At 38.6% G+C, this 72,089-nt stretch overlaps 2 protein-coding genes across 6 annotated transcripts in view; one reads left to right on the top strand and one right to left on the bottom strand.

Moving 5' to 3' along the window:
• SEMA3C (semaphorin 3C) overlaps window positions 1–17,642 on the top strand; it is a 118,536-nt gene extending 100,894 nt beyond the window's left edge. For all 3 annotated transcript variants that reach the window (XM_082279821.1, XM_082279820.1, XM_082279822.1), the window contains 6 exons: window positions 2,149–2,237; window positions 4,351–4,392; window positions 5,661–5,818; window positions 9,113–9,180; window positions 12,002–12,132; window positions 14,005–17,642. In XM_082279821.1, the coding sequence (XP_082135947.1) occupies window positions 2,149–2,237; window positions 4,351–4,392; window positions 5,661–5,818; window positions 9,113–9,180; window positions 12,002–12,132; window positions 14,005–14,418 (902 nt within the window). In that variant the 3' untranslated portion in view covers window positions 14,419–17,642. The remainder of the gene's footprint in view (window positions 1–2,148; window positions 2,238–4,350; window positions 4,393–5,660; window positions 5,819–9,112; window positions 9,181–12,001; window positions 12,133–14,004) is intronic.
• A 17,003-nt stretch (window positions 17,643–34,645) lies between these two features.
• On the bottom strand, window positions 34,646–70,013 carry CD36 (CD36 molecule (CD36 blood group)). 3 transcript variants are annotated; one of them, XM_082280174.1, is made up of 14 exons: window positions 69,923–70,013; window positions 57,193–57,429; window positions 49,476–49,636; window positions 47,287–47,431; window positions 46,099–46,281; window positions 45,858–45,949; window positions 45,390–45,436; window positions 43,022–43,091; window positions 41,222–41,409; window positions 40,288–40,406; window positions 38,915–38,988; window positions 38,182–38,236; window positions 37,817–37,985; window positions 34,646–37,088 (listed from the first exon to the last, which is right to left on the bottom strand). In XM_082280174.1, the coding sequence occupies exons 2-13, from the start codon at window positions 57,310–57,312 to the stop codon at window positions 37,821–37,823; spliced, it is 1,419 nt and encodes a 472-aa protein (XP_082136300.1). In that variant the 5' UTR covers window positions 57,313–57,429; window positions 69,923–70,013; the 3' UTR covers window positions 34,646–37,088; window positions 37,817–37,820. The 3 variants fall into 3 exon arrangements, with proteins under 3 accessions (XP_082136300.1, XP_082136298.1, XP_082136299.1); XM_082280172.1 differs by lacking the exon at window positions 69,923–70,013 and adding an exon at window positions 60,738–60,943; XM_082280173.1 differs by lacking the exon at window positions 69,923–70,013 and adding an exon at window positions 60,738–60,943 and having other exon boundaries at window positions 57,193–57,426.
• Window positions 70,014–72,089: the final 2,076 nt, after the last annotated feature.

Below are 72,089 nucleotides of genomic sequence, written 5' to 3'. Positions count from 1 at the left end.
GCTAATACTGGCACCCAGGCTAGACCACAGCTGTGCTATCACAAGATTTAGTTCCAGTAAATTTTCTTCAGAAGGAACTGTTTTATCATGCCATTGTATAATGAGAATAAATGTCTCTGTAGAAAATTCTCATGAAAAATTCATGCCTAACATGCCCTGAGCATGTACCATTGATAGTTACACATTTTTAAGTCTTGTCAGCTTTCAGTTTCTCTTTTCCTTCTTTTTTTTAAAGACAAAATACTGCAATGTGCTCTGTGTGTGGTCAGGTCCTTAAATATCAATATTCTGTCTTTAAACCCTTTTTTAAAAAATAATAATGATAATAATAAATAGTAGTAGTATCTGTCTTCCCCAAGTGAAATAAGGAAATGTAAATTACTTACAGTAATCATCTTACCCTGCAGCTCAAGCTACAGAATTTAGTCACTGAGCTTAAAGCAAAACCAAAATTGAACTTTTTCAGCAATTGTCTTCATTATGAATTGCCAAACAGGAAGCTGAAATTTCCTTTCCTTGGTATCAAACTAATAAAAATACATGTAGGTACTTGTCTATATTGCTCTACTAATGTTCTACCAAATACACAACTCTACATTGCTCTTAAAACTTTTGAAGGCTGAAAATAATCTGTACCACGTGTTCTCATTCTTCAGAATCAGTATTGAGCAAATAGATTCATTTTACTCAGTCTAATTTCTAGGTCCTTCCGGTAAGAGGAATTCTATGTACTGTGCTTTTTCCAAGTTAAAATGCTTATTCTTGTCATTATCCCACACTCTGCCTTTTTGTTGCCTTTCCCTGATCTTTTGATTATGAACTAAACATGGTTTAAGGGAAAAGGGGTTTTTACCTTGGTATTTATTTAAGGATCTTTAAAGGTGCACCACTTTGTCCAGGTGGAATGCACCGAAGTGCACACCAAAATGCACACACGGATGATAGATCAGGTATACAATTTATAGACCTTGCAAATTAGCATATCTATCAAAGATTCCCCAATGAGAGGCTTGAATGAACCCCCCCATCCCGAGGAATCCCAACCTGGATGGGTCTGTCTTAGTTTACAGGATGTTCTAGGGAAGACCTTGGTTTCTCAGGATAGCATAGGGCTTTCTGGCCTCCAAATGTGAGGCCCCCAGGATGTTTGGTCTCCTGGCTTAATGGAATATTGGGTCTAAGCTAAGTTATCAGACTTAAGGAATTACAAGTATGCATGCTAAAAGCACTGGGGATACATAAAAGCTATATAAAAGGGTATAGAAAAGGTATATATTAAAAAAGGCAAAAAATCATCATGGCATCATTTTCTGCCACATCAGAAATACTTCAGTGGCTGTCTCCGCCTTTAAGCACCTTCGCCGATGGACTCCTGCATCTCACATATTCTTTCCACATAAGAAATTTGGAAAATGAATCACAAATTTCCCTTCAGTCTCACTCATCACATCTACTCTGCAAAGACGCTGTCATTGCCACATATTCCTGCTTCTTACTCCTTTGTTCTGAGTGGATTTCTGAGGCTTGGAACTGTATTTTGAGAGGGAAGCCATGATAAAATATCTTCACCTTGCTTTTTCTTTTTACCTTACAGAGCAAAATATTAACTCCTACCAATAGGACTTGATTATTTCTTGAATTTCATAAAAAAAAAGCTTTCTTCTTACTGTGTTTACATGTAGATAGAGTTATTCTTTGGAAGGTTTACCTTTCATGTCATCAGTTATCATAGCATTTTATTATTGGATATGAATATATAATACATCCTGCAGTAGTGCCCTTTTACCTGTTTATATTGTGTTTTACCTTAAGATCATTAGGATAGATTCTTCCTCTGTGTCTGAATAGCAGCTACTACAGAATATACTGATTTTGGTTGATCTTTTGTATAGAATGGCAACAGTAATGGTAATAACTCCAATCGTACCATGACTTATGTTAATATATGAGAATAATATTACATTAGTATTCCTGTATGAGGATTCATTTCATCATTCTTACTGACCCCAAACTCTAGAAATTGCTGAACATTTCTTACCTTTCTCTGTCTCACAGCGCTTGCTTTGATGGTTTCCTTTTATAATTAATGAAGGTTAATCTGCTTTTTTATTTATCTCTCTCTGTGTTACTTGTTCTCACCTATTCCAGATCAAGGCACCGTACAAAAAGTTGTTGTCCTACCCACCAACTTCTCTGCAAGTGGAGAACTCATTTTAGAAGAGCTGGAGGTTTTTCAGGTTTGGCTTTCCCCTTCTTTTGTTTTTCCAGTGTGTATGTTCACACAAGCACTTTGTTCTAACAGACTTTGGCAAGGGCAACTGTGACTTGATAAAAGATCAAGTAAATGTGCATGCTGTCAGTTTGATAACCACACAAAGAGGATTACAAAGTGTTGACTGTTATGAAGGCTACAGATAGCTGGAGTCCTTTTCTTCTCCTATATTTCAGTTGCCTATTTTTTTATGTTGATATATTGGCTAGAAGGATTTTGATAATCACTTTTTTAGGAGGTCATGTTAAAATGGCTTCCAGAAGGAGACTTTTATCATTGGCATCACTTATAGAGACTATTGCTATGTATGGTTGGAATCTAAGATTTCTTTACTTTGATTATCAGATAATCTTCCTGGTTCTCAGTTGCAAAATGAAATCAAATTAGTGTTGTTTTTGCTTAACTCCTGTTCTTCAAACTCACATGCCTCTGGAGTCAAGAGAGCTACGAGTTTAACACAACATAAGCTGAAAAGAAACACAAAAAGTACGGAGAGATAAGGGAATAGCCTCTGTCAATCATTCTGGCATGTAACAGCTTGTAATAACCTAAAGAAAATGTTCGCCCTCATGTTGAAAAACCCCTTTCAAATATTTGAATGGGCTATTCATTAGACAGTAGTCTCGGGGCAAATGGTAGTATGCATCGATAAACTTAGTTAAGGATTTTATCATGGCCTTTCTCTGTTTCATTGAGAGAATGCAGAAAGGAAATTTTAAGCTTCTTTATAGAGGCAGCATTACAAGTTTCTTTAAGAAAAAGAATACACTCAGTGTTAACACTCATAAAGGCATAGTTAGTCTTTCTAGGCTTTTGTTGAAGATTTCCCTTTAGAAAGGATATATGTGAGTGATATTACTTAAAACACACTCTTCACCAATGTATTGCTAATTCCATTTACTGAAACATAAATGATTACAGCATGAAGATAGGTGGGCTGAGAGGTCTCCTCACCCTAAACCTAGTTTCTGGGCCTCTATGCACAGACCTTTTTATCTTGAACCCTAAAATTCACGGTATTGTAAGCTCTGCTGTTACAATCTGTGTGGTGTCATGGTGTTTATATGAGTCTCTCCAAGAGAACAGGGATGAGGTCATGGGCTCCGTGCTAGTTAATATCAAGGGTAGCAAAGCAGAGATCCTCTTCCAGAGCATAAACAAAGAAAGGAGAATGTGGCATCAGGTCCAATGTTGCATTTGACCTTGAGTCTCCAGACAGTTCATAAAGCAGAACTAAACTTCTCCAAACCTTGGCCAATTCACATGATTCGCAGCCAGATTTTCTGGTCCTGACCTCCCTGCTGTGTTGTGGTCCACTGCAATTAATCCTAGCCCACTGTTATGGCTTTCCTTTGTGACTGAGCAAACGCTGAATCTTAAAAAAATGCTGAACATTTTTATTACCATCGATTTTATCACTTGTTTGGATGAACATAATGACTTAAGGCAAGGAATGTAACAATTCCTCTTCCAGCTCTTTAATATTTGATTTGGACACAGACATTAATACAGTGCTATGAAGACACGCAGTAGTATAGAATACTGTCTCCGGGAAAGAAATTTTCAAGAACATTCATGCCATTTTAAATATTTTTGCCATTGATAATCTGAATTTGCATGTTGCATGGTAACCAAACTGTGTGCACTGATAATTTGTAGGAGAAGTATGCCATATTTTTATCTGGATCATGTGATAAACACTCATGAGCTATTTTATGATTTTTCCTTATCATCATTATCAAAGAAAAAACATTGTTTCTTATTACAAAGTTAAAGTAATGGCTCCCATATTGCTGAGATAGAACAGATACAGGTTAATTACAAGTGTACTAAAACCTTTTAGAAACACGCGAGTAATAATAATGTGGTTGAGTTTCAACAATATATTTTGTGAGACAATTATTCTTTATATGTCATTTATTTAGTTTTGAAACTAGCAGTACTTAGTAGGAGGGAGTGGTTCCTTTCCAGGATATAAAAATATATATTTTTCTTAGATATTACTTAGGTTTTAGTGCTTTTTAAAGGTTAATGTTAGGACAGAGTTCTTGACAATGGTTTGTCACTTTGTCTTTCAGAGTAATTCTCCTATAACAACAATGAAGATTTCATCTAAAAAGGTAAGGAAAAGTGGAATGCCTGCTTAGTGCTTACTAACTGAGAAGCAAATTGACTCAGATATTAGAATATCGATTCTTGTGGAGCACACTAAATACGGGCAAATTTTCCATAATGAATATGGAAAACTTGACTGAAGTTTGCAGGAGCTGTTTACATGCCCTTCAGCCACTAAGATAAAACAATTTCTATTCATTATGTATCATTTTGAATTCACTGAAAGCGTCAATTTTTTTGTTGTTTTGTTTGACAATTAAGGAATGAAAAAAAATACTAAAAGAGGAAATTCATCCTCCCTGGTTTTTTTTCTCTAAGTCCTAAATAGAAATTTTTCCTTGGAAGTCTGTCTGATCAATGTAAAAAGGCAGTGTTGGGGCTGTTGGGTCCATGGTGCAATTGTGCAGGTTTGTTTATTAGTAATAAACAATTACAATAAGAATGATGAAAGCAGCTGAAAGGATTTCTGCTGAAATGTTTAACACACAAGCTAAAAATGTGTAATCTCTGATTTTGCAAGCAAGACATTGCTCAATATTTTACAAAGCTACTACTAAGTAAATATTTTTCCCTAACTTGAATTCAATATGCTTTGTCATTTTTATGACAAGAAGATCAAAGGAATTTCAAGGGGTTTTGTTCAATATTAATTTATATTTTAAGAATGATTAATTGTTTTTGAGTAAAACAGTAATTTTGGCCAAGATTTTGGTAATGATCTACTCACTTTGAACTTCTCTTGCAAAAGCTCTGATGTATTGTGAAAGTTCTCTTGGCTTATTTTTCCAGGTATATAAAGCTATCAGAATCTGGCCCTAAGCCTCAACATAATCTCTAGGTTTTACATCTTGGAAATGTATGCACTGGAGGATCCAACTAGGAACTCTCCATAATATTTATTAAACTGACTATGTGCAGAGAAAATACTTAGTTCAAAGGCTTGAGCCAATAATCCTCACTGAATAAGAACCAAGTTCTCAAATCTGAGCAATATTAACTCAGCCTGTCTGCCCTAGAACAGAACACTGACACTCAATGTCCAAAAAGCCATTAACATTCCCCAGTGTTTCTAGGTGTTTTCTAGCAGGAAGGTGAAAACAATAGAGGCCTGTTCACCTGGGAGATTTCTGTTGATCTTGACTTTATATTTGTGGCTCCCCTCTTGGTCTTGGGTTAATTCCAAAATTAATTGAAAGGTTTTTTGGGTGTGTTAGCCAGGTCTGGGGTGAAACTCCTCCACATCTGAAATAAATCTTTTCCTTTCCTCCTGCAGCAACAGTTGTACGTGAGCTCAGATGAAGGGGTCACCCAGGTTTCCTTGCATCGCTGCCACATCTACGGCACTGCCTGTGCTGACTGCTGCCTAGCCCGAGATCCATACTGCGCCTGGGATGGCAACTCCTGCTCCAGGTTTTATCCTACAGGAAAAAGGTGAGCAGTATTAAGCAGTCTGGTGAAGTTTGCAAGGGAAGATCGCTTTTTTTTCTGCTGTGTAGCCTGGAGTGTTGTGATGGAGAAGTGGGATGTCATTCCTTTTGTGAGCATGTACAAACAATACCTCCACAGCTATTGTGCTTGGAATTATTCGTCACTTAGGACTGAATGCTGCAAGAGTGTATGGTAAAGAGCATGGCTTTTCATATTTAAAGTAATGGATGGGAGAAAAAAGAAAAGGAAAAAAATGGTTCTTAATCATAAATATTAATCCATCTGTCTCATGCACACAAAATCAGTGAGACATTTGTTCCCTTCATTTAAATTCAATTACTTACTATGGATGTAATTATGATAGCCCTAAATAGAGCAAAAGATCTCTCAGGCTGTCTGAGGAATAAACCCATTCATACTTTTTTTGTTCCTCATTTGCTCCTAAGTGAGAAGAATTATTTTCAGGAGAATTTTAGGCAAATGTGATTTCCATGTAATGCCTGTGGATTTGGGTTTTTTGACACGAGGTTTATTAAAGCAGACAGGGAAAGCAATTTGTTTAATTTACAAGAGAACTAATAGTCCATCTCTTAATCTTATGCAAAACAGGAGTCTCTTTCCTCCTCCCAAGGGAAATATTTAATACCAGAAGGCTGTAGTGAGCTCTTGTCTTAATAAGATTTCACTTCATATACAAACAAAGCTGCAGAATACACAATGAAGCGTTACTGCAGAGGAGACAAACCTTTCAGCTGTATGCTCTCTACAACTACCTGGAAGGAGGTTGTAGCCAGCTGGGGGTTGGACTCTTCTCCCTGGTGACAAGCAAGAGGACAAGAGGAAACAGCCTCAAATTCTGCCAGAAGAGGTTTAGACTGCATATTCTAAAGTCATAGAATCAAAAAATGTGCTGAGTCAAAAAGGACCCACCAGGATCATTGAGTCCAACTCCTGGCCCTGCACAGGACACCCCAAGAATCACACCATGTTCCTGAGAGAACTGTCCAAACACTTCTTGAAGGTTTGGTGCTGTGATCACTTCCCTGGAGAGCCTGTTCCAGTGTCCAACCACCCTCTGGGTGAAGAATATTTTCTTGATATCCTGCCTAAACCTGTGGCTGTGCTTAGTGCCTGTACCTGAACTGCAAGTGCAGAAGGCCACATATAGTCACCGAGTTTTACTCCTGTACCCTCATAGAGGGAGACAGTTGATAGAAACAGGCAAAGCTTGGATCTGCTGATAATAATGTCATCCCCTGGGATTAAAGACAATTGTTTTTGTTATTGCAAAGTTTTCTTGACTCATTCCTTACTTGAGATTACAAGGTAAAGCCCAAACTGGGCACGTAGCAATTGGTAAAGTACATGGGGCTGTTAACTGCTTTCATTCAGAGTATTCAGCCACCAGTCTGGAAACTCACTGTTTTCTTCCATGGAACAAAGATCAGAAGACAGGGGGAGGAAAGAAAAGAAAAATCTCCAAGTCTCAGGCCACCTAACTCCTACACTAACATAGCTGCCAAAAGGAGCAGTCAGGTACACCCAGCCTGTGCAGTTTCCAGTTTGCCATCCCCATTATATACACCTACCCAGGGTTATTTCCACTGGGGCTTACTTTCATGCTGATATTTTGTTTGCAATTTGCTCTTTATGTCAAACCAAAATAAACACCTCAAGCTGTATGGAAAAAAGTCTGCTTTTCATATGTGAAGGAAATGAGTTGTCCGTTTATCTAACAAGACAGATTATGAAGAAGAAAACATTGGTAATTAGAACCAAATCCCATTGTCTAGACAACAGTTTCTGCTGTATGCATTTGCTTGTTTGCTTCTTTTGACACTTCTGTCTCCTGTGAATTACTGTAGTTCCTCATGCAACATCAATTTACTCCAAAACGCCTTATAGTATTTTTATTTTCTAACCACCACTTTTTTTTTTTTAAATAAATATCTAACTGCTAAGTTTACATTCTCAGAACTGCTTAATGCAAGCAACATGCCATTTCTGACAGTGTGGAGCAGGTCTTGGTAGCACAAGAACTCTGACATTCACTCAGAAATTCTTCATTGTCTCCTTTGACTCATTTAAATGGTTCACAAGGGTTAAGACCCCAAGGCATAAAATGAAATATTTCTGATGGTTAACATAAAAACTATACTTGGAATTTCAATAATTACTCCTTTGAATCATCACCTTTCAAATATTTCCTTTTCAAACGATGCAGTGAAGGATTGGGTGACAGGGGATTATGAGCATTCTTACTGGGTGTTTGTGCACTACCTAGCACAATGTGGCCATAGATGTCCCTTCACTCAGTAGTACTGGAGCTCCAGGGGCTTTTTATGGTTTCTGATCCTCAAGTCCTTAGTGCATGGTTCAGAATACAGCTCCTAAATATCCCAACAGTGTCCATTTGCAACAATATATCATCAAAATATTTTTTCTTGAACTTGATAAATACTGAACGACCTTACACAATATTTAGCAAAGAAAATAATATATCTCAACAATAAAAACATTTGTGTACCAGCTTTTTATGCACGGAATTCTGTGAGCTATGACCTCCTAGCTGAGGAGGACTGAAATGCCAGTATTCCCAGTCCCAGTAATTTCCCCAGAAAATTGCTTTAGAATCATGATTTTCCACCTGTCATCCAGATAGTATAACAAAGTCCCCATTTAGAAGTATCCTGATACTTGGTGAGTTTTATTATATTTTGCAAATAGTCACATCCCTTCGAATAGAGGACAGAATAGAATCATAGCTCTCCACCATTCTGGGTGAATACATGAGTCACTCTGCTGCCAAGGTGGCTGCAGGCACCAGAAAAGAGGTGCTCGCCAAAATGGAGGAGGGAACATGCCCTTTATCAAATTTTTTTGCTGGTGCTTTAGATATGAGCATTATGAATCTTATGCATTTCATTCTTAGCTGCTTGCCTTTATGAAGAGTTCCAGCTGGGGTTTCTGGCTTTGAATGCCAGGTATTATGAGAATGAGCAGTCGTCTCCTTCATGTATCACCTCTGATCCTTCCATCCCTATACCTCCACTGCACAACTGCTTTACCTACAAAAACTGCAACCATTTTATAAGCTTCAACAAACTGATTCTTCATCTAAACAGTATCTTCACTCCAGCAAGCCTGCCAAGAGTAAAGCACACACACAGTAGGTCATGAACTGTCCTTAACATTTGATCTAGAAAAAATAGAAAGACACAAATCCACAAATAAAAAAGTGGTTCTTTTCAGTGTAGCTGTTTTAGAATAACATTTTGTTTTTACAAAATATTGCAGGAGGAGCCGTAGACAAGACGTGAGACATGGAAACCCTCTGACTCAGTGCCGAGGTTTCAACCTGAAAGGTACTATAATTTAGAGATCCTCATGCTATATAAAGATCACTTGGCTTTCCTTTACATGATTCACTGTAACTGATGTTATCTGTATGGTTTACTGGTAAAGCATGGTTATTTTCCAAGTCTGAGTTTTGTTTTGATTTGGTTTCAGCATCTTTCTTTGCAATTACATGAAACTTGTGCATATATGATAAAATTATGAGCTCTGAAATGCATAGTTCAGCATATTTGAATTGGGAAGCTGACACTGTTGACTAGAAAAAGGTACAGTTAATTTGAGGACTTCTCTACTTCTATTTCTCTTCAGTCTTTATTAATGCCTTTGTGTTCATTTAAGCTTTGGGCCTCAGAAGGTCCCATACTGAGTTTTGGAGCACACCTTTCAGCAAACAGCAGGATCTAGGACTGTCTTTTGAGTTATGATTATTCCCTTCTCCCTTTATGTAGGAAAAAAAACATATTCCAAATTTCTTTATGAAGTCTCTTATTTCCAGCTCTGCAACAGTTTAGTCAGCCTGGCATGGAACGGGTGGCCAGGGGAGCCAAGACTCTGCCCTCCCAGCTACCATTTTCTCCAGAGTGATGGACACCAGTCAAATATCCCCAAAGTCATAGTAAGACTAAACAGATATATGAAGGCACCTCAATCCTCTTCAATGCTATACATGTCTGAGCTAGGCAGTGGCAATGTGTGCCATCAGACCAAGGACACACATCAGAGTATTATGCTCCTTTCACCTCTATTTACGAGCCTGAATTCTAAAGTTAATTTTCATCTGTACCACCTGGAGACCAAATAGTAGAGCTGATCGTGAATTTTTATATTGTTTTTTTCCTAATCAAAGAATAATACTATAAGAGTTACATTTAAAAGGTTTTGTTAAAAATAATTCTACTGAAACAGTCGCCACTGGTTGTTGGAAGAATCTCCTGGACGAAAAAAGATCACAGCACGCTGGGTGTAGATCCCTCTGCTTAAATGAGCCTTTCCCCATGAGTCAGTATTAGCTAATTTATATGAAGCTGAAGAGCTTGAACAGGTAATTCCAAGAGATGACCCCAGTGTTAGAGAATACACCTGAGCTCTGAGAAATCCATGTTGAAGCAACTTGAGCTGCATGTCTTCCCCTGCAGGCATGTGCTGAGACCTTCCACCCATTGTCTGTCCCAAGGGTGGGTGTCTCCTCCTTCCATGTGGAAAATGTGAGAATGTCAGCTGTCTGCATTCTGGCCTGAGGGGAAACAATTGTTTCAACCTTGGCTGGCTTGTGAAACAGGTTTCTTGTTTTTCAACCACTTTTTTAATGTGGATGTATTTATAGGTTTATGTGTTTTAGCATCTTTGTAAAGGAAGTTTTGGTGCCAGCAGGGGGATATAGCATAGGTAGGGCAGTTGTTTCTCCAATGGAAAAAAAAAAGATAAAGAGCAATTTAGACCGTTGCAAAATATAATTAGAGCCATTTATAGCAAAATGACTATGTTTGGGGAAAAAATGAAATCTACCTAAAGGACAAAAGACCAGGTAGTCAAGCAAAGCCAAGGAATCTTCCAAGCTCATAGAGAAACGAAATGCTGAATTGAAGTCTTTAAACATTGTAGACCTCTAAACACGTATAAACTCAAGATTTTTGGCACATTTTTATTTTTAAGTAAATCATCAAGAATCTTGTATGACTGCTTTTCACGTCTGTTTAATACCATTATATTTGTGTTAGCCCTTATAGCCATTACAGAAATGCATTTTGAATGCAAAGTATTTCCACATTATTCTCCTAAAAGTTAGAATTTGTTTTGGTACAACTTCCTAAATGTGCTGAAGGACTAGAACCAGGCAAAGTCTCCTTCCTTCAGAAGAATGGATTTAAATTTCACATATCAGTTGATGAAAGAAGCTGAAAAGAATGGGAGATAAAGTAGAGTCTGAGGAAAACCAGTCTTAGGACTGTGCAAAAACAGTCAGATTTTAGACATGTAGACCTCTAGGTATTTGCAATTCTAATATTATTTGGTATCCATTATTCCTTTCTCAAAAAACCAAAAAAAATTATATTTCATATATGAGGCAAGTTCTTAAATCTGGAGGTGCTTTTTTTTCAGAACAAATACTATGATTTGGGCCAAGCAATAAGCATCCAGAAGTTCCTACTGGTGACTGCCAATTATTCATCTGTCGAGACTATAAAGGGACACAACAAGTCTAAGTGATGACATATGCTTAGCACTTGCCCAGGTGTTGCTGGAGTGCTATAAATCTGTCTTTCTCTCTGTTGCTGGCCTGTCTACATATTCATCACATTTCAGGTTGGGAGCCAAGTCCCTTCCTTGTGTTGGAAGAGAAGCAGAGGAGCAGGAGCCCAGCCTGCCCTCTCTCCTCCCTGGGATGCTGCACGCAGCTGGAGTAGCTGGAGCCCTCTTTAGGGCATGATGCTTTATTTTGGTCATACAACCATGTTGCTCCAACTCATAAATGGTGAAGTGTGAAGAAATATATTAAATCCTTCATTCTCTTTTGGAGTAGTAAAGAATGAGACAATTTCACAGAAAAATATCCCTGGGCTCAGTTACCCCATCAGCAAAGTTTACCAGCCTATAGGTGTCCTAATTTCTCAGAACAGACCATGTCACTCTGAAAATTGGTATTTCAAACTGAATGGACTTCCTCACATATTATTTAATTTCTTTGAATTTTTTTCCCAAAAATTAATTATTTTTGGCAAATATCAGAATCAGGCATACTTCATTTAATCTATATTTCAAACAGTTTTGTGTTTTCTTAATCAAATCACCATTCAAAATATCCTGAACGGTTTTTTTCTTTCTTTCTAGCATACAGAAATGCTGCAGAAATAGTTCAGTATGGAGTAAAAAACAACACCACCTTTCTGGAATGCACACCTAAATCTCCTCAGGCTTCTATTAAATGGCTGCTACAGAAAGACAATGACAGGAGAAAAGAGGTGAGTCACGTGAGCAGGAGCTCTGGAGGATTCGAAGTCAGGAGGATCACATTCCCTCCCCAGACAGAGGCGAGGGACAGTTTGTGTTTTTATCAGAGTGTCTGGCTACAGCAAAGCTGGAGAATTTGTGTGGATGCAGGACACTGGCCAGCATTTACTCATATGAGTAAGTGCAGACTTTCAGTACAGCCGGGACTTCACCCTCAGCCCCAGTGATTTCTGTCAGACCAGAACAGCTATCAGAAAATTAAAGAATCTTTGCTTCACACCTTACTAATTGCAAACTGAATGTTTGCAGCACTCAGAACTTCTTATTGATCTAAAGGAAATAGGCACACATACAATAACTTGTATAAAGTTCAGGAAGAAGTCAGCATGCAGTAGATCCTCTGTGCTATTGAAGGGATAGAGGCAAAAGTGGGAGAAGTGTGAAAGGTTTCTTTAGCATAAAACTAGTCCAGGCTAACACGTATTGACAAAAGCATTTCCTCACCATGGTGCAATCACATTTTCCATTACTGCACTCTCTAAGGCTCTCAAGTTTCAGCACTGTAACATACAGTATGATTGTTTATGGGGAATGTGCCTTCCTTAAGTAATGTAAAAGGGGAAAAAAATCCATTTCAAATCCAAGGCACTTACTATATGAATAAAAAGAAACATCTTTCAAAAGGAACTTTTAAGTAATGTGGTGTCTGTTGATAGGTTATAAATACTGAAAAAGCATTATTCTCCTATCAGGCCATTTTCCAAAAACAGAGGGGACTCACAAATGTCTCACTGAGTTTTCTCACTATTCAAAGACTCAAGCCATGCCTTGGCAATAGGTGCAGTTCTTTAATCCATTGCTTCAGCAGAACATCTCCCTTTTTTGTTCTTATGTTCAGTATCTGTATTAGAATCAATGCAGTTTCAAAGTACAACAGGCAGACTAAAGCAATCAAAGCGTTAATTAGTTTTCAAGCTCTCAGATTTCTGGAAATCTTCCACAATTTCTACAAAAGTTTACAATAGCAGAATACTGTAATAAGTAAATTAGTGCCCAAGATAACCAAGTATAATGCAAAGTCCAGTAGCAAAATAGAAAAACCGTTCAGAAAAATACCAGCAGTGGTTTCGTTTCAGGATGGATTGTACTAGCAATTTTTAATTCACACTGATAGGAAAAGGGACATCTGCACATTCATTGGATGATAACAAGCTGTGGTAACTTGCTTCCTTCAGATGATGTGGTCATCTCCTGGGATAGTACAGAGTCCAAAGCCAGAAAGGAAACAGGAGAATACCAGTGCTCCTGTTTAACAGAAAGCCAAGTCCCACTTGAGACCACTGTGATGATAATATTTATACAAGGCTATACACTCTGCAGAGCAGATAGAGTTCTTCAGCAGGAACCTGCTCAAAGTCAAAATATTTAACCAGAAGCCACCTTGAGTTCAATGCCAAATTAGCCTCCCTGGTCTTGAACCTTTCCCCCACTGAGTCTCAGCAGCAATTTCTGATGCTAAGAGAGATATTCTCAGGCGTGCAACAGGGCAAATAAAAGTTCTTTTCTTCAACTCTATTATTTGAACATTACAAAAACTCTTTATTTCATGTGGTTTCCAGATTTTCATCTTTGTCTTCATCCTGATCAAATTTATTCTAACATAAGAAATAAAAATAGTTAAGTCATTTTCTTTAGCAACATTTGCCTTCCTTGAGGTAAGCTCTCTCCTAACAGTAGCAATATTGGTGGTCTCTTGAAGATAAATATATAAAAATATAATAACTTTAAGAAAGTCATGTTTGAAGGGAGACTTGCCAAAAGGTCCAATACTCTGTTGTTCCATAACCCTCCCTAAAAAGTTCCTCTGCCTTTTTGGTCTCTAGGTCAAGCTGAACGAGAGGATCATAGCAACTGCGCACGGGCTCCTCATCCGCTCTGTGCAGGACAGCGACCGGGGACTTTACCACTGCATCGCAACAGAGAACAGCTTCAAGCAGACCCTGGCAAAGATCAATTTCAAAGTGCTGGATTCAGAGATGGTGGCTGTCATGACTGATAAGTGGTCCCCTTGGACCTGGGCCAGCTCGGTACGAGCGCTGCAGTTCCACCCCAAGGACTTTGTGGGGGCTTTCAGCCACTCCGAAATGCAGATGATTAACCAGTACTGCAAAGACAGCAGGCAGGCAGGTCACCAGAGGGAAGAATCCCAGAAGATGAGAGGGGACTACAGCAAACTAAAGGCCCTTATCAATAGCAGAAAAAGTAGAAATAGAAGGAATCAATTACCTGGATCTTAATCTTATTTTATAGTAATAGATATTTTTGTCCTCAGTGTAGGGGGCTTATATTTGTCTATTGAGAACAAATTTGTGCAAATCTGATAAAAAATTAAATGAAAATCCAGAAAGCCTCATAAAAGGTCTGTTTCCCAATTAAATGCAGTGTAACCTAACTAAAGAAAATAACTCAGAGCATTTTCTTTCCTAGATGTTTAATGACTCTAGGCTGGGCTCTGTCCTAGAAGCAGCGCTGGTTATTCATCTTAAACCAGATTCACATTTAACACCTCAGTATTTAATTCCAGATGAATAGACATTTTTACAAAATCAGTGCATTGTCTTGCAACTCTGGAACTGTACCAACTAGACTGGTAGTGAAAGAATCCGGGTTAAGATGCATGCTCAAAGTAGGATGGTACTAAGATTTCCTTGCACTGCATTTAAGAACATGAGTTTCTTCTTGTTTACTGCTCAATATTGGGTTTACAGCTTTCACTCATCGATCAAATCATGTGAATGCATGCAGATAGGAAGCAAGTAAAGTGTAGTAGAAATGGTTCATTTTCAGAGGTCAAATGAAGGAACAAACAGAAGAAAAACAAAGAATTTATCAGAGTAAGCACTGATTATTGTGCATAGTATGAGTTGTAATAAATTAATGAGTTTTGGAATGTAACTTAAAATATCTCTTCTCATACTGATTTTTATTAAAATAGAGTGTCCTGTAACACTACATAGCTTTATAAGCGGCACAAAGGTAACACGAGAATGTTCATTATACATACCATTTTGAAAAACACCTAAGTGACTTAGGTATTTTAGCTACTTTTCAAAGGATTGCACTCCAATTTCTTTTCAAAGGACAGAATGTAGATACACTGTATAATACTTATTCAGAAATAAAAAATATAGATTATCTTTATTCTGTTCCATGATTAAATTGGAGCTGGTCTATAATGTGGAAACACGTCATAAGTGTCATTGAAAATTTTAAAACATTATTTTTTCAACTGTTTTCTCAAAGTTGCAGGTATTTTAACTAGAATTTTCTAATAAAACCATTCCCATTTTCCAGTCTTTCTACCCTTTTTCTTTTCGATCTTATTTTCCCAATTTGCTCCAATTTTCAGTTCTCTGCTGAAAAGCAGATCAGGAAAAGAAAAGAAGAAAAAAAAAAAGAATGAGGGAAAAATAAAACTGAAAAATGGGTTTGGGTCAAAAACCAAAAAGTATCACTTGAGAGGCATGTTCAAACAGAAATCTTTTGTTTAAGAAGCAGCTGTCAGGTCTAATGAAGCAAGTTTTGCTGAAAATTGGGGGAGTGTGCACCAAGCCATCCTATGAAAAGCAATCACTTTTTTTGTTTTTGAGCAGCACTAATGCCAAAAAGAGGGACAGATCATCAATCCTTTTACTGTGTAAGAGTGTTCTGGAAGCCAATGAATCTGTTCGAAACTAACAGGGATTAAAAACTTATGAGCACCTTATAAAAATCACAATTATTTATGACACTAATCAAAAATATAAACTGATGTTCAGCTCAAAAAAAGCTATGTTAAGTTAAAATTCAGCTTCTATTAGAATACTCTGGGAGTAACTCTACAGGGCATGGGGGAACACTTCTGGGTTTGTGCCTGTGTGAATTAAATCTAGAGCAATGGACGTAAGTGAATTCAAGCTAGTGCAGTGGAGGTAACGCTGATATTTACCTGCCATTAGTTGGATTGTCACTTTATCACCACCTCATGAAGGATAGCTGGGAAATGAGCCCTGATCACACCATTTAAGCAGTCTCTAAATCCCTTTGATGCTGGTGGGAGCTCTTTGAATTTAATTTGTGTGCTTACTGCTTGCATGGCAGGGCCAGCCTGCTCATATATTGCCATCTAGTTAAGTGTTCTCCTTACTCAAGGCCTAAGTGCATATTTCTGCAATAGTTAGCTGTTGATAATTAAGGTCCTTCTTATGGAAACCATCAGGAAACTTTCTCTGACTTCCATGAGATTGAATTTGGCCCCAAGCATTGGCAAAGCAAATTCTGGAGGAATCTGGCTGCTTTTTTTTTTTTTTTTTTTTTTTTTTTTAATTTTTTTTGTCCCTGAGTATGACTGACTTCTGAAGTGTGTAAGTGACAAACCAAAAATCGAGTGCCATGAAATAGAACTACCTCCTGGAATGACACTAGTGGATATTCTCTGTATGCTGCCATGCTCTTCCTATCTCCCCAGCAGATTCACTGCAGTTAGTGTGATACTAATGTCTATTGTGAGGATCATAATTGCTTCCAGATGGAATACAGCGATTAATAGGTATTTCAGGGTACAATTTGCCCCTTAAGTGGTTAGGTACAGTGATATTTTAATAGGGCCCCATTAGGCCTCAGAAATTACAGTTACACTGTTTTCTAATAGAATATTGGCAATAAGGGATTCCGTTAAAAAAATCTGCATAGCTCAGAGTTTCATATGATTATAAAATAATATTTTTAAAGCTGCTTCATATACCATTATTATGGTATGACTGTTTAAGGGATTATACTTAAACTAACATTTTTCCTGCTGCATGAGAACTCCAGTATATAAATATAATAAGCTTCTGTCAGTGTGTAACCGGTCCAAGCTTCCATGCTTTAGGAGCCTTCCCGCATGTATAGAGAAGTCAGGAGCCAGATGCTCAGCTGGTATAAACTAATGTAACTTCCTTGCTGTCCATGTAGCTACTGGAGTTGATACCAGCTGAGTGTTTGGCCTTAAATGTACAGAATAGACAAACTGCAATTTTTGTTTAAAGTAGCCCCTCTACTGTAGGTAACACCAAAACTTAAGACTGTAATATTATTTGTGCTATTTAATACTTCCTATTTTGAGGATTACTAAATAATGTATATAATTTTATTCCTTAAAATAATGCAAAAGCAAAATGATTTCTAGGCATAATTTCACCAAATGTAAAGATATGTTCTCTGCCAAGAACTTCACTGTGTACTGCTATTTTTATTTTTGCTTTTTATTTTGTGTAGTTTGTAAAGTTTGCTGAAATCTTGACCTAACATTGTGTTCTTTGCAATTGTTGTTACTGTAGATATGCGTGTTTCATTAAGAAAATCTTGGTTTTAAAAGTGTAGGTATGTGTATAAGTTCCTAGCATGATGAAACTGTCATGACAGTGAATATGCATCATATAGTGTGTAAGAAAGAACAAAATGTAGTTTAATATAGTGCTATTTAATTGAATATCTAAAATGCCCGACAAAATAAAGTGTGTTGCAACATCTTAAAAATTTGTTGGTTTCCCCCTTATGGATGTGCATAAAAAAAGGATCTTTTTTGTTTGTTTATTTTTAAAAAGAACCTGGAAAGCAGTTCTATAGATTTTCTAAATAAGTTCAAGAAAATATTTGGAGCATCAGCTATTGTAGCTGGTCAGTTCCAAGCCCTGCTCTGGACTGAACCCCCAGTCACAGAGATATCAAGGAACTCATGAGGAGTCAGAGATTAATTCTTTCCGAAATCATCCCATATAAGCATCTTGTGAAAAAGCAGGTTAACTTTAATTCATTGTAAAAAAGGAGAAGAAAAAAATGTTTTCTCCTAGGAGCATAAAGTAAATCAGAAATGTCTGACTAAAAAAGGGGAATGCTTTTTGCTTTTATTATACTGAGGCCAAAAAAAAAACCAAAACAAAGAAAAAAAACACCAAAAAGAAAAGACAAAAGCACATTCTGGGAAATCCTGATTCTCTCAGCTGAGACTCCTGGCCTTCTTCAGACATCTCTGCAGGGAGGATAGGCTGCTGGGGCTGCACCACAGGGAGTCACAGATCTCTCCCAGTTTCCTGGGTTGTTCTTGGAGTGAAATAACCTGCCTGACACCTACAGTATGCTCCTTTTTCCTGCAGCTATCATCCAAGCAGTGTTACTGCTGCTCTTCTTACTGGCTGTTTTTCCAGATGGGTTTTAACAAGAAAGCATAGGTCCTCCTCAGTTCTTTGGGATAATAATTGAAAATTAAATGTCACAAATACTGACCTTCACAACGGTTCTGAATCGTTAAACACGGATTTTGATTTCCCAGATAGATATGTTGCTGTAAGGCTTTATGAGGTGTGAGTGGATAAGATGACCTCACTCCAGGATTTCCGTGCTGGCTGGTTCCTAGATGTGCTGATGTTGGATAGTTACCTGCTCAGCACTCAGACCAGTCTGGGTCAGAAGCTGAGTTTTCAAGCACTCCCACATGCTGTAGGAAATGTTTGGATAAGGTTCCAAAACAGATGGACATTTACAGAGTTTTATACTCTGAGAAAGCTTTCCCATGTCTGATCCTCTGTCCATCCTGCTCAATTGTCTGTTGCTGATCTTCTTCCCTGACTTTTTTTGCCCTCTCCTGCAGGGTTCAGCACTTAGGGTTTTGATTCCTTGGCTCTGAGCAGTGGCAAAAGACATGGGACTTCTCTGGACATCAGATGTGAGAACTCTGAGGGTCTGACACTTCTCCCTTGTCTTTCAAATGTCTGTTAGATCACTTCTTTTTTCCTCCATTGGGAGCTACTGCTTTTTCTAAGGTCTCCCTTCTGGTGGCAAGACATTTCTAAGGTTTCCCTTTGAGTAAATGAAGGATGCAGAACTCAGGCACTTCCTCACAGGACTGAGCAGTGTGAAGCTCAGGTTCCTCCAGGCAGCCACAGAAGCGCAGGGGCAGCCAGTGAAAAATGTTGCCTGCACGGGAGGGACTGCCAACACTGGTGTGACTCCCAATGCTGCCGGATTATTGTTGCCTCTGGAATTAATTGTTGCCTCCAGAATTAAGTCAGCAGATGTAATTCTGTGGTGCAGGCTGTAAAAAAACAGGTTGTGGCATTGTGACTTTTGCCTAAAGCAATGGGCTGGGTCTCAGGAGACCAGAGCTTCTTTACCCTTTGCACCGCAAGTGGTTTGCTAAGCCCTTCTCATGGCACCCCAAGGTGCTCTGGGGAGAAGTGACTTCGTGTGCTATGAGGCCAAGTAAAACTACACACAGATACTCAGCAGCAGGTCCTAGACATATGTGCATACATACAGCTACCTGCATACAGAGGAGCTTTTCTTTCCATGCAATATTTACCTTTCTTTAACATTAATGTATGTCCTTTTCTTTTTCCACGTGGGCAGAATCAGTCCTCACAGTCCCAAGACATCAACAGCTTGTAGGTATTGCAGTTACCATCTCTAAGAGCATTTTAAAGACATAATCAGTAAACAAAAGCTCTTCTATTCACTTTCCTTTCTAACTTAACTTGTTCTGTACTATCTCAACAAGAATTTCCTTTTAGCATCAGGAGGACTAGCACAGTGTAAGTAATAAAAATGTGCTGTCATTTAGCATGTCTAATCTAAACTAAAGACTGAGATTTAAAGATGCTTTGGCTTTCTGAACACTCCAAGAAGCAAATTCAACACAGCTGGCTCAGCAGTCAACAAATAATTACTCTACATTGATAGACTGTCCTGTATCCCAGGACTCATTATTGGATTCCATATAGGGCTTTACAAAGCAAACAGCATTTGTGTATTCTTAGCACTCTATCAGCTTCATTATTCCTGATTTGAATGCCTTATAAACGAACAGCCTCATGCGCTGGCCTTATAAATGAACCTCGATGTTTGCTGAGCTCCACGTTCAAGACAGTTTAGGCCAACAGATTTCAACATATCCAGTATTTTATAGAGACATATATATTTTTTCCATAGGATTTTAGGGGAAAAAAAGGGTCAAATTTAAAAATGGCCGTTATTGTTGTCTATGGTAAATGAGAGCTGATAAAAAAGATTATTTTCTAGCTTGTACAGCAACATGCAGCATGGGGACAGAATAAAAAAAAATGCATTTGCTTAACCTTAGGTTAACAACCCTTTGGATAGTTGCTGTTCCTTGGCTCTTTGCAGTAGTCTTTTTTCCAGTATCTGTCCTCCCTGCCTGCATTTCAAAGGCCCCTAAGAGCAAAGCAGTTTATATTTTTTTCATGCTGACAACTTAGGATATGATGTCCAGGGCATGCTTTCAGGCTTTTTGTATAATAAGACCTCAGTAAAAGCTGTATTACATACAGTTTTGCCTATGATATCTTCCTAAGAAATTTCATTAGCTGATTCAATATTTGGAAAAAAAACTTGTCATATGTGTAAGTCTTTGCTCAAAATGACTGAGAGAGAAGAACAAGACCCCAGAAATAAATAGCAGTGGAACATGCCATGGTCCTTACATGAACACTGTGAACATTTCCTCACTACTGCATGTTGTTATATGACAGAAAAATACTGTTCTTAAATTAGCCTTGAAAGCCCAATTTTCCCATGGGTCAAAGGTCACCAAGCCTAAGATCCTTTCACTGCTCACAATGAGATTCCAGTTGAGCCCTTTCAAGGGCTTTTGTGCCCCCCTTAATTTTGGTTAAAAATTAAGCCATTTCTGCCTTCAAAAGCTCTTCTTCTTCTAGGGTTCTACTCCTCCTCCTCTGTATGGACTCTTCTTTATTCCTTTTCCTTTCCTCAGCTGAATTCAGGCTAATAATCCCACTTTAATTTAACTGTTTTCATTACAACCACTTTTCACACCAATACTCTGAAATACATTGCCTATTATAATCTTCAAAAGATGCTGCACTTTATTTGCTTCATCAAGTTTCTTTGCTTTGTAGTGTCAGTTAGGAAACAAAATACAAGAAGTATAAAACACCTCCAAGGTGTTTGTAGCTTTTAAGCTTAAGAACTAGGCCTGTAACTAGACTACTAGCTACATGTATATGCTCACACTGAAGAAACATTAAAATAATATTTTGTTCTGGTTTTTTCAGCACTAAATTCATGTTGCAGAGTGTTCTTTATTCCACACCTGACAATAAAAGTACCCTAGCTAAAGGACTTTGTTTTGGAGAACTTGACATAAAGCAAAGGACATAGATAAAAAATATCAATAGATTATATTATACAGATCTATTTTTCAGATTGCCAGTCTTAAACACCTTCAGTTAAATTACCTGTAGGAGAAATTATTTTGTAACTCAGTTACAATAATAAAAATAATATTCCATGCTACCCAAAACAGTGAGAACAAAAATTGTTCCTAAGTCTGCTTTCTTTGGAGGGAAAGATTAAAAGCCTTTGCCACAGAAGAGGAAGATTACTTTTATTATTACAGCAACAAATCTAGGTGCCTGCTTCACAGATATGGGGCAAAAAGGAGCTTTTTTCCCTTTGCAAGTTTTCTAAGGATTAGAAAGATTAGTGATATTTACCTATATATGGGTTTTCCTATGCATGGATCTGTCCTGTGCTGTGCCTTCCACCTGGCGATGTCTGAGCTAACAGGAAATGGTTAAAGCAGAGAATACCATGCCTGGTGAGCTATCCAAGGCTCCAGAAGTAAGGAATGATGTTTGGTGTCATTTGGTAACCACCTGACCCTCTGGAGAATGCTAGTCATCTCCCTGCAGAGGGGCTTTTGTAGAGCAGCACACACTGGCCAAGGAGCCCTAAATGGACTTTAGAGACCGTTCATTTTCTAGTGTTGCTGGAGACCAGCTAGAGATTAACAAAGAAAGAATTGCCTTGCCAGTTTATTCGTTCCTGTCAAGAAGGCAAGCTGTTATTTTGAAAGGAGCTAATGACACGATGGCGAAAACCATATAAGCTGAACAGAAACTTCCCCTGTATCCTCCAGCCAACTGTAAATTCAGCCAGCAGAAATCTTGGAAATGGTACAAGCCTTCCTGCGTTGAGAGCACTCAGGTTGGGGTGCCAAGAATAAATCTCACTCTGAGGGAAACCTCTGAAGTAACTGCTGTTGACTGAGCTGTTCCTGGCTGTGAAGGCAGAGCTGAGTGTGGCAGACAGTGTCGTGCCATGCCAGATGCTGCATCGCCCCGGCCCTGTTTACATCAGATTTTGCCTTGTCAGTGCGGGAAGAGAAGGAAACGGTGCAGTCCCCATTCCTTTGCCTCAGACTGGCAACTCTGGGCCTCCTTTGGTTTACTCAAACTACTCTGTGCTGTCCCAGAAAGCTGAGACTGTCATAAACACCATTTAACTGGTTGATTAAGTCAATTCACAGCTGCTTTTCATCCCCAGAATTTTGCAAAGCAACTATTGGGTCTAGGTCATTATTTCAAGTCCTTCTATGAGGACAGAGCACTAAGTTGCACAGAGTTGGGTCATACCAGCATCCTGAAGAAGCGCACAGCACTTGGAAGGTTGGTGCATCAACCAGGAGCTCTGATTTGCAAATAATGCTTGTCAGTGCTCATTTTCAGCTCTAAAATGGGAGAGTAGTTTCTTGAATGTTTACAGCAAGCTGCACACCTTTATTTCACTAAACAAAGTGTAATATACTTTCAACTTGAAATTTAGATACTGGAAAAAAGCAGAAAATAAATAATTCATTAAAGAACCAGAATCAAAGTCAAGGCAGTTTATGCCAAAATACCCTGAGTTTCATGAAATGTCATAAACTCCTTGGCTAATGCACTCATAATCTAGCAATTCCTATCCACACATCCTAGGAAAGATCCAAAAAGCATTTCCTTGAAAACTTTATTAAATTGCAGCCCAGTCCAGTGTAGTCCCTTTCTCAGTTCCTTAAGCCAGATTCCTAGTGAAAACTCCTACTGACGTTGCTCAGCTTGGATGAGTGAGGGCTGAATAGGGCCTGTGGGATTTAGCTTTCTGAGAATCATGCTCAGTCTCCTTTTCCTGTGTCCAGGGTGTTCTGAATTGGAAATCTTTCTCACCACCTGGTCAAGGGAGACCTATAAACTCTCTTCATAAATTCATTCCAAGTCACTGAGAAGAAAATTTATTTTCTGTGTTATTTATTTTAGGTTACTATGGCCATAGTTGCCATATACAAACTTAGATTATTACAAACACATAGCAATGAGAAAATATTCAGAATATATATTAAAAAAAAAAAAAAGGAGAAAAATGGTCTCAGTAATATTAAGAAAAAATCAAAACCCAAAATTAGAATTCAATTATCTCCTACACATTCTGACATTATGCAGAAATTAAAATGCACTCAGACGTTGATTTTATTTAATAAATCTCCATCATAACTGTGATAATTTTATTCCTCTCCATCATCTCCATACCCCAGAGCCCTGGATTATTTCCTCTACTCTGGGTGATTAGTAAGATTGCTAAACAGTTTCTTCACTAGATGTTCCCCCTTGTAGGAAGAACCACATTTTTTTCAGGAATGGGTGCAGTCCTAAATGAAACGAGGAGACATGGATGAATTCGTAACCCTGGCTGTCCTGTGACCATGCTGTTTAGTCCATCAGCTACAGCAACACCATTATTGCCCCTCTGATGAATTGCAGCAGTTGGGACCTGTTTGCTGCCCTGAAGTTGCCTTTAAAGTCAGCTAGATGGTGCTAGAACATGCAGCATTACATTAACGAGCATATGGCTCACATTCTTCTTACTGTTGATCAGAGACTACATAAAATTTGGGTTTACAGTGTGCCTCTACACTTAAAAATTGTAAAATGCAATAGTTCTACAGTTCAGTCCTGAACTACAAACTATTAACAGTGCACTGCTAACTAAATAGTGAGTTATTTCAAGGATATTTTTTTTTTAATGTAAATTTTAAAAATCCCTTCCATTGCCATAGGTTACAGCTACTTGACATGTACTAGGGCTTTGTACCTCTGAAGGTTATTTTTTCTTCCTTAATAAAGGAATTTCTACTAGTTGTGCAGTTTAATTTTTCTTGCTGCCACAAATCTTGATACTTGATCTTTCTAACTGTCTTTGCAGGGTGGTTCTGTGTTTTTCTTTGCTTGTTTGTCTGTAACTCACTTGGGTCCACTGACTCAAAGAAACATGTAATTTAATTAACATGGCAGAGCTGCAGACATAGTTGAGCACAGCCTGAATTTATATTTTCATTTGGCTGGTCAGAAAATTGGTTGCAATTCAAAATGAATATGTCATTCCAGATCTCACACTCCGGTCTGTGGACAGCTACACATGCATAGCAACAGCTGAAATGAAAATGCAAGTCTCAAAGGACATTTAACCTCAAATATGCTCAGCTTCTCTTATCACCACTGACCCCACATTTCATACTGGCCTTCCCACAAAGACAAAAAAAGTGTTCAAGCTGCTGAAAAATGAGTTATAGCAAATAAACACAACGTATATCTATACAGTCCTCATATTCTGCTTTTAAGCAAACAGTTGTGTATAACTAGGCTTGGGAAGATGATTTGGACTTTGCTGTTGTGTGCTAGCTGACTGCTGCAAAGCCTGCAGGTGCATCCTACCACTGCATGGTGATTTCCAGTGAGATGAGCAAGCTGACCACAGTTCAACCATAGCCATGGATGTAGCTGCATGCTTGTAAAATAGCAGCAGGTTCCCTTTTGCCTCCAGTTTTAAATCTGAATGTACAAACAGATTTTTTTTGCAGCCCATGTGTTGGAAAAAAACACAGAAAAAAAAAGAAGAGAACTGACACGGAGAAAACACTTCTCTGTTAAGGTAATATTGATACAGGTGTTTATTGCCCAACACACTGAGGAACATAATACCTCAGTGAGGTCAAAGGGCTTTCATAAACATTAACACACTTTCTGCAGGAGTAAGTTTCAAATTATTGCAGAAGGAGGTGTCACATTAATGCAGATCTCATTGCTTCATTCATTCAGGATTTGGTGCTGTCAGTCCTCCCTCTTGAGCAAGAGGTGTTGAGCAACAACAGCGTGTCTCAGGCCACAACACTGGTCTGCTCTGTGTAGTATGAACTAGAAGGAAGCTCTGGGCTGGATTTTCAGTGCAATCAGTACAAGAGGGAGGTTTAAATGTTCAAAGAGAGTTGGTTTGTCTGTCAGGTGACAATCCTGAACACTGTGCAACTGAGTCTTTTGAGGTTTCTTTTTTCCTTTCTTTTTTCCTTTCTTTTTTTTCCCATGCAAAGCCAAAAAAACGTCAGCACGAGGTATTTAGATACCCCTGCTCAAGATGCAGCAAGAGAGCTAATCTCAATCTGGTTGAAAGGAGCCAATAAAATCTCTTCTGGTTGGGGAGCAATTGGCATTTGAGTTAGGCCATGACCTGTGACTGAAAAGGGAGGAAGAGAGGATTCTTCCTCTGGATGTGTTTAACTGGGCTTGTACATAATCTGAGAACAACTACATATTCATACTTTTTTAATCAAAATAATACCTGCTGTGGAAATCCTCAAAACTCCTAAGAGCTTAGGTGACTGCTATGCTCACCTGTGGGCAGATGACACTTAGCTGATTGTGGCCAGGAAGTAGGTCAAGTGGGAGTTTTGATTTAGGCATCCAGAGGGAAATGCAACATATTGAAGAGACAGTTCTCCTGAAGGTAGATCCCATGATACACATAGCAACATGAAAGATTAATTCCAAGATAAAACCCAAAACTCTCTCTCTAGTGCTGGGCAGCCCTAAACACAGCAAGTATTTTGAGTGGAGCTGCTTTTCATATTGCACTGTGACAGCACTTAGAGGTCCCAGGCCAGTCCTCTGCTCTTGGCCCTGGTCAGATATACAAAAGATGGCCTCCTTCTAGGTCAGCAAGGCAGGGAAGAGGCAGATGAAAGGACACAGCAGGACAGATGAAAGGCTGCAGTGATAATTTAGTTGCTTGACTCTGTCAGATACACCTGAATGATCATTGACCTTGTTATGTTCCTGGGGATCTGCTCCCAGGAACTGCTTTCTCCACCTTTTCTGGCTTCCAGACGACTGCAACAGAGGAGATACACAAACAACGTTCTTTCTGACAAGTAACTCAGACTACCCAGCACACCTCTATGACCACAGCACCTGATCAAAGTTGATTTTAAATTACCTAATTTAATTGGAGGAAATGGCCTTTGGCCTTATGCCACTGCTTTTAAAAGAATTGCTTCAGCTCCAGTCATTATATTTATGCATGAACCACCCACTTTGATATGGAAATTGTTGCAGCCCAAGGGGATTTCATTTAGTAATCAGGGAGGAGAGCATATAATGTCACTTGCTGTAACTGGATCTAGAGAGTCAATCAATAAGTGACCATATGTGCATGAGCCTGGAGCATTTAAATACCCTTAGCATCCTTGTGAAAAAGAAAAACAATGCAAGAGGGATGTCCTTTATCTGTGACACAATCTTGCAGTCTAGGGTGTATTTTCACTGCTTAAAAGAATTGCACGAGCCGTGCTGTCATTTCAAACTGCACAAAGCAGGCAGATTTGTCTGCCTGGAAAAGCTCTGCAAGCAAAGAGCTTTGTGGTTCCAAGTCCAAGGTTTGACAAGCACTGTAAGAATAAAACCTGCTTTCTATCAGAGCTTTCAGAATCAGGCTGTGTTTTGCATTTATATTCCAAGTTTGCTACTCTTAAAGGTCAGTTTTGTTCTTGAGTCTGAAAGAAATTCATGTTATTAAGTGCTAATACAGCTGTAAATACAGCTTTCCAGTTTGTTTTTTTTTCTCCTGTTCTGTTGGCTAAAACCCTAGACAGCTGGTGTTTGCTAGATTGCATTCTTAGGGTGAAGAGTTTGTCCTACACACACAGAATGTGTTCATTCCTCAGGAATCAAGTGACCACACCAGAGCTAAACAATACATAAAGCATACAATTTATTTTGGACTATGATTTCTCCAGATGCTTAAAGCTGGTACATTTATTAACTTTTGACTACAAACCACTGATTTTCAGTAGAAAAATGCATAAAAGAAAGAACAAAATCTTTTACTGGGAGGCATTATTTATAGCTTTGCTAAATTGTTGCTGGTTTCATACCTTATTATTTGCAGCAAAATCTCTGAACACAAAAACAAGACAAAGCAGATGAATTTTCATTTGCAAGAAACCTATCACTAAGGCCAAATGTCTTGAACTGGCACTGACTGCAGTAATGGAAAAATTTCCATTGGGTTTGTGGGAGCTGGGGTGGGCCATCTACTAGAAGGCAGAGCAGGTCACCGTGTGTATTCCACATGTGGTTTGCCATCCAGACCTGTGCTGTTTAAATGGCATCCATTGTAGGTAGGTTTGGGTTATACTCCTCAGCTGCTCTTTGGATTAGGTGGGTGTCTGTAGGCATTAGGATCCATGGCCCTGGGCTCACATTTTCACAGCTCACTACAACCAAAGCAACCTGAGCCTTGGGCCCGAGGTCCAGGGGTAGCTGACTAACTGTTGTCTAAGATCAACTGAAATTATTAGGAGTCACAGATGTAAGCAGTGCTGCAGCAGTTGGATCTCTGTGAACACTGGGGTGTGAATGCCCTGCCCATGGAGGTTTAAGCTGCAGAAGACAGTACTGCTGCCTGAGGGAAGTCCCTCTCTGAGTCCCACCTGTGACCACCAAGAACAGGAACCATAGCCTGGAAAAGGTGTAAAGGGTTTTTATCTTTTGGTAGCATAGTTATAAAATGCCTTGATCCTGCCAAGAAACCTGTGACTCTTTTCCAGTCCTTTCCCTAATCCTGTAATGTTCAGAAATTTATGACACCAGGAAATGCCTGTGCCTTTTGCAGTCCGACTGCCAGGACACGAGGCTGCCCATCTCAGGCTCTACAGCTCTCTGCACCAAAGTGTCACCCTATGCTCTGACTAAACTGATGGCACACACTGAATAAATACCTAATATTCCATGTGGAAAAGCCCCAGACACACATATTTTCACTGAAACCAAGGTTTCTTCAAGCAGAGGGGCTGGTGGGAACTTAAAGATCTTATCAGTCTTATCAGTATGGGGCTGAATTATGAAGGGAAAACATAGACCACGTTCCAAAAATACATTTGTGCATATTTTCCCCTATTGCCTTCACTTCTATTTTGTTTATTTATGATGGTAAAGTTGCTCAAGAGTGTGGGGCCGCACCCAACTGATGGGCCATAATACATTTTATCTTCCCAAATGCGTTTCTCTTCCCTCACTGCTATCTGACTTTAAACCCCCACCATTGATTATTTGGGGATTCCAGGAAAGGTTGTGCAGGGAGCTGGAATCATTATCAAAGCAATGGGTGGTTATCAAGGCAGAAGTAATGGGTGAGGAGAGTGTGATGTAGCACAGGATGTCATGGGTGTGTTTGCAAATGGTGTAATGGAGAGTTCCAGCCTTGTACAAGGTGAAGCAATTTTAATTTTTGTTCCTGTTTATGTGGGTATGCAGTGATGGTGTTGTGTGCAGTGACTTCTGCTTCACAATATGTCTTTTTTTGCTGGTTGTCACTGCCTGGCTGGAGGATCCCATGGCAGCCACTGCTGAGGGCTGGAGGAAGCGGAGTAACGGGACAGAAGCAGCGAAAGACAGTATTTTGTATGTCAGCAGCTGTGTGTGCTCCCTGGGGAGTCAGCAGCTGGAGATGAATTCACACGATGGCAGCTGCCTATGAAATCTCCTTTGGCAAAGCAAATAATGGAGAAAGTTTAATGCACATTGTAAATCTGTCATTTTAAAATGCCTCCGCCACTTACTCAGACCTGGTTATGCTCTCCTTGCCCTCCAGACACTCAGCATGAAGGCTCAGTCTTCATAAGGGAGATAAACTACCATGTGCTGAGCTTCAAACAGGGAAGACTTGCTGCAAAGTTCATTTCTGGAGCTAATTTGGGTAATAGATACAAGTTTCTAAAGCACAACACAACAGAAAAGCCTTCACTATGGGTGGTACCAGGTCCCACAGGTTTATGACTGTGCCAAGTTCAGCTTGTAAGCATAAAGCTATTCAAAACTCAATTTTCATCAGTGAAAGGCAGGTGTGCCAAAAACTAATTTCAGTTAGTAGTCAAAGGTAGAGGTTTCTTGTTCAAAATTTATGAAAAGACCAATAGGGTAATTATATATATGAAAAGGCCATAAGAGTAATTTTATACTAGATTACAATAAAATTAGTATTGCATTCTCATTCTAAAATTGTCATCAGAAACTTCCATAACATAGAGTGTTAAACACTTACATTCAGTATGCTCCTCATACCAGTTGCAGGCCAGCCAACTGCAAGCATAAATTTAGGACATCCACATATGCATGTTGCAAATACAAACAGAGAGGGAAACCTGAAGAAGCCCAGCATTTGGCACCTTGTCTGTTTAGCAGCACAGAGAACTTCTCATGTAACATCTTGGTCCTTATTTCTCTGTGAAATGACTTAGACTCTAGTTCTGATTCTCTGTCCATATAATTCAAGCTGTTAGATTTTGAAAAACAAGCTAATATCCCATCATTTCAAAGGGTCTTTTGAGTGTTACAAGTGGTTTCACCTATGTACTAGGACATCATGTCACTGGTATAAGACATCCTAGCCCATGACTTCTCCGGCAGAAACTCCAACATTTTTCTTTGTGTCAGTAATTATATGTAAAATCACAAACAGATATGCATATCATCCTTCCACGCATCTACAAATAATCAGTCCTAGAAATCAAGGTGGTAAAACTCAAAAAAACCTTATTTCTCCTTCTTTGATGACATCTTCAATTCTAATGTGATTGAATTTCAGGGAGGACTCAAAATGTCTCATATTTGCCCTGCATTACATCAATACAAAAAACCATATTTGAAATAAAAATATTAAAAATTGTTATCTTGAGGGAAGCAAATTTTTGAGAAATCCTTTCAATTTTCTTGTCAAAAACTTTTTATATTTTGAATAATTTTGTTACCAAAAGAAACAAAAATTTTTAATAAGTTTGATTTTCCAAATAAAGGAGATTGATATCCTGTCTTCATAACTCCGTGAAATACATATATGTTAGGTTTCAAAAATACACAAAGAGAAATAGATAAATACATATTTCCATAAACAATGGACATGGGTTAATAGTAGGCTAACCATAATTTCAACTAGACCTGTCCAGCTTGCTGAGGTGCTGCTTCTAACCAGAGCTTTAACAGTTGGTTTGACAATAAGGGTCAGAAATGGCTCATATCCTGCTTACTGTGAAAACCCTACAGAACATTCTGTAGACACATTTTGAAGGCAGGCTAAAAGTGAAGTTTTCAATTTACATGTTGGTTTTTCTTTTATTCCAGTCATTCATGACTGCTATCATGGGCATCTTATTAACTGGATACTGTTATCATATGTTTCCCAACCTATAAACATCTAGCCATTTTTTTGTAAATGTTTGCTCTTCCCATATACAAAAAATAGAAACATAACCTCCTTTCTCTGCAACCAAACATGTCCTGCAATATACCATTTAATGGTTAGAGGCTTGATTTACAACAGACTATCTGAGAGGGATATTTTATTCATATTTAAGCAAATATCTTAAATACAAAATTACATAAATACATACAGAGCCATTTCCTGAAATGACAGCATTTCTAGTAAAACTGAGATGAAATGCTTGTGGTCATGGTCAGGTGTCCTTAGAGCCACAGGAAGCAGGGAGAATGACAGCAGGTAAGTTTTCTGGAGTAAGAAAAGGAGGGAAAGTGAGAGCTGGTGCTCTGATGGTGTGGTAAGGGCTCTGTAATAATTGTTTCTTGTGGAAATGTTGCAACCATCCATGCTGTGTGAGGCAGTGATGTGAGGCGTATTTTGTTATGCTCTGGATTAATGAGCTGAAGGCTCAGCATGTCCAAGTGTATCCACCCAAAACCTGGCGCAGGGCGAGCTGTTCTGGACAGGATATTTCAGGATATTCGGAGAATTTGGGGCTGTCTAGATATTGTATTGCCATCTAGTGAGCATCACTGAGACTGCATGATGAAACTGGGAAGTTGAGATTCCCAGCATTTAACAAATGGGAATGGAAGCAGAGGGTTCAGAAACGTTTGGTTGGACGATTATTGTGCAATGGAAGAAAGTCTTATTAGAACTCCGCAGTCCCTTTCCTTCTTTTTCTAAAGGAACAGGAATCAATGTTGTGAGGGCACAGTAGGAGAAATTTGAAAATCTCAGTTCTTTCATTTTCCTTTCCTGGATATAGGAGAACTCAGGGAAGAGTCCTCAGTACTCCCTCCCTGTAAATACAGAAAGAACAAGCTGCAGGTGTCCCTTGCACAGTGTTTCCTCTTTCAGCTCAGTATTTGCTTGAAAATAAAATGCAAATATGGAACTCTCATTTCTCATTCAAAGTTTTTCACTGTTTGCCTTTGGGAGTGCTCCACAGCTCGCACATTACTCCTACACTGCAAACAGTGACTCAGAGAGTTAAAAAGCATTGATCCCTGCCGCTTCTGCCAGGTATGTGGCATTCCCAAGCTTTGCTGCATGGGTGCATATGGACCATTGTGGCTGGACATCAGGTGCCTACCAAAGCCAGTCTATCCCTTCCCTCCCCAGCTGGGCAGGGGAGAGGAAATACAATGAAAGCCTCAAGGGTCGAGGTAAGGACAGGGAGATCAGTCACCAGTTACCATCCTGGGCAAAATAAACCTGACTTGGAGAAACAATTTTGATATATTACCAATTAAATCAGAGTAGGGTAATGAAAAATAAACCCAAATCTTAGAACTCTGTCCCCCACCCCTCCCTTCTTACTGGCCATAATTTTATTTCCAGTTCTCTGCCTCCATCCTCCAAGTGGCACAGGGGGCGGGGAGTGGAGGTTGTGGTCTGTTCATCACATGTTGCCTCTGCTGCCTCTTCCTCCTTGGGGGAAGGACTCCTCACAGTCTTCTCCTGCTCCAGGTTAGGCTCGATCCCATGGGAGACGGTCCTCCACATGGATTCCTTCCCACAGGCTGCAGTTCTTCATGAACTGCTCCAGCGTGCATCCCTTCCATGAGCTGAGGTCCTTCAGGAACACAATGCTGCAGTGAGGCACAGGGTTGCAAGTCCTGCCAGCAAACCTGCTCCACCATGGGCTTCCCACAATGCCACAGTCTCCTTCGGGCATCCGTGTGCTCTGTTATGGGGTCTTCCACACTGCAGGTGGATCTCTGCTCTCCTGTGGACCTCCCTGGGCTGCAGGGACACAGCTGCCTCACTGTGGGCTGCACGGGAATCTGCTCCGGCACCTGGAGAACTTCCTTCCTCTCCTTCTCCACTGACCTGGAGGTCAGTGCAGGGCTGTTTCTCTCACATACTCTCACTACTGTCTCCAGCTGCAATTTTTCCTGCACAGCAACTTTTTTCCCTTCTTTACTATGTTATCCCAGAGGCACTACCACTGTCACTGATGGTCAGCTCGGCCTTGGCCAGCAGTGGGTCCATTGGCTCTGTCAGACATGAAGACAACCAGGGTGAGCTTGTCAAGACTGCAGAACAAAATGTAGCTCCTGACACAACACAGTGCATGTTTGTGGAGGGGGTGCTTTAACAGTAGCGATAACTTCTGATTTTACAAAACAGACCTGGTGTTTGATAAGTGTAAAGATAGATACACCTGTGGAGTGAATCCATGGAAAAGTATATGCTTCCACATTTGTGGTAAGCACACAGGAAATGTCTGCACTCAAGAGAACCTGCATCTCCAGCAGGCTTTTACTTTCTGCTGCTGGTTTCAGCTCAAATCATGAAGGAGTTAAATCAATCAAGAAATTTAACATCAGGAGCATTCACATGGGGGCTTTCCGGTTGGAAAAATTATGAGGGCAAAGTAAGGGTGACTTTCCCAGTCCTACACATAAATATTTTAGTAGAATTTAAATTGCAAATGTGTTTAAGGAACCTCCAAAATCTAAGTCACGTGAAAGAGCACACACAAATCTCTGTGAAATTCCTGATTTGCCCACACATCCTTGGTGTTATACAAGAGATGCTGGGCAAGAAATAGTCCCAGAAACTTTGGGTGGGCTTAGTTATATCAATCAGGTATTTTATAAAACCACCGATTCATAGAACTTAAAGGAAACCCTGGTCTTAGCAAAACACTCCAGAATATTAATGGCCATAAAAATTTGTCTTAGAGCTGAATTCTGACAACCTGTTATCTAGCAGACACTTATGATGGACTTTTTGTTGTACTGCTTTACAGATGTTGTAATTGTATCTCGTGATGTTAACTGGCAAAGGTAGCAAAACTTAATTATAGCCAGCCTAATTTTTGACTGCTTATTCTTAAGTGAAGCAGGAGAACTTGTGAAAGCCTGGATGCCCTTTGGGTGGCGCCTGTTGCAAAGCATTTGGGTTTTTTTATCACAAAATAGAACTGAGAAAGGGCCCAGCCTGGTGTTGTCTGTAAATCCCTGCCTCCCTTGGTTATTGTTGGGAGAGGGTGAAACCAACAGAGCATCACAGGGCCAACTGATAGGCAAAGAGGGAACAGAGAATAGAAAAATAATGGCATTTATTTATAAATGCAGATTGCATTTGGTATGTGCAAGTCATTTATCTTTCTGGTTTCTGGTTTTATATGGCTACTGAGGAAAAAAAAAAGCTGTAAGAATATTTTATTAAATTTATTTTCTTTTAATATGCTGATGCGCACACCTGTCAATAAAACAAGCCCTTGCTTACTGTCACAGTTAAAAGAACATAGAAGGCATTAATTTTCTTTCTTTTTCAGGGTAGAGCAACACGTTTATATTACCTTAACAGACAGTGGTAAGCTAGCTGGGAAGAGCAGGTTTTAAGACAGGCTTTGAATGCATAATTAAAATTAGAGATCAAGAGCTGGCATAGCTGCTCTGGGGTGTAAGTGTGTGGGCTGTTAGATCTTGGGTCAGATCTGACTTTCACACATAGGACCTGGGGTGGGTGGGGAACATGAGGCATGAGCATAGCCCTTCTTGCCTCCTACCTGACCTGCTGGGCCAGCCGAGCCAGGGAAGGTTGTTGTAATGTGCAGCTGGATGTGCTAACACCATCCTGCCAACACATCCAGCTCAGAGATTTGAAAACAGGCCTCTCTCTGAGCTTGGCTTCCTGGGTCTCTTTTACAATTGCTTCAGTTTAGATGTGCTGGTGCTCACCTTCTTCCAAAAAGTCTTCTCCTTTTTGTGATCCAGAACATAAATCCCAGAATCAGAATATTCTGAGGTGGAAGGGACCCACAAGGATCATCGAATCGTACTCTTGTGAATTGCCCACACGAGGATCGAATGCACAGTGTTGGTGTTATTAGCACTGTGTTCCGACCAACAGACAAAATAAATGCTGTATGTCACTGGTATTTCTAATGTTTCATGTAGCAACATGCTCTTCTAGGAAGCTGTTGTGTGCCAGAGTTCAATGATTTAACAAGGTTAGCTGTAGGCTCAGTTATTCATCAATTTATAAAATCAGTTTCTAGAAAAAGAACGCATACCCCAAAATACCAAAAAAAGAGACACAAGGACTACATTATTCAACACAGAAGGCTTTATTTACAATTAAACATAAGGATATCAGAAAGAAGGTTTGAGCTTTATTTTATTTGTATTTTCATTTACATTTCTAATGAAAGTTTACCCTGCACTGTTTGAACAAATGTAAATACTTAACATTAGCCTTAGTATCATGAATTAACAATAACTGTAACTGATGTTTTGGATAAAATAACAACAAATAATAATTCAAGTGCAGTCTAGATGCTGGACATAATTTAAAAGCCCAAACCTGCATTGAGATCAATGAGATTACACATATGGACAAACGTATAGTTCTGTCCATATAAAATTTGGCCCTGAGACATTTAAAATCATGGCCTGACTTGCTCGATCACTGCTGCTGGAGCACCACACAGCACTAAACAACACTAGTAAAGCAAACACTAACTTACTGACAAGGTACTTGAAGTCAAATAAAATTAAGCTGAAATGTTAGCATATCAAAAACCACAGGAGCACTGCTGTTTTTCCTTTCATGTTAGATGCTGGCACAAAAGACATTTTATTATAAAAAGTTGGTGTCAGATCTTGAACCACGGCAGAGCTGTGTTTATCTCAGAGGAGATGTGGCTTAATGACTTTAGCTGTCCTCATACTATTTTGACCAGTCCATAGGACTCTAGGGATGCCTTCAGTTGTGTCAAGTTGCCCTCAGACTAATATGGGAACAGAGCATCATATATGACACCAGCAATAATGTGCATATGAGAGAAAGGTATTGTTTTCCATTGACTAGCCAGCACCATGAGTAATCAAATACACGGGCTGAGAGCAGCCCTTCCCTCCAGGGTCACACCAGCTGCCCTGGTAGCTGGCATTTCCAGCTCGCAGCAGGAAAGAGTGCAGCCATGTACCTCACAGACCTCACCTTCAAGAAGAACATCTTGGGATTTCTGTGACTCATCAGCTCTGCTGATAGCTACAAAACTTTGTCCACAAGGAACAATGGAATAAAACAATAAAACACCAGCGTTATAATCAGTTGGATTTTCCCTTTATTTCCAAAGGTAAGAACATCTTACTAAAGATACCCAGCCAAAGATATTGCCCTTTATTAGCTTTGTGGTTTATAGTCCATTGTAGCATTGTTTCCAAACAGCAGGACATGTGAGGAAGACTATGTTTTATTTCCCTTTTTTTTTGCAGTTCTTAAATAAGGGGACAAAAAATCCAAAAAGAAATCATAGAAAATGCTTAACTTAGTCTCTTATTCTGAATTTAATGAGTCCATGGAAAAAGAAGAGACCCCACAACACTCTGTATTTGCCCCATTGACTCTCAGAATAAAATACAGCATTCAGATCAAATGAAAAAGTCAACTATTTATGCAGATAGCAGTGCTTGGTACCTGTCTACAGGCTGATACACCTCATTAAATAAATGTTTGCACAAATTTCCTAACAGCAGGTGGTTTATCAGTAAGTGATTGGGGCTACCTGTTTTCATTTATGTGCTTCTACAGCAAGCGGAACCCTCTGACATTTATCAAAATCATTATCTCAGTCCTTCCTCTCTCTGAAGCAATTTGGAATATTTTCTCTTGGTCTGTCAGGTGACATATCAGATCATTCTCCAATGGACACTTTGGGAAAAGTGGCCTTAGAGCAGTGCAGAGGCTGGTGTTCAAACAAGAGCCAGAAATAAGAGCTCACAAGAGGCAACGGGAAGAGCAGTGGAGTAGGTTGGGAGTTAGGGAGTGATTCAGATTAATAAACAGCTGTGGAGTCAAATGTTGATGATCTCCATCAACATATGGAGAACTGTGCTGTATCTATGAGCCATCTCCATAAAAACTGTATAAAACACATATTTTAGTTTTTTATAAACTTCACGTATTACAGTTAGTAACTTTACATTATAAACTTCACATTCAATGCAATTCACATCCCTGAATAGAGGACAGAGAGCAGTTCTATTGCAGCAGCTTCCATTCCTTAAAGGAACAGAGAGAAATATTGCAATGAGAGCATGTAGAGCACAGCATGAGCTCCAAATTGTTGTCATTCCCAGCCTGTGCTCAGAGACGGAACATCAGCAAGCGGCTTTCATTTTTCTTGCAAATCCAGAAGAAAATGAGTAGCAAGTTGCATAAATGGCAGAAGGTGGACTAAAATCCAACTGCACCTCAATTTCAGTCTGCTTGAATGCAATTTAAAATGTATAACAAGTTTCAAATAAAGTTTTTTGAAAGTGTATTTTCCACAGTGGCCTCTTTAGTGATGTCAGATATGTTGACCTTCAAAAACATCAGCTTATTTGGGTTAGTAAGCTGGTCTTCTCAAAATGGAAAAGTATGTTGAATTCCATAGCATGTGGATTGACTGTGCTTTGAATCATACCTTTTGTCTCTGAATTTTAACGAGCTGCTTGGCTGAAATTTCAATTAAACATTGACTACCTCTGAAGTCTTTTGTTACCTGTAGTGAAATAAAATCAGAATGCAGCATATGGTGAGGTAAGTCTTCAGCTTAAGAATATCTCTTTAGTATAGCATACTTCTCACCACAACATTCATGTCTCTGCACTTCTTTTAAAAAATTCCAAAAATGTGTTTGTTTCCCCAGATACTAGCACATTCATCCACTACTTGGTTAGTCTACCCCTGATGGGAGTATATTTTGCCTTTTTGGACCGGGAACATTCAGGAAGTGTTCAGACCAACATAACATTGACGCACCACTGAGAGGAAGTGAGAAACCATCACTCAATAGAAAGTGTAATTTACAGCGGGTTCTCTGAACCTCAGACAGGGGGATGTCCTGGCAGAGCACAGGAATCTGCAGCTGTGTGGCCTCTGTCTCAGAGAGGTGCTAGAGGACACTTCTGAACAGTTTAACAGTCTTGGACAAAATGTTGATTTTAAAGAAATCACAACAAATGAAAATCATCTTCTTCTGATGTAGTTCCTGATCCTCCCCCCCCCCGGCCCCCCCCCCCCCCCCGAGTTAAGAGCATCCTGAAAGATGCAGGATGGGAAGAGAACTTGAAAACATTACGCCAATTATCTGGATGATTTCCTGAAGAACAACTACTGAATTTTCTAGCACATTAAAAAAAAAAAAAGAACAGTGAAATAGGTAATGACTCTGAACTCTTGAAACCCAGAGGAGAAGTCACTGCTGAGGACTGAGCTGTTAGTGCTTACCTATTTATTTTAATTTCTTCGACCTGAAAATGAAATAGGACCCCAAGAACGCCAGGAACACCACAGAGCCTCCGATTATTAACACCATCTGCAACATGCTCAGCAGCTGGAGCCGACTGGAGATTTTAGCTCTGAACATTTCTGCTTTCTCATCCCCAATAACAGCAGACTGAAAATGTGCAAGAAAATCATCAGTGAAAGGTAGATATGCAAGACCTCAGTTGCCGAATATGTTCTTGGTGTGGTGCAAATCACAGCACGAGTTTAATTACCCAGTTTCAGGGCACCAAGACTGAAAAAGCTAGGTAGATTTTTGGTTGTTTGTTTTAAAACAGAGAATATTAATAGACATAAAATATACTAACCTCATTTAGCCAAAGAAGAGGGAACACATAGGGTTTTTTAACTTTTTTTAAAGGACTGAAATGAGAAAATAAGTACAGCATGTTACTTTTAGTTTGCTACATAAGCCCAGTCTCCACTTAAACATTTTTCTTCTCGTCTAACTGTATTTCTGACTTCAAGATGTACCTTTTAAATATACTTCTGGAGTGTAAAAAACACAAACCAAACCAAAACTACAATTAATAACTGTCATTTTACATATTGGGCAAACACCATTTTCTGCCTAATCTTCTGTATTTGGGCAGTCAGACACAGAGAGGGTTGAAGATCTGTGTGGTGTTTGTATGTACAGGATGCCAAAGTTGTGTCTATCCATGTACATTTGAGCCAATGAAGAGGAAAAAAAACAGCTAGAGACCCACTGACCCTTGTGATAACAACATTTAGTGACAGGGAAAACATAAATTCTCTTTCTCATTGTCTTATTTGTCTTTTGTGTTCATCCTCATGGCTCCCATTTGGGTTTTATAAGAATGCTACTTTTAAGAACATGTTGCCTTGTAAGCTTCTGTAGAGAAATCAAATGTGTGCTAAAATGCTTGGGCAGTGTCCCGCTCTGGAAGATTTGCTCTGAACAAGCTTCAGGAAAGTATTTTTATTCCTTCTTCTCCAAGACATTTCTACTGATGTTCTCATAGACCAATCAGCCCTCTTAAAAATTCATTAAAAATAAAATAATGAAGTAGCACTTACTCAATTCTTGTTGAAGGCTTCACAAGGAGGTTTACTTGCAGCCTTTTTGCAAATCGTAGTGTAAAACCAGTCACCTAAAACCAGTGAAAAAAACCCAACAAAACATTAATTTAAATATTTTAATTAGATGCAAAAGCCTATAATACAGACTGTGTCCAAAAGCACTTTGGGATTATTTTATCCTTATGTTTGGAAGGATTAATTTTTTATGAAATGGTAATGTTTCTAAGGGTTTCTCATTTCTCACAGAAGTTCTAATTTTGTGGCTTTACCATAGTTACTTCTGTAATTTACATTTAAACCTGAAGGCAAAGGCTAAAACTACTATATCAGTCATTTTTATATTTCATATAAAAATATATTTCAGGGGTTTTTTGCACCAAAAAGCAGTTAAATTTTCTTTTTCAAAATGGAGGACATTTAACTTGCATAGGGCAGAAAACAAACTTTTCATATCAGTGACAATATCTATCTACATCATATATATAATATCATATCTATACAAAGGTCAAATCTTTTCTTCATATTTTTTTCCTGTCTCTGTCTTTCACAAAAAAAAAAAAAAAATAGGCTGTAATTCTTGAAAATTTTGTGTAATATTTAGGAAAATCTTGATTTTTCTACTCCAAATAAGGTGAAACAAAGATTTAACTTCATATCTCCTCATTGAAGTTACATAGCTTAACTGCCAAATTTTAGTGAGAAATTCTCAATTTTACCTTTTCATTCAAAATAGAATTTTGGAACCTTAGAATTCATCATACAATTTAGAAAACTTTGGTAAATACACTTAAAGTTAACTGAATCACTGAAACAGAAATAGAGGTAAATTTTAAGAAATCAAAATAAATTCATTCTGTTTGGGAGATCTGTTGGACAATCCAAGTCACAAAGACTTGAATTGCATCTATTTAGATCAGCCTGTTTAGAGTTCTACCAATTGGAAATAAACTCATGTATGTTTATTTAGTTTCAATTGAGAGAGTAATTATCCAAAAATGGCTAGTTATAGAAAATTTTTAAAAATTAAGTGTAGAGGAAACAGAAGTTTCATAGAATAACTTTCTCAAAGTACTTGAAAATTATAGAAAAGCTACAACATACTTCACAGTTTGAAGAATCTATTCAATCCCACGTTCCCAGTAAGTCAAAATCAAAACCAATTTTCAAAACTTTGAAGGTCAGAACGAGATCAAGTTCTGTTCTAAATTTCCCCTGCTGAAACCATCCCACTTTGAGAGCAGACCTTAGAAAAGCAAGCATGAAAATAATGCATCTTTTGCTTGTCCCTCGGGCAAAAGGCCAATTCTACTACTATTAAATTTAAACACTGCAAGTTTCCCAAGGTACAAGTATTAAGTACTTGGACTTACAGGCTCAATGTCCAGATACGTCTCATGCTCCTTTTCATCTGGGCTCAGGCCTTCCACATTATGCAATATAGATTCACTTGCATGAAGAAAATGAGGAAGAGAGATATATACCGGTCTTTCTATTGAAAAAAAACAAACTCTCTTGAATCATTAAGCCTTGCTTTGGCGCTCATTTTCACAGGTCATTTTCCAAACATAGTTTTGCTATATAGATGTACAGTCCTGATAAAAATGTTAATAGTCTAACCCCACCACCCAAAAAAAACCCAACCCAACCAAAAAAACAAAATTCAAGCATTTCAGTGACATTTTCAGTCATGAGAAAAATCTGCATGGTGAAATAAACTGCAGCTACAAACCCTGCTTGTCTGTGCCTACACTGTGGAGCTGGCAGTGCTCCCAGTTCCATGCTGAGGTGAGGAGATTGTCAATGTTTCCCCCCACGTTCATGATCTCATCTTAGCCTGAAGGGACCCCTCGCAGTTCACTCTGCACCAAGTGCAGACTCAGTATATATTTATTTTACCAACACCAAACTAAGCCAGTATTGTCTCTCAGTCTCTGAATGTGTATGTAATTGTGTACATACCCACCCCCGCCGTGTGTGTGAATTCCCACAAACACAAGGACTGTGACTATCTCTGGCTTTTACACAGCGCCCCTCCTTTCCTTCCTCTACACACATTCCTGCAGTTTCAGTACACAATCTATGGTATCCCAATTTTGCATAGCACTAAGCAAAATACAGAAATATTATCATCCTCATTTTGGGCAATGAGGCTGAAGAAATGTGAGGGGGTCTCACAAGCAATCTGTGGAAGAATTCACAAACAAACACAAACATCCTGGATCACAGAGTAACACCTCAGCTACAGGACAAGTGCCTTGTCCCCAGTTAAATGGCTTGTGTAGCAGTACTGTGTCACCACCATACTTGCTTTGCAGGCACTGATGTCCAGGACTCCGGCTAATGTGCAGTTCTCTGATATGACTGGATCCGTACAGAAACAATAATTGTCTCTGACTTCAGCTGGTGATGCAAATGCTTCACGAGGAACTATGAAACGATAGAGTGTGATTCCCTTCACAACCTGCTTGCTGTGGAAAACTCCGTAGATCGATCTGAACACAAAAGAGGAGAAATGTGTTTCAGGCATTTGGATTAAAAGTCTGATTTGGTGCCAATGCTCCTGAAGGGTCCCCCAGCTGCCTCTCTCTTAAAAGAAACTCCCCCTCCCAGGGAGCCAATGTCCAGGTTCCTGCCACACTGTTCAGAGAACTGTAGGATTGTTCCTCTGTACTAAAGAATATTCCACATTTTCACAAAAGGATGTACAAGCTCAGAGATGAGCATGACAATACACAAAAAGACAGACAAAAGTTCAAATACTAATAACAAAAACTAGCAAAATAATTGAGATGTCTTTTCCCTACACATTTCTATACCCACTGTCATTATGAGGTTTTTGAAAGTTTCTGGACTACAGTAGAGATGCTTATCCATATAAATCATCTCTGATACAGTTTTTTGCTGACCTCGTGATAGTCTAAGCTTTATGATGCAGGCAACATCCTGCATATAACCTTTTCCCATTGCAAGTGAATCAGAATACTACTTAAACTTCTTTTTGCTAATTCATTATCAGATGATACAGAGACATGGTTGCTACACAGTAATGTAACCAGGACACCAACACTTTGCATTGCAGCCAACAAAAGGGTTTTGCAACATGGACAGGACAATTTTTCCTGACCCTGCTTCTGCAGGACCTTTGGGCAATTGTTACCGTCCTTTAGTGTTCATGAATTGTGAGAATTAAATGGCTGGAGGGATCTCTCAAACTGTGTGCAATCAATCCAAAGAATTGTATAATTTCTCCCCTGCATAGTATTCCCTTTTCCACGACTTGGGAAATGTTTTCCAGTTTGGCGAAAAAATGCTTCACCAAAAAACTCCTTTAACTCCTCATAAGAACACTGATCTTTGGAAACAAACACTCTGCAAAGCAAATGGCCCACTTTAAACCTAGTAAAAAGGAAGCATCTGTTTCCAGGCAGCAAAACAAAGGGTTTCAACCTCCCAAGTTAATACACTGTGATGCATTTTAAATCTTTAACATTTCTTTCAGAGATCCCACTGGAAAACTCTGGGACACTGGATAGCCCAGCAGAAGCAGCAGGTTTAAAAGTCATCAGCACTGGATGCATTAAGCAGGCTTGTTTGTTTGTAAACACATAAAAATAAAATACGTAAAAATATCCTGTGAGAAAACAATTTTGAGTATCTATTGAGTGACAGTAAACGCTGTTCTGTATAGATGATTTTCTCCAGAAATGCCAAAGATGGACCTAATTGGACTCTGCTGTACCTGTTACCTTCTCAGACCAAACAAGGCTAGGTCCTGATCTTAGAAGAAGCTCAGGATTTGAATCCTGCGGCCCTCAATTCCTTTTACAGATCTCTGATAGCTCACAGTGTCACATTTTCCTGAATACACATCTGTAAGTGGCTGAAATAAAGCACATCGTAAATAACTTGCTACTTGACATATATAAAAGTGGAAGAATCAGGCTCTGAATCATGACCACAACTCATAACTTTACTTGTGTTTTAGATGAAAAGTTTACATTGCACTGCCTGGCTGACCTGAGCCCAAGCAGCCGCCCTCTGAAAACAAAGAGCATGCAGTGCGACACGCAGGTGTGAACACACTCCAGGAAGGGACCAGCCTACCTGCAAATATCGGAGGAGAAGAAGCGTAGTACCTGATTCTTCTTAACAAATGGTGGGAAGGATGCTCCATCTGTGAACAAAATAAGAAGAGCTTGAAAGCAATTCTACTTAATAGACATGATTTAATTGCTAGCTCAATACTCAGTTGCTACTGTCCTATAAAGCTGTGATAAACGTAAACAATATGAGTCATGTGTGGGGGAAATGTTTATGTAAGCTATTGCACATTAACAGACACTTCAAAGATAAGATGTAATTGTTCTTGAAAGTGGCCAAGATACAGTAGCTTCCCCCCTCCCCCCAGACGTGAAGCTATATGATCAAGCCCATGTAAAACTGAGGATTTAAAAAAAAAATTCTGCTTGATATGAAACCAAATACCTCTTGCCATTGCTTCAAGGTTCATGCAGTCTATAGACCTAAATCTTCCTAGAGAAGCTTGGGTCACCTGCAGTTATGACACTCAGCGCTTACAAGGAACACAGCTGCAGACATCAACACTGTCTACTTAATCATCAGTGCTAAAACTTTTTCACCAAAGATTGCTCACGTGGGCCTCCAAGTCGAGGCCCTTCTAGAACTAATGGAGAGGAGGAAGCCACTTCTAGAGCACAGTCCACCTCAAACCATGGTAGATATGCAGAATAAGTCAGAGGATAGCACTTTGGTACTGTCTTTCTCTCAACTTGTTACAAAAAAGAGTGCAGACACTCAGATTTGTATTTCAGCACTGCAAGCACTCAGTTACGTAAAATGAGCCTCTGCCATTTTCCCCATTAAGGTGTTGTAACCAGTATATTTGTTAGTTTTTGCAACAATTTCTGTTTAGTTTCTTAGGCACCAGCCATAACCAAACAATTGCAAACATCTGTGATATCTTTGAATCTAGTTGGCAAGAGCAAGAAAGCTAAATTACATATTGCCACTTGCCCACTGCTGACAGAAGCACTTTTTTTCAAAGATTGACGATCATCCTAAACACACACTCTGTTTCTAAATCTTGGCATTCTTGTAAGGTTGGCAAACATGGATTCATGTCAAGCCCCATACAAGTATACTGTTTTATATTTTTATATATATGTATTTTCTTATACTATACATGTTGAGCTTTCATGTGAAAGCTTACAAGATAAAGAATTCTCACACTTACAAGACTTTTTAAACCTGTTGCATCTCCAAACACAGCAATGTCACACTGAATGCCCTTGCAAACTGTGCAGCAATCTTTGCTAACAAGCAAAAGCTCATTTTCACTGTACTGGAGCACTTAATTACTTGGTGGCATATGTTTATTCCATCAGCTATGGAAGAAGAATCAACAAAAAGATGACCCTGGCTAAAAAAAAAAAAGATGCCAGGCCCCATAAGAAAGAAGGCAAGTCCTAGAATGTAAGAAAATATTGTTTCTTATAAAATTAATTACACAATTTAAAAAGGAACTATTCCTTCATGGCTCCCAGACTTTTGGAAAATCGGATTCTTGTGATGTATTTTTAAATACTTCAAATACTTGTTGCATGATCTGGGTTATAAGGAAAATTATCTATGCCAGGTAAAGCAGAATGGAAAATGGAGGGAAAAACCCCAAACAAAACAACCCAACAGAAAAGCCTGCTTGTTTTGATGTTCATCTACTGTAGGTCTGGAGCTCTCTCCAAAAGCCTCCACCAGACACCTACCAGCCTCAGCTCCACTGATTGTGGTGTCCTCACAGCAATGCTTTCACTTACCAAAAAGAAAAATATCACCTTCAACAAATGTATCTTGAACTCAGCTGTTTACATATGAATTCCAAAAGCAAATTCAAAAATATTCCTCTACAGTCTACTCATCCCAGTCTAAACTACTTTTCTTCTTCATTGCTGTTCACTTTCTAGTGGTCTACAAGCCATTCATCCGACAGCCTACTCCTTTGTTGCCTCAATTTCTTTTCATATATCAGGATGTCCATTCTGGTGCATTTAATTAAATTCTCTACAGTGTAAATGAATGTGCATTATTAAAATGCAAAGATAATTTTCAACTGTTATAGCAAAGAAAAAGAATCTTAATTATATTGTACAATGAAAATAATTAGTAGAAACAAGAGAACTGGATAATTTTGTTTCTCTTCCACATCTACCCTAAATGTAGAGGCTGTGCGCTTGTGTATGGAAAATAATGTACAGTAATAAATAATTCATGTATTTTAATAGACACACACATATGCATATATCATAGTAGTAGTATGTATGCATATATATAGATACTTAATATACAGAATACCGAACTGACAAAGCCCCGGGGAGTTAATTTAAATATTGTATCTCTTTATTCCCTTGCAATATCAAGAAAAGTGTTGAAGTTCTAAAATGTTTAATAGGCTCACCTGTGCCATTAACCATATCGCAGTGATCTGGCCAGTACGAAAGAGTCCTGTAGGGTAAAATAAAAGTCATGCAGCATATAATAAATTATACCAGGTAAGCAATTTAATTACCTGTATTGCCAAATATAACTGTTCCAGTATAAGCCTGACCCATTAGCAAAGGCAAAGGATTTATTCAGATAAATTATAGGATCCATTAGAATAGGATAAAAGCAATCTAGCTACTTAAGCATGCAAAACAGAAGTAACTACTTGTCTCAAAAAATCAATAACTGTTTTAAGTCCAAGCTCCTAACAGAACTATTAACAGCTGAAAGAAAGAGATGGTTTTGCTAAGACCAGGGCTTGATCCTGTTTCCTTTGAATCATTGAAGGATTTTCCATTTATCTACAGCTCCTAGTGAATCAACTCTTAAAAGCAAAACATTGAAAATATGTATTTTTTTTTAATCTACAATGTTATGTTACCTTTTATTTTTATAGCTTTCTATTATTGCTGTTTTTGAAATATCTTCTGTCCCAGTATAGACAGTGTAAGGTCCATCACTTGTCCCATTATACTGTAACAGATGCAACAAGAAGGAATAACAGTTAGAAATATTGAACAAATTTATAGCTTTGTCAGATCTTTCTTCCTCAGAGCAGCTGTCTTAAGTTTTATTCATTGAATGATAACTGAAGGCATTGCCTCCTCATTGGTTTCACTTACCGGGTAGAAGACTCCCACAACTGGGTTCACACCAGGTAAGGGGACACTGTCTAAGAAGGGATCTGTGTACCCCCACAGTATTTCTTTCACTGTTCTGTTCTGCAGTATGGCTGACTTAGAAGATTTAATCCAAGTGTTTATTATTGATTGCATAAAAGTACTTGGGAACACAGCAGGTACAGCCTACAACAGCAATAAAATCAACATTTAGCATAAAAGTCCGCGTGTGCTTTTAATTAAAAATACAGAGACTGACTCTAAGAAATGTCTGGTAAAGCCAGTTCCCAGATTTGCAGCACCCTCGAAGTTAATTTTCTACATAAAATTGACACTTAACAAAACAATTACTTGCCATACTGGTTACACAAAAGCAGACAATTTTTCTTGACTGATTACATGAGTTTACTAGATCAGCCCTAATCACAGAATGACAGAACAGCTGAAGCTCACAGGCTCACAGGGAGCCCTGGAGACCATCTGCTCTGCCTTCCAACATGGGCTCTTCTGTGATTCTGTGACTGCTGGTATGGTTCTATTTTATGTTTACACCAAGCATCTTCACACTCTGCCCCTTGCAGACACCTTCTCACAGAATCCTGAGCACTCACATGAAGACAGCAGAAAGTTGCAATACAATGAGGGCTGAATATAAATATGAAAATTGTAAACACTGTCAGCCTTTGATAAGACAAAAACACCTCGACTAAAAAGGCTCCAGCACTACTCTAGGTGAATATCCCTGTGCTCTTCTTTGAATAACTAATATCTCAGTAGGACAGGAGAGCTCCAGGATTGCACCATGGGGCCCAAGCTCTGTGGTGGTGAGGCCATGCAGACACAGGATGTGGGAATTAATGCAGCCTCCCCTGCCAAGCAGGCCTAATGGTATTATGGAAACAGCATGGCAAATCCGCCCTGTACTGTTCATGCTGTATCTCACACACCAAGAGAACCCATCCGCAAACTCTTCATTTATTTCCATGCTAAAACTGATGAGGAGGACATTTTTTGAGCTTTTAACACACTGTAGTGAAAGGTGTCCCTGACCATGACAGGAGGGCTGGAACTAGATGATTTTAAAGGTCCCTTCCAACCCAAACTATTCTGTGATGCTATGAACTTCTCCCCTCTTTCCTCCAGTAACTCAACATTTGTCTCTGGACACTATGGCTTTCTTTCTTTACTTACTACAACAGCGAGGTTGAGGACAGTCACGTTGTCATTTTCTGTCCCAACAGACATATCAGGTTCAAAATTAGCAATGTTGGGCAACATGTAGGATATTGTGCCATTCTCATTTTCCGTGACATTTTCTTTGGGTAAATATCGCACCCTTGAAATACAAAACACAAACAGCGATTATTTTTAATGTCTGACTTTTGAGAAAACACATAACCATGCCTGACTGAAGGTTTTTGAAAAGTTGATGAACATTTTGGTAAAATGAATGTTGAACATTTTATAACCACTAAAAGGTCTATAAACTTTTCATATGAATACATGCAAAAATTCATTTTTTTGCAAAATATTGTTCTTTTGGAAATATTTCCTTATTCCCAAATGGAATAGTTTTCTTGATACTAAAACATATATATTTTTTTTTTGTCATTAATGGATCTTGCATATTTTTATATTTTGTTTTAAATGAATTATGCTTTGTCATGTTTTGTCATAAGCTGTTTCATGGTTGCATGTAATTAGAAGGGGGTGACACAGTCATAAACACACAGATTTTAATCTGATAGACATGTGTTGCAACAAAACAGGTTAAACCCATAAGGTTACTTTGATCATATGCATGTAGAGATTTATAAGCAATTTTTCAGTCCCACTGAGGTTCTGCCAGTCATGCCCTGTCAGCAGATCTCTAAGGTACAAAGCTCTGCTGCAGTTCTAGCTTCAGCTCTTCTCTTCAGTCCCATCCCCTTGCTGACCCCACTGTGGGGACAGCAGCCAGCAGGGATCAAATGACAGTCTATGCTGTAGTTTATCCCAGCTCCAAATCAGCAGGGATCTTCAGGATACTCCATCAGATCTTCCAGCATGAGTGGGGGGGGGCGGGTGGTACAAAAGGTACAGAGAGCATTTTCGCGTGGTACAGATGTAGTCAGTGCAGGTGGGTCTTATCTGAAGAGCAGCTGGATCTTGGCTTCTCAGAAATGGTTTGCATACCTTTAAACTTAATTATTAGCCTAATGTGTAGAGCACCTACCTGAAAGTTGAGAAATTTTTCTTTCTAATTAATGTGTTTTCAAGCTGTTCTACACTATAATAAATTACTAAATATTTAAAGGGAGAATGAGAGCGAGAGAGACTCAATGTCACAGCTACTCAGGTAGGCCCAACATCCCAGAAAAGCAGGAGTGCAGCAGCGAGAGGAGCCTTCACTTCACAGTCGTCATTTCTTACTTAGTCTTATTTAGGCTTATGGCTCAGATTTGTCCCTGAGAAAACCAGCATCACCATCAGTGCCAGAGTAAAACGTTTCTGTTTGGTGGCAATTCACCTTCTGCAGTATTTCTTAACTGTCTTTTTCCTGATTCCTGTGTAACCCTTTCCTCTGTCTTCCTAGGTACTTTGTGAACTAAGAGTTCTCTCTTTCCATTGAGAAATAAATAAGTTTTAGGCATCAAGGCACTTCGGCTGTAGATGCTGAAATGGAAAACTATCTTGTGAATACAATATACACCCTCAAAGTTATGGAGAAAGAAATATCCTATCATCACAGGAAAGCAATTTCCTAACAAGGGTGCCAGTGATAGCAAATGTTGGGCTTAGTTACTCAGGAAGCACCAACTAGTCCTATGCCAACATCACATTTAACATTAAACACATAATAAAACCTCCCTTAAATGTGGGAAGTCTGCTGCATCTACACCCTATCTAGTACACTCAGAAAAAGGAATGATTTCCCAAGGAAAATTTGAAAAAAGAACAGCTATTGATTAAAAATGTCACAAAGGAGAAAAAACAAAAGAAGCCACTTTATTAAAGTAAGTAGTAGTGATGCATGGATGATAAGATAATCTCTTGGTTTTAGGGCATCTGGCATATTTTATCCTACTATAAAGCTGGTGAAAACTGAACAGGAAGGAATGCAACTGCCTCTGTGATATTGTGGCCAATGAATTACTGTTTTCCACAAGAGCAAGCAGCTTCACATCCAATTACCTATTTCTATTTGTGTTTTCCTTATGTTAGACACAATCCAGAAGATGTTTGGGATTGCTGTGTGTAGCTGCAATTTAGGCATTTTGGTCATGTCTAACTAAAGTATAATGCTGGAATTTCAAAAATAAATTCTATCTCAGCAGAACTTTCTCTGACTTTAGCAAAACTTCTGATATGATGTCACATATTGAAGGGTCTTTTCTTACCTGTATGTGTAAGGTCCTCTTTGTTCAAATTTTGGTTGAGCTCCTTCATCTATAACCTCTGAAGGATTTAAGACATGGAAAATCCAAAATTCCCTGTAAACTGTGCTTCCTGGCACAAGCCAATTTTGAAAAGCAGTGGTACCATTGACAATGACAGCTTCCTGAAAGTACAACAATCAAAACTAAAATTAACCACAAAAGAGACAAGTGAAAAGTTGCATTTACTTTTTAGATGATTGTTGAAGATTCCACAGCAAACCGAAAAAAACACCATTTTAGCATCAGTACGAGATGTACAGTCCAGTTGGCCAACGTCTGGAGGCAGCTTGACATTCCTGCTCAGTGAGAGCAAAAGTGAGTCCCCCTAAAACCAATACAATTACTGATGTAGCTGGCAGCAAAGTTTTCCTATTGCTGTGCTGGGGCATCGCCTTAGTTCTCAAACACTTGCCAAAACCACTGATTATTTATAAAGAGAAAATCTTTGATGACTGAATGATACCCAGCAGGTTATAGAATCCATAAACTACTTTTCATACACTGCAAATAGCCAAAGGGAGGAAATGAGAGTAATGTCTGAAGATTTTTCAAGCTCTAGATAATTTTGTACCCAGAGAAGTCACAAAGTACTCTTGAAGGACTGTTCCTTTGACAGAAAATTTTTGTCACCAAAACTGAGACCTTCTAAGAAATCTCTCTAATTCTGATAACGTTTCATTAGGAGACTTTTCCAGATTTAGGGAAGAAGGAACAAAACAGTACATCAGGAACCACTCTAGAGGAATCAACCGCATTAAGTCTGTGGCACTCAGCCATACGGTAAATGGTAATTCAGTCCTCAGAACTGTACAGTGAGGAGGAGAGTTTTAAAGTATATTCAGGGGAATGCCTGCTTTGCCTGGTCTGTATCAGGCCTCTTCTATAGGATTTTCCCAAAGCCTTGGGAAAATGTAAGTTTTCCCCTTGGTGGCAAAACTTCATAAAAATGTTTTCCAATAAGAAGAAAAATCTAGGCTGCCTGTCTCCAACATAAAAGATGCTTTTCTTTATTAGAGTGATTGAAGACGAATTAGCTCATTTGCACAACTCATAAAGCCCAGAAATTAAAAGGCTCTAATTTCTCTAGATAGCAAGGAAAGATATTTTAAATCAAAAGTTGTTAGATTTTTTTCTGGTTTAAGTTTGTGCCTCTGAAGTTCACTCAGCAATCACTACCTAAACAAAATAGATACTGCCAGTTAATGACTATTGCAGTTAGAAACAAATATCATGTCTTAGAGAACTTGTAACACAGTCAAGGCTCTGTCGGTGAACAGCCTGTTTGTATGGTGGAGTTGCAAACATCTTGCTGGTGGTGTAAAGCACGGGGCTTGCTGCCTGGATATCTGCTAAAATTTATGTGCATTTGTGTGAGAGGGGAAGGAAATCTTGCTGCAGCAAGCATGTTATCATCTTGAGGCCTTGCACTCGAACCTCACAAGGTCAAAGACTATCCCCGCTGTGGCCCAGCATGGAGCAGACCAGCTCCTGAATGTAGAGGAAAAAGCTTACATGATTCAGAAATCGCCTTCCCAGTTTTCACAGAGAATTGCTCCAAGAATCTGGGAGAAACAGGATAACATAAAAGGTGCAACTCAGTCTGCCCAGAGTCTGCCTGTGATCTGTACTCAGCAGGGTCCTAAGATAGGGACAGATGCCAGGATTTGACCTCCCACTGCGTAACTGGAGTAGGGAAATGGTTAAATTTCTAGCAGATATATGGTCAAGAAGACAAACTAATCTTTCTAGAAGACAATACTCAGGAACAGAGAATAAAGAAGTTTCAACATTGTGACAACAGATGCATTTAACAGATCTTAAAGTGGTATCACTTACATTTTAAAATTCTTCCCCTCCACCCATTCCCCTTCCCCTTATAGCCCTTTGCCAGAGGTTGGAGCAGTCCAGAATGATATGCCAACTCTGCCACTGCACTCTGCTGGGTTACAAAGTGTGGATTTGCAGCCCACCATTCACTGTGAGCCAATGTCACTGTGGACACACTTGGGGAATGTTTCAAGGGTACAGCTGATCCAATCTGGCAGTGCTGCAGCCAAAGGGGCAACAGGCTCTCACAGTTCACAGCTCCTGATCTATGTGATACCCTATTCCTTTGCACCAGCTCTTATTCCTCACGGAGCTGTTCCTGCCTGCCAGACAGAAGGAATATAATTTCCGTTTTTTTTTTTTTTTTGCTTTCTGTGTCACCTTTCTACCAGTTAGCTATTCGGCTCAGGGGTCTGTGTAGAGGGAACCAGTATTAATACATGGGAAGCAGCAGGACAAAAGAAAGAGGAGGAAGGAAGATAACAATACCATTATTTTCAGTGGCATTTAGCCATTATTGTTAATAACATTTCTCCCACAAAGGAGGCATTTATGGTGCTCTGTCACATACTTTGAGAGTGCAAATGGTGGGTTAAAGTGCAATAAAATCCATAGATCCATCTTATTCACGTCTTCATTTAATAAACTAATACACTCACACCAGCAAGCCCCTTGTTTTTGTTGTTTGATCACCAGTAATCCATCCCTAAATATTACAGCTCTACCTGGCTGGGCAGTTATATAGTTCCCTATTAACATTGCTGTGCTTTGGGATGTTATGAAAGGAAACTAATATGCAACTGATAGTACAAAACACTTCTCAGCTCCCTAGTCCATCTGCATCAGCTCTAATATCTTGCACAATAGTTAACTACTGTCAGCAAAAGTAGCTACACAAACACAGTTGCTACACAGCCAAATTCATCCCATGACCTAACTGCACAAGATTGAGTGAAACCAGTGGGAACTCTGGCCCTTTTTGTTTCTGACAATTTTCCCCCCACTAGAGGTGGGTCAACTAGCAATAAGTAAATTCAAGAAATGCTGAGCAGTCAGCAGTAGAAGCTTGCTGTACTTCATTGATTCAAAGCAAACTAAGCCATCATGATTTCTGATGAAGAAACACAAAATTTAAGACAAAGTTTCTGTCTTGACAAAGAATCCAGCCAGATGGACAAGAGATGCCATTTTCTGGGAACTGAGAAGTGACACAAATACTTTGGGCTGTAACAAAATTGTATGCTGGGCTGCCTACATAAAGTGGAGGAAACAAACAATACAATTCTGTAAAAACTGAAAAAGTAAAGCAAAAGAAAAGCAAATAATGCTCCCATTTTGCAGCTGGAAGAATGGCTATTATTACTTCTTAAGTGATGATTATTAGCTTATTATTAGCCTTTCTATTCAGGCTTTGTTGGATCACAACTTTTGTTCCTTTTCAATCCTTGATAATAAAATTTAAAGAAGTAAATAAAATTTAAAATTGATAATGCAGGAATACATGTGATTAGATCACTCGGGTTCTGCTGAGAGCCAGCAGTTGCTTTAGCTTCATTAGTTTGTATAAAGGAGTGGCATATGAATGTCACAAACACAATTTTAAATTAGAAGCGTTTCCAATGCCTCCAGTAGCTGAGGACATACAATCTGGCCAATCATAGATCACAGATATGTAAAGAGACAGATGAGCAAACATAATAATAGCTACAACTGAAAGCCTTATTTCTAAAAATAACTGAGACTAACCCAGTACAGCGCTGAGGCATTGTGGCAAATCATACAACATTCTGTATTACCAATTCATCAGGACTTTAATAAATTAAGTATTATTATGTGACTTAAGTTAAACTCCTGAGTTCATGCACTCAGATAGAAAGCAGAAGAACTTAGAGAAGTGGTGATAAAGATTGTTCTAGCAAATTAATCCACTACCTATAATTTTGAGTGGTTCAACCTAGCTGGAAAAAAAACCCATAACTAAAGTGATGGGACTTTTGCCTAAAAAGATAATATTGTTTTAAGGAGAGAAAGGCTAAAAGTAGAAATCAAGCCATGTCAAAACACCTTTTTCCAACAACATCTTTCTAATTTGTTGTTTTGGATGCTTCTTTCCTTTTGCTTTTATTTATTTTTTTAATTTTCAACAAGATTATATCTAGTATTAATGACAACAGACATGATAATATTCAACTGAAATGTGTAGAGTCAGTTCAAAAGGTATATTTTGATAATCTCAAGCAAAATATTTTTTTGTAGAGAACTCTGAAACTTCCATATTTCACTTGTAACTCTACCACGGTCAGTTTTCTAAACCCTTAAGATCTTCATGGAAACTTCTCTCCTCTTTGGACAGATTTAATGTCTGGAGAAATTAGGACTGGACTTTTGCCCTTTGGTCCTGGAATCAAAGACACCTTTCCATGAATAGTATCAGAGCTGAAATAGTTTAGCACTAATCTCCTTCAGTGGATCCCTGCCAAGGTGCTGCTGCTGCTGGTGTCATTTTGAGTGTGCTCTTAAAGTGACAGTTTCTTTAAAGAGCCTTGAAAATTATCAGAATATATACATATATAATATTGAATTTTTTAAAAATTCCATCCCCTGTGGGAGGTTGGACTTGTAACAACTTATCCAAAAATGTTCTGAGACACAGGCAAAGCATTCTGGGGCTAGAAAACATAGCCACGTGTTCTGATTTGAAGCACAGATGTCTGATAATAAATTGGACCTCACAAAGATGTGACATCTGGGTGTTTTATATTACATGGACTTTGTTTGGGTCGTCCACTCATGGACTGCTCTTGGGTAGAGCACAGCACAGCACCCTCCAGGAGATAACACCTGATAGAGTCTCTGTCCAACTCCTAAGGGCACCTGAGATTTTCCATACACTTCCAGAAGCTGTCTCTTTGTTTCAAAAGCAGTTTGCAGCCTTCCAGCAAAATATATCCTGCAGTGTTTACTCCAGCTAATTTCTCAATGACTGCAATAAAGGAGAAATGAGGCTGGTAAAGTGTAAAGATGGGTGCTCAAGGGAAGCTTAAGAGAAGCACATTTAGGCTTCTGCTGCAAGCAGGAAAGGACAAAAAGAACTATTGATAGCATCGATTTTTGAAATTAAAGTTCTGCCAATTCATTGGTAGTTGCTAAGAAGTTCATCTTGACTTGTTTGAGAGTAAATTGACAGTAATGCTGTTTGACTAGACTTTGATAACAAGTTAATTTAGGACAATTTGTCTTGGTATAGTATGAAATGTCCAAAAATTATTCAACATTTGTTATTCTAAACCAGCAATAACACTTGATAACAACTTTCATTTCTGTCAAAAATATAGAATTGGTCCTACTACCCTGCAAAGAACTGGAATTTATTCTGAGATAGGATAGCCAGGGGAAAACTAGGGGCCTTTTTTCAAGCTTTGACTGTGAAGAATTTAAGACAAGATTTTGCCTTTACTGGTCATATCAGAAACAGCTTTTACCTTTCATTAAAAATAATGGAATTTTGAGTTTTGTTTTCACCCGGGGGTGAGGACCCAAGTTTAGATTTTGCCTTATATAAGTAAAATTGAAATAAGATAGATTTGATAAGTTTGGAAAAGACCTCCAAGATCATCCAGTCCAACCTTTAACTGCAATGCTCACTAAACCATATCTTGAAGTGCCATATTTACTAATTTTTTGAACACTTCCAAGGCTGGTGACTACACCACTTCCCTAGGCAGGCTGTTCCATATGAATGCCTACAGGTCATATCTGAAATAACATCGCACTCTGGTTTTTCCTGTCCTAGGGTCACCGTTCTTGAGAAATTGCAAACAAATTTGTCATTGAAACTGATCTGTTCCTACCAAAGATTTTCTGTAGAAATTACATTTCCAAAAATGAAATATTTCAGAAAAAAAAGTATTTTGAGCACTTTCTGTTTGGAAGACCGGTTTCCTTTGCAGTCAGCTCTATATTTATCTTAAATATAAATGCAATGAATAGCAAATTTGTTGTTCTTAACAGACTTTTCATCAACACAGTAAAATCAGAATTAGTTAAATACAAGTCCCTCTGGAGCATCTGTTTAACTAATTACATATTTCAGCTGTTGTACGTGGGCACATCTTGTCTGAAAAGGAATTGTCTCAAGAGTCTTGTGGTGTCACTGAAAAGTCAGCATGCTAAATAGAAAGACAATAGTCTGGTATGACTTGTGCTTAGGAAAAACATACCCATTTAATTAAGTAAATAAAGCCTTTACAAATTTACTCTTTTATGTTTTATGTAATTACTGGTACAATTTTTTTTTTTTAAATAGACATCAAACAAGCTGCCCTGAAATAGGTACAAGCATCTGAAACATGATCACAATGCAGAAAATTAAAAAGTGGTTGAGGGAAAATTACTCCCTCTAAATGATTTACCACTATAGACTCATGCAGGCATAATTGAATATGTAGACATCTGCAAACCATGCTGTATAACTGGTTCATTATTGTTAAATAAATGGATGAACACATAACACTGCCGGTATTTATAATTTGCTTTCAAAATACTTAATGGTATGACACAACACCTGGGGTTAACTTAAAGTAAGTATTCAATATAAGGAGAGATAAATTTTTAAATTTATGTGCTTTCTAGAAAGCATTTCCTCAACACGGCAAACAATTACAACTGTTTGCAAATACAGGGAGTGTGACTTTTTTGTAAAACATTGCAATGTGGTTGAGACATTATCTAGTGAGATGGTTTTTTATTCTTAAACCTTAAAAATTCTTGAAAAATACAATTACAATTGGAAAATTCCTCTACAGCTTGGTTTTCATTGCGTTACCTGAAAATATTATATAGAAGCCATTTTTTTCATTTTTTTTTAAAAAGTGATACTATAATCTAGTCAGGGCCTCAACATACAGTTCAGCATTTCCTGATAGTTCATGTAGCCACCTCCTCAACTGACTTCAACAGCTATTGAGCTAAGGCTACTCTTCCAGAGGAGCCTTTGGATAATGTGTCTCCAAGATGTCCACAGTCTCCAGCACCACAGCAGATCAACAGCAGGACTAAGCAATAGTTAAGATTTTCAGATTTGTAACTGTCAGAGAACCAACCTTGGCTGCAGTGACCCCAAGGAGGCTTCATGTCACCATAGTGGACACGCCAGGGCTTTGTACACCCTTTCCACCAAAGATCTAACAAAGTACTTTTTTTCTGTTTTCTTTACAGAAAAATCTGGATTTTAGGGACAGAAAATAATCTAAAATGCAGAAAAAAACCCATGTCTGCCAGGTCTAAAACGTTCTACTTCAATTAATCTTCACACTCAAAATGAGGAGATGCGTTTTATTAGATCCTCCAATCATGTGGAGAACATTGACCTGGATCATACAATCACAGAATGTGAACTGAATACATGAGTGTAGGATTACATTCTGCAGCAGAAGATTGTTTAGATTATTTGCAGTACATAAATATAAGTGCATGGAGTGAGTACCAAAGTATGGAAAAAAAAAATCAAAACAAAATAAAAGGAAAGTATAAAGGAATCAGAAACAATCAGAAATATAATAGAAATAAAACCCACTTACTTCTAAATTACATACTGAAAACAATATTTTAGCTTGTAATGTGAAGCACAAGAGAGAGCAAACAAGTGGCAATATAATTAATACGTTTTTTAAAATTTTGCTGTTGCATATATTCCCAGGGAATTTTGGATCACATCTATTATAAAAACTATATTTAATTAAGAAAAAAAAAAAAAAAAAGACAAAAACAGAATCTGAACATAAGATTTAGAAATAATGACTATTCAATAACTACAAACCATATTTCCTGGAGGGGGAAAAAAAAAAAGTACCTTTTTTACTGCTTTGCCTATAAGATTATCTCCAACTGGTATTAGAACTCCTCCGAGGACAGCCAGTACAGCACCAATTATGGCCCCAGTGAGGAGCCCACAGTTTGTGTCACAGCCCATTCCTCTTTTTTGTTAGGGTACTGGTAAACAGCTTACAAATATTCTTGCTGTAAGGCTTGATGGTTCTTCCTCACTTCTTGGTCCCAACAGGCTCACTGATCTTCCTCAGAGAAGCTGCTAATATAAGCAGAGAGAGAACAAAAATCAAATTCCAAAGTGCAAAGTACATGACATGAAGCAGGTAGGAAGACAGCAAGTCAAAAACAGCCAGCCAGAGACCTGCCACTGGCAAAAAAAAAAAAAAAAAAAAAAAAAAATTGCAGGTACTTTTGGCAAGGTAATTGCTTATTACATGTGATTATCTTTCTTCATTCCAGTTGCCTAAACAGACTGATCAGTTTTTTTCAGTCTTTTTTTTTTTTTTTTTTTTTTTTTTTTTTGGCTGCGTTGCATTAGGGCAAGCTGACATTGTTACTATTCATATGGCAATCTTCCTGATCATCTTTAAATTTCCCTCTGCCAAAGAAAGAGGCTATAGATAGCTCTGCTTTTATCTCAGCCTGCCACGCCCGTGGCTCCCGCTTCAGGCAAAAGCAGGAGGTGCACTCCCCTGGCATGAGCTCCCCTGGTTGTTTCTGCCTAATGCTAGTTAAAAAGTCAAGGCCCATCAGCACCTCGGTGGGAAAGCCAGCCTCTAAAGGGAGGCACCCACAAGAAGCCTCTTTCCAGATCTCTATCAGTCCATGGTCCTCACTGAAGGGATAAAACTTTGTTTCAGCAACTTCATGGCAAAGGCACAACTGGATTTTCCTTCTAGAGCAGCAATTTTGCCACCAGCTAATTTAATCAATCCCAGGACATCAGAGTTTTTAAAGCAAGACTAGGACTTGATTTTTGAAAGATGTAATACCTAAAATTTCAAGATTATTCAGTCTCAGAAGAAAAATGTCTGTGATTACTCAATGGAAAAGAGCTGCTAGTAATATGTGTTAATGTTCCTTACAAACTGGCCCCTAGTGAAAGGGGTTATAAAGAAAATCAGAATGACACCAGTGCTGAAGTGGTAAAATGCCAGCTCCCAGTGATTTTTTTTGTGATTTTTTATTGTTTATGAATAATTGAGACAAAGAGTTGCCCAATTTGCAATTTATTCTTAGTCATGAATTAATCACATCCACAGAATTTGCAAGTTGGTTATTTGGTTTGCTCCAGTTAATAGAAAATCTGTTCTTTTCTATTTTAGATGTTCATGTATTTTTTATTCTTACCAATTTCTGTTTGTTAATATGTTGTGAACATCTCTAAATCAATTTAAAGAGGTATTAGTTAAGATTTAATTACACATTCAAGGCCAAACACAGAGAGAAGAAAAACAGAAAGATGAAGTGGAGGAACAACTCAACCAGTTTGCTCATGGGGACTAAAGAACTTAAAGGACTTCATGAATTTCTGAGTAGTAAAGCAGGTATAGGAACAACGTGTGCTCTGTTTTCATAATCAGTAATGTGATCCTTTTATCACAAAAAGGACATACAGCATGCCCTAACAGATTAGGTACCATGGTCAGCAGGCCAGTGAAGTGTCCTCCCTTGTCATGCCAAACTCACAATTATGTCACATCTTTAGGTGGTACCAGACATCTCCCTTTAACTGCACTGGAAACCCACCTCCTGCCTGCTCTTGCACTAGCAGCAGGTTATGGCTCCCTTGCCTTGTCTATTTCTGTACGTTTGAGATTGTATGGTATGTTAAGAATTTCTCCTTGGATATTTTCAAGTGGAACGACCAAAAGACTGTTTGCAATCTTGGAAAAATATCCTTACTACAAAAGTCAGCCTGTCCATCCACGTGCCACCAGATCACTCCATGTGGTTCCCACTCCAAGGCCATTAAAGGCTTTTTGATGTAGTGGATGGATGCATAATGTGTTTAACCACAAATTTCAAAGCAAATTTAAGTTAGAAATTTATTAGACTTGAAGAACTTTTAAGTGAAAATCACTAGGACCAAATCTCATATCATTGTAGCTATGCTGAGATCAGGACCTTTAGTTTGGCAAAGACAGAACAGTAGAAGGCAACTAATTGGGTAGGCGGTGTGGGGATTTGAAAATCTGATTGCTGTTACACATTGTAGCAACTCTAAGGAAAAGTAGACATTGTAAAATAGATACTTTTCAGAATTTGATTTATTTCCACTTGATTTTCCCCCCAATACCAGCAGATTTTTTTTTCCAGTGTGAAAACACACATTTTAAAATTTAAAATTAAGATTAGTTCTTTCAGAAGTGTTTAAGGCGATCTTTTTGATATTATCAGACCTTTTTTCTTAACTTACATACTGAAGCTTTTCAAATTCAACAGTAATACACTTTCCACCAAAATACATTTCCATCTAAGTTTCTACAAGCCTTTCCAATGATTTCATTTTGTTTTAGGCAGACTAGTCATCTCTCATGAGCACTAGGGATAAACAGCTAGAAAGCAAGGGACTGCTAGCAACTTGTGTCTATTCCAAGCTTCTAAGAATTGAAAAATATTCACCCTTCTCCCACCAAACATAATGTAATAGAAGTCTAGACATCCCAATTTATGCAATTCAAATTATCCATTACACAACTGCAATGAAGAGTACTCACACCATAACACTCAATTTCACATGGAAGTCAACATGCTATTCTCATCTGTCAGAACAGAATTTAAATTATGAAGATTAGGGTAGAAATTTCCAGTAAGAATGCACTTTCTGGGAATTTATATTCAAGTGAAAATTATATAACTTAAGCAGAATAGAAAGTACCATAACAACATTAGATATGGTCTATGAGGCTATAGTATCATTTAAATTTATATTTGACTGCAGGATTAATAAGATTATTGACCCCATTCTAGAGTGTTGGGTATGTACTTTTTAATTTTTTTTCAAAGGTCCTTAACAGAATATTAATTAATAACAATGAAAATGGTCCATTCAAATCCCTGAAAGACAATTATAAGCAACTGTATAGGAGGAGAGATGCAAAATGTTATTAAACTCCTTCACTACTTAACTTAGACTTCTGTCCATGTCAGCTTAAAGCAAGTCCTTATAAAATACAAAAAATCTCATTATATATTTGATGCTCTTTTAAATTATAGTTTCAAGCTTTTCAATTGCAATAATAAATGCCAGAAAAATGACTTTTAAAAATGCATTCCTTATAAATTCATGTGACTCCAGAACTGTATTTTCAAAAATATTAAATATCAAAAGACCAAATGCAATTGGGAAAGCCAGCAATACTGAACATAAAACACCGTTATCATAGTAAAAAAGCATTTCACTAATCCATATAAAATGTCACTTTTCTCGCCAGCAGCTTTGTAAAATCCTTCCATTTTATTTTGCATTGAAAATAAATATTTTCAATAGCTTCCACCCAACTGATCTTGTAAGTATTCCTGAGGAAAAACCTCTGATTTTAAATGTTGTATCATATGACTCACCTTGAATAAGGGCAACTGATTTCTCAGCTGAACATACAAGTACTTAGCACATGACTTGCATCAAGTTACCAGCAGACAAGCAGCTAAATCTCCCACCAAGCACATAAACTGTGAACTGCAAGGGAGTGTTTATATATTCCAGGAGACGTCAGTTCCCTCTTTATCTTTTTGCCAGAAAAAAAAGTAAAGTTGTAGTGCTGCTTGGGGAGGGGGTTATTTTTACAGCCTGACTAAAAGCCACAGCCTACATCTCGTGGTAATATACTTAGCAACCGCAATCTTTATCAAATTTTGATCCAAGTGAGTCAAAGGTCAAGGAGACAAAAGGGTAACTTACTTATTTGGTAACTGGTCACTTCTTTCATATCTGCTTATTTTCATTTTACACATCATGATAGTTTATTTTCAAGTAAAAAAAAAATAGGTAATTTCAGAATATTTTTCAAAAGGATTCTTTTTCAGGTATCAGATTGCAATTACAGATTTCCTTGCAAAGTGCTAGGGCTCTTTCTATTTTACTGGAATTTCAATGAAGGTCATCCCAGAAGCTTCTTTTTCTGAACGTATATAAAAATCATTTATTTTTACACTGACATCTCTGTCACCCAATGTGTTACTCCATCAGAGTGTCTCCTACTATACATTAAACAGTTTGGCAAGCTTTTGAAGAAATATTTTATAAATACCTCTTTATCTCAGGTGAATTCAATGAATGGATTGTTTAAAAAGATTCTTCTGGCAGCAGCAAGAGGAAGTGACTTTTATTTGGCTTAATTATGGGAGAGAAAATATTCCTAAAAATAGATTATTAGGTCCAGACTTTCGCAGTACAGCACTGAATAGTTTGCAATTCACAGGTTTAGTATTTTCTATGTGTTTTGACTGTTTGCTGTTCTTTTATGTTGCTCTATTTGGAAGTTTAGCTTCTATGGAAGAATCCTGTCTTTTTCTAATCTATTTCTGCTAAGTAAATCTAAGGTGGATGAAAATTAATGAATTTGAGTTTTTTATATTCTAGTAGTGAAGGCAAGACTGAAAGTGAGCCTGGCCTTTTGAAAACAACCTTCTGGGCAGTTTTCAGTACAGGCCTTGCTGACAGAGCAAGTTTGTGAGCCTGAACATCTCCAGCTTCTCATCCTTGAAAAGTGCAGAAAATTTGTTTTCCCCTGTTTTCTAGTTCAAGTGGGATGTTTAACTGCTGAAAGTTAAGCAGTCCTCCACACTGTGCTTGCCTTGGACTACTTGTATGAATATGTCATTAATTCTTTCTATTGGACATGTCCTCCTATTACGTCTCCAAAGGATGCTCTTGTTTGGGATCCTCCTTCACTGCTGCCTCTGGAGGTGTTCCCTACCATGCTCATTTTCTCTGTCTGCAGTGCGTGGGAGCCAGTGTGCACCCTTCATGAGGAAAATTTCTTCTGGGGATTTTTGCTGGGATATGCTAATGTCAATTAATGGTGTTCAGTTTTCAACATATACATGCTGAGTTGTACCACCTGATGTTATGACTTACAATATCCCACTATCATCCTGTATGAGCAAAAAATCTCTTCTAGCAGCAGTGCTTGGCAATGAAATGAGGACTGCCTGGATCAACTACAGAAACCAGCTAAAAGGACAGGAAGCTGAGAGAGAAGCTGTGAACCTTTGGATGTCAGTTATTTGTGTTTCTTAAAAAAAACCAAAACAAACCATAAGTATTAATGGTTCTGTGTTCTTTGGCTTCGTATCAGAGTTCAGAGGTTGCAGAGGAGAAAGCAGAGACACACAGCAACAGAGGAAGGACACACTAAACAAACAACTGTGTGCTTCATCGGAGTCCCCAGTGCTGCAACAACAGACAAACTGCCCCACAAGGAAAAGTTGTCAAAAAGGAGAAATAGGGTAAAGGACACTCACATGCTTCATGAAGACAGAGAAAACTGCAGGAAGCAGAAAAAGAGAAATGCTGTTGTTTTTTCCAAATGAAGTCCACATACATTTTCTGAAGTAAACATACTACTGACAAGAAAATGATGAAGAAATGAGTGTTATTTGTGGCTTGTATAGATATCTTATAGCGAGGCCTTTTGGAAAACATTTTCTTTGTGGTGCTCTCCTATAAGTCCTGAAATTCCTAAATAGGTTATGTCTCCCTTTTTTTTTTTTTTTATATCAAGATCCATTCCATCACAGTATGACATACCTTTATGGTACATATAATTTGAACCTTCAAGATGATTACATAAACATTCCCACATTCCTGTGGGAATTCTTTGCTGTACAGTACAGCACAGCATGAGTTTATATTCCTGTGTTTCCACAGTTATTGCACTCAGAATTTTTCTTCAACTGCCTATCATGAAGCTTATAAAAACTAGTGTTAACATTAATTCTTTTCCAGATGTGGAGGTGTTAGCATATGTTAGATGACATTAGAAAGCAAATTAGAAAGCTCCAGGAAAGTTCTGTCTGTGCTTTTGCACCCTCTGAACTTTTTAAGGACATTGGTTAAAAAAACCCCAACAAAATCTACTTTCTAGTTGTTAGGTAAAGTGCCGACCCCTGGGGCAAAAGATGAGGTTAATATTCTCAGCATCCCAAACGTGATTTTCTAGAAGCTTTTGTGTACTCTCCCTGGTTTTAAGATGAAGGTGGGAGGAATTATGTTTACCTCCTTTCCATAGTAAATAAAAGCAGAAATTTATTGTTTATCCAGGTTATTCTATTAGCATCATCTTATGTGGCTTCTATTGTCCTACTGAAAGTCCTATTAGCACTTAGTGGCCCTCTGGCTTCTTCATAGGAAGTGGAAAAGTCCCACAGGAAGGGTTGTACCTTGCTCAGTAGTGAAAGATTAAATCATTAAACCTGCCCCCCTCAAAAAAAAAAACCAAACCATACACACAGAGAAAAACAAAAAGAACCCATGGCTTCTGCCCCCAATAAGCTCTTTCTGATTCAACACACTCATATTCACCCATGTGCACTTAGATCTACTGAGGAGGAGAATGGTTCAAATGAATCATCTAGAGAAGAAAAAAAAAGTGCAATATGCCACCAGTTGGGTGAGACTTCTGCCTCTCTGTGTGTACTGGAGATACTATGAGTATTACTTTACAGGGAAAGAAATTTTATATTCATGAAAGTTAATTTGATTTCCTAAGGCTATTAAAACCTTCTGTGTATCACATCATCACATAATACCTGAGAAGCAGCACATGAACCATCCACTCAGACCAGCTTTAACAATTTACTTCACCTTCCAATGCACAAGAGGCCCTCCTAGAGTGAACATGGCCTATCTTCAGATATTGCACATAAAGAACATGAATATATAACACATAGTATAAAATAATAATACAGACCGAATATTGCTCTGAAATTAATGTTCACTCTTTCTATCTTGTCTATTCTCACAGCGACTGCTATGTTGTACCACCTTATTTTCCAAAAGTCACAGGACAGAACAGAGTTTTACAGGTCAGGTCACCTCACAAAAAAAAGAAGGAAGCACAAAGATATTTTCCTTTTACTATCTTATCTATAAGGTTCTAAAATAAAGAAAGGCATAGGTTAATTCCTTTTTCTTGTTTAAGTTAATTATAAATATTTGTTAACAGTAAAATTATCCAGCTAAAAGCAGGCATCTGGCCTAAGGGAGACAAATTGGTCTCCTTTCCTCTCCCTAGAGAGGAATGAACACAAGTCATCCCAAGTACTTTAAATCTTATCTTAGGCAAGAATATATAGAATCATACAATTATTAGGGTTGGAAAAGACCTCCAATAACATCAAGTCCAAGAACCATCAAGCACCACCATGTTTACTAAACCATATCACAAAGTGCTACAGCTACTTATTTTTGAACAATTCCAAGGAGTGGATATCTTTTAGAGGTACTGATGTCTCCCCTTTAACTGCAAAGCATTTAAACAATGGATAGGTATCTAATGATGAGAAGGTTAAGTTAGAACAATTCCACTCAATCTCCCCAAAAACGTCTGTCATTTCCTCTCCACATCAGTGCACCGTATTGAGGGTGCCTGAACAGCTATACAGGAGGGTTCTGGTAAATGCAAACAAGTTGTGAAACAAATAGAAAATTCAAGAAGAAAACTTCAAGATATTTACCACCTGGCATTAATGGAAAGTTTGGACAAAGATTGCAGACATGGTATAGCATTTTTTTTCCCAGCTCACATCACAGATTTTACTGCAGGTGTGTTGGCCTTCAAGGCTTGCCAGTGCATGCCCTGAGTCATACTGTAACCACTCATATCAAGCATTTTTCAACCTCCTGAAAAAATACCCTCCCCAACATGCATTAATACTTTATTTCTCTTCACATGAGTTTGGAAGACTCTTTCCAAACTGCTGTGTAGATCCTTCATTACCCACTAGAGACTCCCAGCTGTAGCTTTCCCAGCTCTGTAAAGTGTTAGGACCAAAGGTGCTGTCCCTTGTGGTTCTCAGTGTGTCCTGATGATATGAAAAAACATCCTAAAATACCAGTGGCTCAAGCCAGCTTGGCAGCAGCACAGTGGAAACAGTGTGATATATTTGGCTCCTGTCACTGATGAGTTCCTCTGTCAAACTGTTACAAGGTTCTTTAAGGGGAAAATGCGTGATAGAAAACCCAGCAGTTGCTTCAGGGCTTTTTCCCTGGAAATACTGCTTCTGAGCTCTTCACTGATTGTGGCATGCATAAACTGCTGCCTTTCTCAGTCCTCAAAATCACTTTTAAAATTTGTCTCCAAGTGATTTTAGCAGGGAGACTAGGTGAAGAAAGCCTAAGAGCAGCAGAGACAGAGCAGACTCTGATTCTTCTACTCCTGTGAGTTCACATGAGAGTAACTCAAAATATAGACAGGAAGGAACTTAGTAGAACAGAATCCAATACAGAAACTGTAAAATTGTAACATAGGCTTCAAGTGAGTCTGGAACAGTGGAGAGCTATGAAAATCTCTTACTGAAAGGGCTGGGTTGGTCTATTAATGCTAGAGACATTTCTCACTGAAATCTAAGTGATGTCCCAAAAATTGGGATTCATCACCCAGTATCCAGTGAGCCAAACACACACAGAGCCAATGGCTTTGTTATTTCATATTTTCACAAAGATGGGCAGTGGGTGGTGAATCCACAAAGCTATCACACCAAGTAGAAAAAGATAAGGACTCTTTTTATATGTTCTGCTTTTCTAATATATTCAGTGTTTAGTATTTGACTATTTCTGAGTGTTTACAATTCTACTATTGTCAGGCTGCCTTTCTTAATTTCTTCTTATCTTGGGTGTCCTGCAGTAGCAGATTCTTCCTCACAATCTTTGCTACTCCCCTGGTGTAGCAGGGGAGTGGGTCAGGCCCTGAAATATGATCTGTCAACTCTGTTGACAAAATATTTGTCTTCGACATCACAAGGAGAGCACAGAGAGGAGGTTCCAATGGTAGGACACAAAAACTTTAAAGCAAACATCTTCTGAAAGTCAGAAGAAATTTAATAAATCTTGTCCCTACTTGGATATATTCCACTTGTTGCAAAACTCTTCACCTTAGATCAGAAGTCACAGAATAATGGAGTAATTCTAAAATCTTTCACTAGTGCAATACCTGGTTGAGAAACAGCCACAATGAATCATCCTAGCCAATGTCAGTGGTTTTGAAGAATGACTGGGTAGTCCTTATGTTAGTTTTTTGCCTACCAGCTACACTTTAATTTTGTCTCTGTAATAATTAAGAACAACATACATACAGGGGATTTTTCCAGTTGTGAATACCTAAGTTTTAGGTCAACTTCTTGGTGACTTCTCAAGTATTGAAGACCTGCCAAATGACTGACACCTTTATCTTTCAGTTTACATGTTCCAGACCTGGAGATATGTCCTAGATCTGAAAAACGTACAGAAGATCTTCCCTGGGGCTTCAGTCCAGCCTCAAACACCAAAGCCAAACCATCAGCCTACTGCGAGGAAAAACCCTGCTCCTCATCAGGCCAGCACAAGAAGAAAGCTTTCCTGAAGCTACGCCATGTCCTTTGGGCAGCTGCCAACCTCACTTTGGGAATCAGAATCAGTAGCTGGAATAGAGGAAAAATATTTTGTGATAAAAAAAGATTTTTTTCCTTTTTCTCATATTTTTCTTGAGAAGATACTTAATTACCACAATAAAAGCATCAAACATAATTCACACACAGCCAAAAAAACCAAAACCCCAACACTGAAAAACAAAATTACTGTTGCCACAGGAGATACCTTGCCAGCAGCTGAAGATCTAAAGAGATTATGAAAAATTGTGTAATATCACTGTGTATTGAGAAATATTAACACCTATGAAGAACAGAGCAGTTGAAAAAGTACTAGCGGCAATTTCTGTGCACTAACAGTAAATGAACGAGGGAATTAATAGATAACATGAACTTCTCAGATCATGTAATTTTTGATCCTAAGATACGGCATTATTCTTTCAGATGAAAACATGTTACAGAAATATGCATATAACTATCAGTTACAGGAAAAAAAAACAGTAGTTCCAAAATACAGAAATTTAACCCAAACCCCCTATATTTTCCTGGTTGTGCCAATTATATAAATGCTTTTGAAGTCTCACTTGAGCACAGAAAAAAAAAACCCAAAACTAGGCAGCTACAGACTACATATTTTTTATGAGTAGAATATTTTTGCCAAGTTAAAAAGAACCCCACTGAATAAATATAGCTATTGTGTCAATGGTCAAGAAAATAAATCATTAAAATAGCATATGATTATGCTATATTTATTGGGTTGATTTCAGGACTTCCATATAAAAATTAATTGATGTTACATCAGCATATTTATTGCACATAAATTATAATTTTAAAACTACACAGAAATGCAATATACGCTTTTTCCTTTTTTTTAAATTATTATTAATAATAATTATACAATTCCCATAATTAATAATTAATACAGTATCTTTCATATGTTCTTTTATACCACAGTTAGTAAATGTATACAGCCATAAACTTGGTATATCTCCTTATATTTTGTATAACATATGCATGTATTTGCTTATGTAATAGACTTTTATACAAGACAATGATTAACAGGGAAATTATTAATACATTCATTGCAGTTAAAGTGTCAATATGCATGCTGATTTGGCCAAATTTAGAAATATATCCTCTGAGAGAAGGCAGGTCACCATTATCCCTCCCCCACCAGGTTTGAGAAAAAACAAATTTTCCTCAAAGGAAAGTGAAGGAAATAAAAACTATTTATTTAGCAAACACATGGGAAAAGGAAAATAATGCTATGTAATAAAATCTCTCACTGTGGAGGAAAAACCTGGGAAAGCGTTTGAGTCCTCCCTTTGGTGTCCTCGGAGCTGGGGCTTGGCCCAGGGCCAGGCCCTCTGTGCTCGGTGGAAAGTCCTCCCGATGTGCTCTGATATTGCAGCAGTCCAGCAGAAAAGGGAGAAAATCCAAAATTTCAGGGAAGGAAAAAGTTGAACTCTCAGTCTCTGTCTGGAGAAAAAGAAGCTGAACCACTGGCCAAAAGCTGACCGGGCAGCTGCAAGCCGGGCGCTTCCTCACTCCCCTGCCGCAGCTGGGGAAAAAAAAGTCACTATCTCTGTGTGACCTTGAACAAGCTGCAAACTGCTTTGAAAAAGTTTTGCTCAGTTTTTCCTTCCCTCTCTCAGGCTCAGTTTAGAGGCAAAGAAAGGCACAAGAATAAATTTCTGGCCATAAGGCAGCGATATGGGATACACATCATAAAGTCACCTCAAGACAATATGTTTATTTTAATTGCAATTACAGTGAAATATTAGCAATATATACATTATCAAGATATGAAAGAGAAATAATTTGACTACCAGTATATTTAGTCTTTACAAATTTTAGTGAATGGACTTTTCTTGGATTTATAAACAGTCAAGAAATAAAGGCTGAATGACATCTCTCTTTGCTTTCAGTAACCAGCAATTAGGAGCATTTTGCAAGTTATAGGATGCAATAATACATTTACAAGAAATATATAAAATACCCAGCTGTAGGCTCAGAATCTGCCCCTAGCCCAGGAGCAGGATCACATACCTGTATGGAGGGAGAGCTGCTCTCACAACTCTCACTGCAAAGAACTGCAGAGGTGCAGAAGGACCTGCAAACTTAGCTCCGTATTTACAGAAAATTAGAGTTGCTGTGGCAACCCTAAGCAACCCTGCAGCCCAGGGCCCAACCAGACAGCTGATCTTGTATCAGCCACAAAGAGAAGCAGAAAGTTGCACAGACCTTTTAAACTCCCTTTACCTAAACTATCTCAAGTGATAAGGAATTATGAAACCTCTGAGCCCAAGATAATACCCTCTCACACTTATGCTTTACAAGAAAGGCCAGATCTAATAAACCCCTTCAGGACCAGCCTTTGCCTCTGATCCCTGTAGCCTCTGCAACAGCCCAGCACTTGGAAGGAATGGATCAGGTCCCTGTTGCCAATACAGAACAAGTTTAATTGAGTTTGCTCTTTGTGGTGACTCTTTGCAAACACAGCCTAATCCCAATTAATCCCCACAAAGTACTGGCAGCCAGGTAGTATGTGTCATATTAGAGATAGCTCTTCAGATCTGGGCTTATATTTATTTACACAAAGCACAGAGACAGGTCAGGATGAGGGATCCCAGCTGAAAGCACAGCTGCTCAAATTCATGGGACTCTTTCTAACAATTTCCACAGGCTTTGGTTCAGAACTTGGTTGTCTAAATGAACATCTGAGCCAGTGCTATTGCTTCCTCTGCCTGTCTGTTTGGATCTTTGCTAAATCCTTTTATCAGAGCAGGGATGATACTTTTCTAAAATTATTACGTTTTAAGCACTGTATTTTTTTTATTTGAACAGCCTATAAAGGACCTCCTTCGAAAAAGTTACAGCAAATATCAACAGTTATCAGCCTGTCTGCCAAGTGCTTTCATAATTAAAATAAAAGCTATCCCAGAGGATTATCAAGACCCTGGAGGTGAGTCATTATGACAGGAGCTATAAAACTCCCATATGTATTAACCCAAGGGGCACTCCATGGCATAACCTGGCTTTCTATGAAATTTCTGCTTCTCTAAAGTTAGGCAGAAAATCAAGTGACAAGAAAAAGGTAGGAATAAAAAAAATATTTCTGAAATTTGCATTAATCTAGATATTTTCTGACCTATCCTCTTATGTAAATGCTGTTGTTCTACCTTTGGTCTTCTTGGAGTCCTGTTGATTGCTTCCTGTGTGGCTTTCGCAGCTGCAACCTCCAGCTTGTTGCCAGACTTCTGCCTTCCTTTCTACATGTGCTTCCTTTTACCCCTGATTCCTTCTCCGAGAATCTCCTCCCTCCTCCAGCTCTGTGTATGTCTCTCACCTTCCACCCTATCATCTCAGCAGTAACGCCTCCACCAAGCATCTCCTCTAGTCTGTCTCCTCCCCCTTTGGATTATCCCCTAGATTTTTTCCCCACTCTTCCAGCATTTACTGCTTTCTGTCAAATCTGTCCTTGTTCCTTGGCATTAACATTTCTTTTTCCCCAATTTCCCTTGATACCTTCTTCTTTCTTCTATTTCTCTTCTCCCTCTGGATGAAGTTCTGGTATATAATCTTCTCACACCATCCGTTAATCAAAAAAGCTGGTTGCAAATGAAAGCCATATTTATCACTGTTCTTTGGTACACAGACAAGTCTTACCTGAAAAGCCTAATTATAAATAATAATTTAAGTTTGATAACACTGTATTCTTGTTTGTGCTCCTCTCTAAAGTCTCAGAACAGTAAAGCCCACGGTATTTCTACCCATTATCTATTTTCTGCCCAGCTGTCATTCAGCAGTCTTTTTGAAGTCCTTCCACTTCTAGGAAAATTAGTACTGAGCAGCTTCAGCCATATGAAAAGAAAAAGAAAAAAGAAAAAAAGAGAAAAGAAAAAAAAGAAAAGGAAAAGAAAAGGAAAAGAAAAAAGAAAAGAAAAGAAAAGGAAAAGAAAAGAAAAGAAAAGAAAAGAAAAGAAAAGAAAAGAAAAGAAAAGAAAAGAAAAGAAAAGAAAAGAAAAGAGAAAAGAAAAAAAAATTTTATCCCCCTCTTACCTGTACCAGAACTGGGAGGGGATCTGAGATGAGGCTGGGAACAGCTCAGAGTTTTCTGAATGCAGTGTTAGGCAGGTTCAGTGGCAAAGCAGGCATACTGGGCTACCATAACCAGTGCTGTGCCCTTCCTTCCAATCCACAACAGCTAGAAAGGAAATGGGATGTATCCTTCATCTCTTCCTTATGATTTGAGAAGTCAGGGCACTCATTAGTGTTTAGCATTAAAAAAAAAAAAAAAATTCCTTAAAATTATATAGGATAAAGATTACAGAATTATAAACATGTCGTCACAACATGAAACACCCCAGGCATGTTTGTGGCAAAGCACACACCCTCTGTATAATTATAGTCAGGCTTCTCTGTTTTAGGCAAAAAGTAACAATAGTCACTTATCAGATTCTCAAAATGGTATTGGAGAGGATACAGCAAGACACTCCCAAGACTTTCTGAGTAGTTACCGCCATGGGATTGTAGACACATAAATGCTCAGTCCCTCCAGATTCTGGCAACCATTTCTTCCATGCTGCACTCTGCTCTGTTAGTGGTTTTCTAGTTAGTTTTTCACCAGTCTATCTCTCACAGTTCCTTTTCTCTCTCTGCAACTCCAGCTCGGACTTCTCCTCCTTTTCCCAAGTCTCACTGCCAGGCTGTCTGCCCATCTCTTCTCAGAGGATAAATCTTGACCATATGTCAGAGACTGAAATATTGTATTTTATGACTTAAACATTTTCTTAAAGGATTTTTTAAAACTGTATTACAAAAGCTGAAGAGAAGACTCCCACACCCTGAATGGGGCCCTGACTGAGGCCTGACACTGCTCCCTGATGAAGATAAAGTAACAGCTCAGGGCTGGGGACATTCACGGAGCAGAGGCTTAACACCTCCAAGGTGGAGACTACAGCCCCAGGGCTATCAGCTGCCAGGCTCACACAGACCCTCGCACCAAGGGTGGAGGGAGGAGAGGCTTTGTGTATCTGGGAAAAGCCTGTGGTCAGAGGTGCAGTGACTGCCCATCCTCCACTGTGCAGAGGAGCCCAGCTGAGGGCTCCTCACCGGGAGGGGGAAGCTTCTCCACAGCAGGAGGGGGTGACAAAGCCCATCACAGGGGCCCCCTCAAAGGGGTCCCCAGACCCTGCACCAGAGCCCCTGAGATGATGCAGCAGACCCTCAGTGTTGCAAGGGACAGTGTGTCAAGCCAGCCCCTGCAAGAGGAGGCACATGGGCGTTCCCACCTGGCCCAAAGTGTCTATTAGTCCACGGAATTCTGCACTCTTCGGCATGTGGTGG

The sequence above is a fragment of the Coloeus monedula genome (genome assembly GCF_965178545.1).
Source record: "Coloeus monedula genome assembly, chromosome: 4".
In the NCBI taxonomy this organism is placed as follows: domain Eukaryota; kingdom Metazoa; phylum Chordata; class Aves; order Passeriformes; family Corvidae; genus Coloeus; species Coloeus monedula.
Note: the sequence above shows the minus strand (reverse complement) of the source record. Positions and strands in the feature narration are given on the sequence as shown.

Excerpts from the sequence above, each read along its gene's own strand:
- CD36 (XM_082280174.1), bottom strand. The coding sequence starts at position 57,312 with ATGGGCTGTGACACAAACTGTGGGCTCCTCACTGGGGCCATAATTGGT. Across the intron at positions 47,432-49,475 it reads AGAGGACCTTACACATACAG|GGTGCGATATTTACCCAAAG; the intron begins GTAAGAAAAGAC and ends TTGTATTTCAAG. Across the intron at positions 41,410-43,021 it reads TTCTCCTCCGATATTTGCAG|ATCGATCTACGGAGTTTTCC; the intron begins GTAGGCTGGTCC and ends TTTTGTGTTCAG.